Consider the following 72089-nt stretch of genomic DNA (forward strand, 5'->3'; position numbering starts at 1 on the left):
CCAAAGCACTAGACGGCCAGTTTTGATAGACTTTAGCCGTACCCTCATCCTCCTACTCCTCTGTTCCTCGGGTGATGTGGAGTTTAATCCAGGCCCTGCATGTCCCCAGGCACTCTTATTTGTTGACTTCTGTAACCGAAAAAGCCTTGGTTTCATGCGTTTTAACATCAGAAGCCTCCTCCCTAAGTCTGTTTAACTCACTGCTTTAGCACACTCCGCCAACCCTGATGTCCTTGCCGTGTCTAAATCCTGGCTTAGGAAGGCAACCAAAAATTCTGAGATTTCCATACCCAACTACAACATTTTCTTTCAAGATAGAACTGCCAAAGGGGGAGGAGTTGCAATCTACTCCAGAGAGAGCCTGCAAAGTTCTGTCATACTTTCCAGGTCTATGCCCAAACAGTTCGAGATTCTAATTTTAAAAATTAATCTCTCCAGTTTCTCATTGTTGCCGTCTGTTACAGACCTCCCTCTGCTCCCAGCTGCGCCCTGGACACCATATGTGAATTAATTGCCCCCCATCTATCTTCAGAGTTCGTTCTGTTAGGTGACCTAAACTAGGATATGCTTAACACCCCGGCAGTCCTACAATCTAAGCTAGACGCCCTCAATCTCACACAAATTATCCAGGAACCCACCAGGTACAACCCTAAATCCGTAAACATGGGCACCCTAATAGATATTATCCTGACCAACTTGCCCTCCAAATACACCTCTGCTGTTTTCAATCAGGATCTCAGCAATTACTGCCTCATTGCCTGCATCCGCTATGGGTCCGTTTGATCACTGTCAAATGCGAGCAGGCCTTTCTAATCGACCTGGCCCCGGTATCCTGGAAGGATATTGACCTCATCCTGTCAGTCGAGGATGCCTGGTCGTTCTTTAAAAGTAATTTCCTCACCATCTTAAATAAGCATGCCCCTTTCAAAAATGAAGAACTAAGAACAGATATAGCCCCTGGTTCACTCCAGACCTGACTGCCCTCGAACAGCACAAAAACATCCTGTGGCGGACTGCTCTAGCATCAAAAAGTCCCCGCGATATGCAACTTTTCAGGGAAGCCAGGAACCAATACACGTAGTCAGTCAGGAAAGCAAAGACCAGCTTTTTCAAACAGAAATTTGCATCCTGTAGCTCTAACTCCAAAAAGTTTTGGGACACTGTCCATGGAGAATAAGATCACCTCCTCCCAGCTGCCCACTGCACTGAGGCCAGGTAACACTTTTGAATCTATAATTTCAATAAGCATTTCTCTATGGCTGGCCATGCTTCCACCTGGCTACCCCTACCCCGGGCCAACATCTCAGCACCCCCTGCAGCAACTTGCCCAAACCCCCACCCCCACTTCTTCACACAAATCCAGACAGCTGATGTTCTGAAAGAACTGCGAAATCTGGATCCCTACAAATCAGCTGGGTTAGACCATCTGGAACCTCTCTTTCTAAAATTATCCGCCAAAATTGTTGCAACCCCTATCACTAGCCTATTCAACCTATCTTTCGTATCGTCTGAGATCCCCAAAGATTGGAAAGCTACCGCGGTCATCCCCCTTTTCAAAGGGGAAGACACTTATAGACCTATATCCATCCTGCAGTGCCTTTCCAAAAGCTTTGAAAGCCAAATTAATTATCAGATCACCGACCATTTCGAAACCCACCGTACCTTCTCACTATGCAATCTGGTTTCCGAGCTGGTCATGGGTGCACCTCAGCCACGCTCAAAGTCCTAAATGGTATCATAACTGCCATCGATAAAAGACAGTACTGTGCAGCCGTTTTCATCAACCTGGCCAAGGCTTTCGACTCTGTCAATCACCGTATTTTTATCGGCAGACTCAATAGCCTTGGCTTCTCAAATGACTGCCTCGGCTGGTTCACCAACTACTTCTCAGATAGAGTTCAGTGTGTCAAATTAGAGGGCCTGTTGTCCGGACCTCTGGCAGTCTCTATGGGGATGCCACAGGGTTCAATTCTCAGGCCCTTTTCTCTGTATATATCAATGATGTCGCTCTTGCTGCAGGTGATTCTCTACCATTCTGTATACATCTGGCCCTTCTTTGCACACTGTTATAACAAACCTCCAAACGAGCTTCAAAGCCATACAACACTCCTTCAGTGGCCTCCAACCGCTTTTAAAAGCTAGTAAAACTAAGTGCATGCTCTTCAACCGATTGCTGGCCGCACCCTCCCGCCTGACTAGCATCACTTCTCTGGACGGTTCTGACCTAGAATATGTGGACAACTACAAATACCTAGGTGTCTGGTTAGACTGTAAACTATCCTTCTAGACTCACATTAAGCATCTTCAATCCAAAATTAAATCTAGAATCGGCTTCCTATTTCACAACAAAGCCTCCTTCACTCATGCCGCCAAACATACCCTCATAAAACTAACTATCCTACCGATCCTTGACTTCGGCGATGTCATCTACAAAATAGCCCCCAACACTCTACTCAGCAAACTGGATGTAGTCTATCACAGTGCCATCCGTTTTATCACCAAAGCCCCATATAATCCCCACCACTGCGACCTGTATGCTCTCGTTGGCTGGCCGCCTTTCCTTCCAGTGCTGCCAATGACTGGAACAAATTGCAAAAATCTCTGAAGCTGGAGTTATATCTCCCTCTCTAACTTTAAACATCAGCTGTTTGAGCAGCTTACCAATCACTGTACCTGTACACAGCCAATCTGTAAATAGCCCACGCGACTACCTCATCCCCCATATTATTACTTACCCCCTTGCTCTTTTGCACCCCAGTAGCTCTACTTAAACATCATCATCTGCACATCTATCACTCCAGTATTAATGCTAAATTGTAATTATTTTCGACCTCCAGGGCCTATTTGTTGCCTACCTCCCTACTCTTCTACATTTGCACACACTGTACATAGATTTGTCTATTTTTATTTTATTTTGTGTTATTGGACTGTACTTTGCTTATGTGTAACTCCGTGTTGTTGTTTTTGTCGCATTGCTTTGCTTATCTTGGCCAGGTCGCAGCTGTAAATGAGAACTTGTTCTCAACTGGCCTACCTGGTTAATCTTGTAACTACCCATCCCGGATCCGGGAGCGTTGTCATCAACTGACACTAATTAGCATAACGCAACGGACATAAATATTACTAGAAAATATTCATATTCATGAAATCACAAGTGAAATATATTGAAACACAGCTTAGCCTTTTGTTAATCACCCTGTCATCTCAGATTTTGAAAATATACTTTACAGCCAAAGCAAGACAAGCATTTGTGTAAGTTTATCGATAGCCTAGCATAGCATTATGCCTAGCTAGCAGCAGGCAACCTGGTCACGAAAATCAGAAAAGCAATGAAATTAAATCGTTTACCTTTGATGAGCTTCGGATGTTTTCACTCACAAGACTCCCAGTTAGATAGCAAATGTTCCTTTTTTCCAAAAATATAATTTTTGTAGCCAAAATAACTCCGTTAGTTCTTCACGTTTGGCTGAGAAAACGCAGAAAAATATTCCAAATTAGCTCCATAATATCGACAGAAACATGGCAAACGTTGTTCATAATCAATCCTCAAGGTGTTTTTCAAATATATATTCGATAATATATCAACCGGGACAGGTGGCTTCTTAGTAGGAAAGAGAGAAACAATGGCCGCATTTGTCCCTTACGCACAAAACACTCTGAGACTCCAGCTGACCACTGACGCAATGTTGACGGACAGGCTCATTTTTCAAAATAAAAGCCTGAAACTATGTATTGTGACACTAGACACATTAGGGAAGCCATAGAAAAAGGAATCTGGTTGATATCTCATTCACTGCTCAATAGGGACGCATAGGAACGAAGAGCTTTCTAAATAAGAGTCCTTTCCAGATTGGATTTTTCTCAGGCTTTCGCCTGCAATATCAGTTCTGTTCTACTCACAGACAATATTTTTACAGTTTTGGAAACTTTAGAGTGTTTTCTATCCTAAGCTGTCAATTATATGCATATTCTAGCATCTTGTCCTGACAAAATATCCCGTTTACTTTGGGAATGTTATTTTTCCAAAAATGCTAATAAAAATGCCCCCTAGTTTCAATTATTAAATAAAGGTGAAATAAATCCAATTAAAATAAAAACCCTTCCCAGAAGAGTGGAGGCTGTCACAGCAGCAAAGGGGGAGACCAACTCCACATTAATGCCAATGATTTTGGAATGAGATGTTCGATGAGCAGGTGTCCACATACTTCATTGCAAAACAATGTGTTTTAATCAGTTATTTGGAGACATGAATATAGTATAGTTTTATGTAAAAATAATAGCCATGTTTTTATGTTTCACTATTTTTAGGATGGTCCTCCCTTCTCTGAGGAGCATCTGTTGTTGTACCTTTGGGGTTGGTGTTACTAGTTAAAATCAGAAGCTATTTATTTATAAACAACTTGATCAAGCCTAAAAATATGAAATGCCCCCACCCCCTTCTTTCGCCCTCAGAACAGCCTCAATTTGTCCCTGCATGGACTCTACAAGGTGCCAAACGCATTCTCATTGTCACGTTCTGACCTTAGTTCTTTTGTTATGTCTTTGTTTTAGTATGGTCAGGGCGTGAGTTGGGGTGGGTAGTCTATGTTCCTTTTTCTATGTTGTGGTTATGTGTTTGGCCTGGTATGGTTCTCAATCAGAGGCAGGTGTCGTTCGTTGTCTCTGATTGAGAATCATACTTAGGTAGCCTTTTCCCACCAGTGTTTTGTGGGTGATTATTTTTCCGTGTCAGTGTTTGTTCCACACGGGACTGTTTCGTTTATGCACATTGTTATTTTGTATTTCAGTGTTCAGGCAAATAAACATCATGAACACGTGCTGCGCATTGGTCCGATATTTCCTACTCCTCCTCAGACGAGGAGGACGATGATTGTTACACTCATGTTGACTCCAGTGCTTGTCAAAGTTGTGTCAAGTTGGCTGGATGTCCTTTTGAGTGGTGGACCATTCTTGATACACATGGGAAACTGTTGAGTGTGAAAAACCCAGAAGCATTGCAGATTGATTCTGTTAATTGTTTGCTTGTTATTTGTTATTCGTGTCAGATATTTCCATTTTGGGATAGTTGTTCTGTTCACTGGAGTATGATTAAAACAGGTTAATATGCCCCACCAACATAAGACAACTGTACAGAAATAAGTAAATAAAATGAATGATTAGAGAATAGTCAGATTAATTGATACATGACCCGGATATAGCAGGAAGATGGCATAGCAGGAAGACCATAGTACTGTGAATTGCTAGCACAAGTTGCTCACGCTGCTACAGTGCCTACAAACGTTTTGCGTTCGGTGGAACGTAAGTGCGTTATCATGGGATGCTGTCTTCAAATCTTGTCCCAAATGGCAGTAACCTACTGGAAAGTGCATAAAATGTGGTGAGTAATTGACTCAAAGAGAGAGAAAGACAATAGTTGAACACTTTTGAACAAATTCATTTATTCCAAAATGAAGGAAAAGCAAAAGAGAAATATATGGATTTCGTCAGTGTTTTTCACTTTCATTTTCACTTACTTAGCTAGCAAACGGAGTTAGCTAGTTTAGCCTACTGAAAGAAACACCCTGCTCCAACAGATGGATTCTATGTTAGCTAGCTGGCTATGGCTATCCAACACAACACTGAAACTCTTCCAAGTCAAGGTAAGGTTTTGGTTTTACTAATCGCTGTTCAACTGGGTGAATGGAATATGAATGACAGTCATTCAACATGCAGTAAAGAAATAAGGCCATGCTCATGAAAAAAAAAATCTCCATTTTAAACAGCACTGACCTCCACTGGTTAAAAGTATACTCAAGAAAATATTTTATTGATCATAGTGATGCAGGAGTATGATTAAAACAGGTTAATATGCCCCACCAACATAAGACAACTGTACAGAAATAAGTAAAAAAAATCAATGATTAGAGAATAGTCAGATTAATTTATACATGACACGGATATAGCAGGAAGATGGCATAGCAGGAAGACCAAAGTACCGTGAATCAAGAGTTCAAATCCCAGATGAGGACAGATTGAATAGTAATTACTGTATAAATGAACATGCACAATGTAATCATGTATGTCGTAGTGTGTCAAAATATACAGGTTGAAAACAATGTATATTAAAAGTGTGTGTGAGTATCCCTAACCTTACCAACACAATGTAAGAATGGTTCCAAAGTTGTAACTTGACATGTGAATACATTATATACGATTTGCAAGCATGCAACTCAATTTGAGGATAAATGCAACACAATCACTAAACTTTGGACTGGTGAATCTTCTTCTGTGAATAAAAATTACATTTGCCCATGTCTAAGGGCTCCCGCGTGGCGCAGTGGTCGAAGTCAATGCATTTTTAGCTGCAAGTTGTGTCAGTCCAGTCCCTGGTTAGAATCCTGGCTGTGATGGGAAGTTTCATAGTGCAGTGCACAATTGGCCCAGCGTCGTCCGGGTTTGGTCGGGCTACGCCATCATTGTAAATTTATTCTTAACTGACTTGCCTAGTTAAATAAAGGTTACATTTGCACACTCTGCGTTTTGTAACATATAACATGTGCCAAAATGGTTTGTGGTTGTAAATTCGGGGTTGCACATACGGAGCTTCTTGCTGCGGTCCAAAGAACTGGGAACACTGAAATCTCAGACTTCCAACTTCAGTGCCTTCAAAGACAAGTGGTAACTGAAAATAAAACTCAGACTGGGAAATATCTTTTGAAAGGTCATCCAACTCAGAATTCTATGTCGGAAACTCTGGCATCATTCTATAGCTCTGACTTTCCGACCTGAAGATCACTGTAATCATGATTTGAGCATGTTTTTTTCCAGAGTTCCCAGTTGTCCTGAAAGCACCAATAATAATAACTAGAGACAGCCTCTCCAAGATGCCCAATTGTTGTTTAAAACGCAATCTACTCACGGTTGCATATACCAATTCGTGGCTGCCATCTTGCTAGTTTCGATTTTACTGGGACTACTCTGCCTGTGCACTAATACGGGAACAGCACGAGCATGAGCCCGAGCAGTAACTTCATCACAAGCATGAGTGCGGGAAGCTTTTGGGCGTACTGCCAGTGTTGCCAGGGACATGGATCTGCGTGGCTGAGACAAGTTGGAGGAAGGTAAATCTGTACCACAGTGACCACAACCACTTTAAAAATTAAAGGAGTTGTATGCAAGTAAATTAATGAGGACTAAATCAAATGTGCACAAGCTAGCTTGACATGTGCACCTCAGGAGACCTAGCAGTTGTATATTTTCTATTCAACACAATGCAATCGCAACAATTCATAGGACAAAATTAATGATGAAAAAAGTTTCTGAAAAAGCTTTGCAGTTATGATTTGCCTGTTAATTATTCGAGCTGTGTCACAATTAATCAGTAAAGTTCCCTTGTATAACAAAATTTACACAAATTCAAAATGATTGTGCATCCTGATGTAAACTTCAGTGCCTTCAAAAAGTATTCATAACTCTGGACTTATTCTGCATTTTGTTATGTTACAACCTGAATTCAAAATTGATTAAATAAGTAAAAGTAAAACTAAATGCATGCTCTTCAACCGATCGCTGCCTGCACCTGCCCCCCTGTCCAACATCACTACTCTGGACGGCTCTGACTTAGAATACGTGGACAACTACAAATACCTAGGTGTCTGGTTAGACTGTAAACTCTCCTTCCAGACCCACATCAAACATCTCCAATCCAAAGTTAAATCTAGAATTGGCTTCCTATTTCGCAACAAAGCATCCTTCACTCATGCTGCCAAACATACCCTTGTAAAACTGACCATCCTACCAATCCTCGACTTCGGCGATGTCATTGACAAAATAGCCTCCAATACCCTACTCAACAAATTGGATGCAGTCTATCACAGTGCAATCCGTTTTGTCACCGAAGCCCCATATACTACCCACCATTGCGACCTGTACGCTCTCGTTGGCTGGCCCTCACTTCATATTCGTCGCCAAACCCACTGGCTCCATGTCATCTACAAGACCCTGCTAGGTAAAGTCCCACCTTATCTCAGCTTGCTAGTCAAAATAGCATCACCCACCTGTAGCACGCGCTCCAGCAGGTATATCTCTCTGGTCACCCCCAAAACCAATTATTTCTTTGGCCGCCTCTCCTTCCAGTTCTCTGCTGCCAATGACTGGAACGAACTACAAAAATCTCTGAAACTGGAAACACTTATCTCCCTCACTAGCTTTAAGCACCAACTGTCAGAGCAGCTCACATATTACTGCACCTGTACATAGCCCACCTATAATTTAGCCCAAACACCTACCTCTTTCCCTACTGTATTTATTTGATTTATTTATTTTGCACCCCATTATTTGTATTTCTACTTTGCACATTCCTCCACTGCAAATCTACCATTCCAGTGTTTTGCTTGCTATATTGTATTTACTTTGCCACCATGGCCTTTTTTTGCCTTTACCTCCCTTATCTCACCTCATTTGCTCACATCGTATATAGACTTGTTTATACTGTATTATTGACTGTATGTTTGTTTTACTCCATGTGTAACTCTGTCGTTGTATGTGTCGAACTGCTTTGCTTTATCTTGGCCAGGTTGCAATTGTAAATGAGAACTTGTTCTACACTTGCCTACCTGGTTAAATAAAGGTGAAATAAAAAATAAAAAATTGATTGTGTTTGTTAACCCACCTACACACAATACCCCATAATGACAAAGTGAAAATATATATTTCAATTTTTTTTTAAATGTATTGAAAATGAAATACATAAATAAGTATTCACACCACTGAATACATGTTAGAATCCCCTTTAGCAGTTATTACAGCTGTTAGTCTTTCTGGGTAAGTCTCTAAGAGCTTTGCACACCTAGATTGTATAATGTTTTCCAATTATTAATTTCAAATTTCTTCAATCTTTGTCAAATTGGTTGTTGATCGTTGCTAGACAACCATTTTCAAGTCTTTCCATAGATTTTCAAGCAAATTTAAGTCAAACTGTATCTCGGCCACTCAGGAACATTCACTGTCTCCTTGGTAAGCAACTCCACTGTAGATTTGGTCTTGTGTTTTAGGTTACTGTCCTGCTGAAAGGCGAATTAATCTCCCAGTGTCTGTAGGAAAGCAGACTGAAACAGGTTTTCCTCTAGGATTTTGCAGTATTCCATAAATGTTTTATCCTGAAAAACTCCCCAGTCCTTAACGATTACAGCATACACATAACTTGATGCAGCCACCACCATACTTGAAAATATGGAGAGTGGTACACGGTAATGAGTTATACTGGATTTTCTTTCTAATACAAGATTGTAACTTTTTATATGAAAATGCTGAGTAATAAGCGACCAAAGGACAATAAATCCACAGCGGAGGCCTACTCCCCACTAAACAACGAGACAGACATGGCGGGAGGCACATGCAACAATGTGACACTTACAGAACTTACACGGGCTTTGGGGGAGCTACGTGTTGCTATAGCTGAGGATCTTAAGGCCACTATTGCTGAACTGGACACCAAAATCGAGAGCATCATTCGAACGGTCGCTTCGCATGGCCAGAGTATTGTGGACCTTGAGAAAGCTTCTGAATTCAACGCTGGTAGGATCGACGAGTTAGAGAAGCTATGCACGTCATTGCAGGATAGTGTGCAGAGGCATTCTGTGAAAGTGGTGGACCTGGAGGGCCGATCGAGACGTAATAACCTTTGTGTTGTTGGTCTGGCAGAGGGGCTCCCCCCTGACTTCTTCGCCAAGCTATTGAAGGATGCAATGGGATCGGATGTTTTGGCTTCGGATCCCCAGCTGGACCGTGCACATCGCTCCCTTGTCCCAGTGCCTGGACCGGGCCAACGTCCTCGCCTAGTAATCATCTGCTGTCACAGTTTCAAGACCAAGGAACTTATCCTGCGTGAAGCTCGAATGAGGGGCAACCTGTCACATAAAGGGCACCCATACCGTGTCTATGAGGATTATGCACCCGATGTGGCAAAGCATTGCGCCGACAACAGAGATGTCATGACCAAACTCTACAAACTCCATCTTCGCCCAGCCTTGCTCTTCCCTGCAAGACTAAGAATTACCCTGCCTTCCGGTGAGAAGATTTGTCTCTCCTCGGTTTTGGACGCAGATAAGTTTATCCGGGGATATACGCCAATCCCCGTACAGGTTAGAGTGCCTTGTCATTGTGTGTTAGGGCCTGCTCATGGACTCGAATCCATACTATACCATAATGGGTGAAACCGTATTAAACGGGCTCAACAAGGACTACCGAACATGTAAGACGCTGAGCCGACCAATGGATGGCGGTCAGAGCTCTCACTTAAATTCACTTTCATCCCGGCTGTGCTCAGAGCGATGAATATTTTTACTTCCAGGTTTGATCACTGACACCTTCGGATGAATATAAGTATTCCCCCATTTTTGTTTTGTATCGTTATTTATTTTACAATTCTTACATTATTCTTATTACCATACCATGTATTTATTGCTTGCAGGGGACTGGGGGTGATGGTTGGGCAGACGCAGACACCTGGTTAGCAAGTTGATGTTTTGTGCCGTTCTGCCTTTGTCTAGCCGTGGGCCGCTCTCCCGACTAGATTCCCACCAGCCCTCTGTAGTGCTTGTGTCTGTGTAGGTGTGCGTACATATAATTACTATTTGTACTCTATTACTATTTTCTCTTAGCATTTTAGTATTATGTATGTGTATATTTTAAATCAGTGTAGATTGTTATTCTGGGGTATGAATGTTTGTATGTGTATATGTGCATATGGATGTATATACATATTTTTTTAATATATATTTTTATATATGCATTTTTTTGTGTGGGTGTGTATGTATGTGTGTGTGTATCTATCCACTTACTGGATAGGGAGAATGCTAGCCATCCATCTATGGAGAAACATAAAAAATACCTCTTTAAAATTTGAATATAATCAGATTCTCTCAGCTAAAATGGCTAAATCTTTTCTCTATGCCAAGCAAAGATATTTTGAGTTTGGTGACAAACCACACAAATGATTCACCAGACAACTTCGAAAAAATGTGGGTGACCGAATGATTCACAAAGTTAAATCTGCATCTCTGGGGAATTACTCTCTCCCCCCAAGGACATCAATGACAGATTCCGGCAGTTTTATGAGACTCTATATACAGCTAAAGCGGATCCTAACCCCTTAATTATGCAAACATTTTTGGAGGACTGTAATCTTCCTTCCCTGAACCAGGAAGATTCTAACTTCCTGAATAAGGAAATATCTCTTGATGAAATTCGAGAAACAATTAAATCTCTAAAGAGTGGCAAGACCCCGGGCCCAGATGGATACCCTGGTGAATTCTATAAAACATTCAGCAACATGCTCTCTCCCTACCTGCACAAAATGTTGGTTGAGGCCAATGAGGATGGAGCTCTACTTTGGACGAAGCGTTCATTACAGTTATACATAAGAAGGGTAAAGATCCAGAAGAGGTAGGGTCATACAGACCAATATCTCTCCTTAATACAGACCAAAAGATTTTAGCAAAAACTCTGGCTATCAGGCTTAGCACTTTAATTGGCAAATTGGTCCATTCGGATCAGACTGGCTTTATCCCTAACAGAAACTCATTCTTCAATCTCAGGCGCCTCTTCAATATTATGTATTCTCAGTGGTTACCCAACGTGGACCTTGCCGTCATATCTCTTGATGCCGAAAAGGCCTTTGACCAAGTTGAGTGGCCCTATCTATTCAAGGTCCTACAGAAATGTAATATTGGAGATGGGTTCATAAATTGGATCCAGCTTTTATATAGGAACCCCTGTGCCAGAATACTCACTAACCAATCATTGTTGGTTAGTATCATCGCCCCGATTTAACCTTTACAGAGGGACAAGGCAGGGTTGTGCGCTGTCGCCTATGCTCTTTGCCCTAATTATCGAACCGCTCGGTTCAACGATTAGATCTCATGCAGCAATACATGGCTATAATACTAAATATACTCAAAATAAGATTTCCCTATACGCAGATGACATCCTCCTCTATGTAACAGAACCCCAGGCTAGTATCCCAGCTATTCTAGATGTGATCAATTTGTTTGGTACCTTCTCGGGATACAGAATAAATTGGACGAAGAGTGAATTAATGCCTATACGGTCGTAAAAAACACCTCCTGGCTAGAACATCTACCAGTTAAGTTACCTTCAGAAAAATGTACCTACCTAGGAATTGTAGTTACCAAACAATACTCCTTACTATTTAAATAGAATTTCCCCTCTCTGATACAAAAACTCAAGGCAAATGTAAGGGATTTCCTCCTCTTCTTCCGAAGAGGAGAGGCGAAAAGGATTGGAGGACCAATATGCGGCGTGGTAAGTGTCCATGGTTCTTTTAATAAGAAATAGTACACATGAACAACTGAATACAAAAACAATAAACGTGGAATGAACGAAACCCAAAACAGTACCGTGTGGTGAAAAACACAGACACTGAAACAAACACCCACAAACACACAGTGAAACCCAGGCTACCTAAGTATGATTCTCAATCAGAGACAACTAATGACACCTGCCTCTGATTGAGAACCATACTAGGCCGAAACATAGAGGGAGGGTCTGGGTGGGCGTCTGTCCGTGGTGGCGGCTCTGGCGCGGAACGCGGACCCCACTTCACCATCGTCTTAGTCCGCCTCATTGTCCGCCTCCGTGGCTTCCTAACCATGGCAACCCTTCTAAATGACCCCACTGGACAGAGGGGCAGCTCGGGACAGAGGGGCAGCTCGGTACAGAGGGGCGGAAGCTCTGGCGCCTCTGGGCTGAGGGGCTCTGGCGCCGGACAGGCGGCAGACTCCGGCAGCGCCGGACAGGTGGGAACACCTGTAGGGAGGAGACAGAGAGACAGCCTGGTGCGTGGGGCTGCCACAGGAACCACCAGGCTGGGGAGACCTTCAGGAAGCTTGGTGTTAGGAGGAGGCACCTGAAGGACCGGGCTGTGGGGGAGCACTGGAGCTCTGGTGCGCAGCCTTGGCACCACTTCCCCAGGCTGGATAACTACTCTAGCCCGGACCCTCCAGAGTGCAGGCACAGGTTGAACCGGGCTGTGGGTAAGCACGGGAGATCTAGTGCCTACTACATGCACCTCTCCCTTAGGCTCCACTCCCACATTTGCCCGGCACGAGCGGAACGCAGGCATAGGACGCACTGCAACCTCCCATCGCACAGGAGACACAGTCTGCAGAGCCTGCGCAGGATACCCTGGACCAAAACTGCGTACCGGCGACCAGACACGCTGAGCAGGCACCATACGCCCTGGCTCGATGCCCACACTCGCATGACACTCTCAGGGGGCTGCCCTATAGCGCACCGAGCTATGGGCACGTACCGGCGAAACCCGTGCGCTTAACCGCATAACACGGTGCCTGACCAGTAACGCTACTTATAATAAGCACGAGGAGTGAGCTCAGGTCTGCTACCTGGCTTAGCCCCACACCTCGTGTGCCCCCCCCAAAAAATGTTTTGAGGCTGCCTCTCGTACCTGTTGCACTGCCATGCTGCCTCCTCATATCTACCCTTTTTCTTTCTACATGTCCTTGTTTTGTATGTCGTGTTTTGTATTATTTGTTTTGCACCCAGAACTCTGGGTCTTGTTGTTCCTGTATGCTCTTTTATGTTTAGATAATAATTGTATACCTGTCTTGTATACCTATACACCATTCTTGTGTGTGTTTAATAAAAAATATTTGAAACAACATATCTTTGCAAAAAGTGAATTGCTTTGTCACATTTTTTGCAGTATTACTTTAGTGCCTTGTTGCAAACAGGATGTATGTTTTGGAATATTTACATTTTGTACTGGCTTTCTTCTTTTCACGCTGTTAATTAGGTTACTATTGTGGAGATGTTACAATGTAATCTTTAGTTTTCTCCTATCACAGCTATTAAACAATGTAAGTGTTATGAAGTCAACGTTGGCCTCATGGTGAAATCCCTGAGTGGCTTCCTTCCTCTCCGTCAACTGAGTTAGGAAGGACGCCTGTATCTTTGTAGTGACTGGGTGTATTGATACACCATCAAATGTGTAATTAATTTCACCATGCTCAAAGGGATATTCATTGTCTGCTTTTTAAATTTTTTAAATCTACCAATAGGTGCCCTTCTTTATGAGGTGTTTGTGATTAAATCTGTGTTGGAAATTCACTGCTCGACTGATGGACCTTACAGATAATTGTATGTGTGGAGTACAGAGATGAGGTAATCATTAAAAAATCATGTTAATCACTATTATTGCACATAGAGTGAGTCCATGCAATGTATTATGTGACTTGTTAAGCAAATGTTTACTCCTGAACTCTAGACTTGCCATAACAAAGGATTTTAATACTTATTGACTAAAGACATTTCAGTTTTAAATTTTTCATTGATTTGTAAAAATGTTTAAATACATAATTCCATTGTATATGCTAATATATTCCTATTTATCTTTATTCTTTTGTATATGTAATCTGTAATCTGTAAATAGTTCAATAACGTTTTCATTTGTTCTAGACAAATGCCACGAAGACTTCCAGTGGTGTCAGGTTACATACCGACTGCTGCTGGTCCACTGTCTATCAGTTCACCTCAGTTTATAAGAGGGTGGAGTTCAACGTTTAACATTGCAACCCTGAGCTATTGGTGGAGGAGGAACTCCACTTTATATGACTACAGGATGTGATTAGAGATTGGTCGCAGAGTTACAAAGCAATCATATCATAATACTGTATAGAAGGAAAATTCCACAGCTAATAACCAGGGGTGCAACTTTCACTGGGGACGGGGGGGACATGTCCCCCCACAGTCGGAAGTTGCATTTTTGTCCCCCCCAGTTTTATCATTGGATTGTGATACAAAACAGGCAACGTTGTACTTTATGACCATGCAGACCCCTCAGAGCGGTCGGGTAGGCTGTTTGGAGTGTTTATTCTGAAAAGAAATGTCATAATAATAATTCCAAAGTTGTGCCCCTGGTAATAACTGATAACTATACTGAACAAAATGATTAGCCCAACATGCAACAATTTCTATGATTTTACTGAGTAACAGTTCAATATAAAGAAATTAATTAGGCCCTAATCTTTGGATTTCACCTGTCAAGTGGATGGATTATCAGAAATGCTCACTAACAAGGATGTAAACCATTTCTGGGATCTTTTAATTGAGCTTATGAAACATAGGACCAACACTAAACATGTTGCGTTTATATTTTGGTTCAGTAATTATGAGCAGATATTAAATAATGGCTGTTGTGTCCTCCAGTCTCTGCGTCTGGGGCGTATCAACAGCATGCAGATATTGTCGGCCTGAAGGAGGAAGAGTAGTTACTGGGTGTTAAGGGATGCATGTCAAAATATATTGGGATGAAGATTGTAGTGAGCAGACTATGTCATTGTAAATCAGACACTTAGTTGTGCAACTAGAAAGATACAGAATAAATACAGTACATCCACATCTACCATTATGAGCAAAAAAAACATAGGAGAGCTCTCTTGCTTATGTTGAGTTGAGAATCATCAGAGAATACTGACCACTTCATTAGAACTTGATCAAGAAGGCCGCAATATCCACGTGATGTAGAGGAGATACGAGGAGAGGAGGGTAGAAGTGACAGAGAAGAGGCCAGGAGAGACAGAGGGAAGGAGGGAGAGATTTAACCTCATCATGACTTGCCCAAAGACTGATGACATCCAAGCTGTTCCATATCTAGGATTTTCACAATGTCACTTTTATCACAGTGTGGGTGTTTTGACAGAAACCAGTAGTCCAATTCAGAGTTACCAGTTGGATTATTTTCTGTAGGAAAGGGACCAACAACAGTTTTAAAATAACTTTCAGAAAAGAGTATGTTAGATTTATAGATAGCATTATCAATAGTTTCTGTGTTATACTTCTAAATCCATATGGTTATGCTTCTCATCAAAGCTCATAAAATGTTTAAGGTGCACACAAGCACCATTGTCAATCAAAATGTAGAGAGTAGAATATAACATTTCATCTTTGTATTTAACCAAAGTGCTGTACTACTTACTGTACCATTGGGGATCTGCTGCATGGTTTGTCGTATTGGATCCTCTGCTCAGCTGTGGGAACATTGCCTGGTGACGTCATTGGCCTGCAACTCCACTGTAGTCAGCCAGGTATTTCTCTGGTTGAGAGGCAAGGAATCAGCAGCGGTGGCATCATTGCTTAGAGACTGAAACACACAGGAGGACCTCAGGTAAGTGGCATGTGAACACAAATGGTAAATGACACTCACGCCAATAAACAGCACACCAGTGGCACACAATATCAGTAACAATGGAGCAGTGATCATAGTTAAATTCACAGTCGATGTACAATAACTACTCACTCAGTAATGTTAAATAGTTAGGTTGCAGCTGTGACAGTGATGACAGTCACACCTGGATCCAATTTGCTGACTGTAAATTGCTTTCAATAAAAGCGTCTGCTAAATGACCACCATGTAAATACAAAAATGAACACTTGCAAAGCACTCTGGGTATTATTTTAATGTGCTCCAGCCATTAACAAGACCCAATTTTGTCAGGCAGGACCAAATCGGAACCAACCCTGGGCAAGTCTATGTTTGGGCCATATCAGGGCCGGTCCAGACCGGACCAAATCTGAACCAAACAACGTCTGTGGTTATAGTCGTCTATACATTTTCTCACATATTCACAGTCCACCGGTTTAAGAAAGTACAAAACATAATATATGTTTACGTTATTAACCTACAGTGCATATAGGTATTACCCCCTTGGGCTTTCACATTTCATTGTGTTACAAAGTGGATTCAAATTGATTTAATTTAGATTTTTTTCATGATCTACACAAAATATTCCAAGCAGAAACATTTTAAAGTGGAAAAATGATTCTAACATAGAAATTCATAAAAAGATAAAACAATAATACATATTGATTGGATAAATATGCACCCCGAGTCAAAACATGTTATAAACACCTTAATCAGTGATTAAAGCTGTAAGTCTTTTTGAGTAAATCCCAAAGAGCTGTGCACATCTGGATTGTGCAATATACTTGACAAAATTGTGTGTGTGTGTTTGGAACAGTAAAGGACCCTCAGGGTGGCATGCAGGCAGTTTTTTTTGTGTAGCTAAAAATATCACGGAGTCAGTCAAGTCAACCCATAATCATTTTCAGTCAAGTTACCCTAGAGGTCGGGAGATGGCGATATTGAAGTATGCTATACACTAATATCCCTTGTGGACTGGTTCGTACATAAAACATTCTCCATTCAGGCTGCATACTTTCTTTATGAAACACCATTTTCCACCACCATGCTAGAGTGGCTAATGCTACTTCCTGATGTTGCACCCCTCGTTCAGCCAGGGGTAAACAACAGACTGCTGCAACCTGAATGGCTGAACGTGATTCGCAACATCCAGATCTAGCATTCCTAGGCATTAGCCACTAGCAAGATGGTGGAAATGGTGTTTCATAAAGAAAGTATGTATATTTTATCCATAAAATGTAGGTAAGGAGGAAAATCGACGCCTTTGTAGCCGGAATGGAGAATGTTTTATGTATGAACCGGTCCACTAAGGATACAAGTGTATAGCTGGCTGCATGTGTTCCCTTTGGACGGTAAGAGGAAACGGCTCAATATCGCCATCTGCCGGCCTTTGGACTAAGGTCAAGTCAAGTGGGAACTTTTTACACGGAACGGAACTACTTTCCTACGGAGTAGTTTCAGTGCTGCAACAATAATGGCATCTGTGGAAAAGGCACATGTGGAGAACTCAGCAGGGATATTAGGTACACTAATTATTTTTCTTAGAATTGTTCAAAAGAAGTAGCCAGCTAGCGAGATGATTAACCTTGTATCGTTTGTCTCTCCCAGACCCAACAGACGGGACTCAAGCTGGTAGCTAGGCTAGCTATAGCATTGGCACTAGCATGATCAGATAATATATGGCTGCACGTTAGGCATAGTTGGCTAGCGTTATGTATCTAAAAAGTTACATTTACATTAAACCCTATGAAGTTAAGTAGGCAGATCAACTAACTAGCTAGCTACAGTACTTGCTTTCATTCGTCTTCACTCTGCATTTGAAACGTCAAATGGCATTAACGTTAGCTAGACTATGCGATGTAACTTGACTAGCATATGGATCTAACTTAGATAATTGGCTAGAAAGCTGTCTGTAAGCCACACATTTGATCGAATCAATAGTTAATGTAGTTAATAATTAATGAATCAATAGATTGTAGCTAGTGTTTTACAGAGAAGCATGAATAATGATAATATTAGAGGGTGTTAAATGTCTATTAGGTTAAGCTAGATATGAAGTGGCAGAGCTACTTGGATTAGGCCTAGATATTATTTGTATAAGACAATATGATAAATGCCTTGTTTTCACACATCAGAAGAGCCCCATGAGGACCACAGCGCTGAGAGTGATGATTCTGACAGAGGGAGCGATGGAGAGGGATCAGAGGTTGAAGGAAGTGAAGAGGAGGATGGAGAGAGTGAAGGGGAGAAAGAAGAGGGTGAAGGCAACAGGGAAGTAGATGATGTAGACACCAACCCCAATGCTGGATGGGCGGAGGCCATGGCCAAGATTCTGCAGAAGAAGACACCGGAGAGCAAACCCAGCATCCTGCTGAAGAACAAACAGCTGGACAAAATGAAGGAGAAGGAGAAGAAGGAGAATCTGGAGAGGAAGAAACAGGTACTGTGTGTTTTTTCATGTCTGTAGATGTTTGTGTGCATAGTCCTACTTGTTTGTTTTTGGATGTACCTACCTGTATGTCAATTTCTTGCTTTAATGAAAACAGGTCTTAAACTGATGCTCGTTATTGAAATCAGATAGATGATAGCCTGATATCAATTCAGCTGGAGTTGACTTGCACCCATGACATTTATTCAGTACAGCTTGCCTGTATGTGCGTGCATAATTACTTTTTTCCTGGCTGACAGACTGATAAAAAGCGAGCATGGGAGATGATGTGTCGAGAGAAACCAGACTTAGTAAAAGACCGAGAGAATGAGAGGAACCTGCAGAGAGTTGCTACCAGGTACATACACACTTGTGTGCCGCTTACAAACCTACAGTGCCTTCAGAAAGTATTCACATTCCTTTACTTTTTCCAAATTTAAAGCCTGAATTTCAAATGGATTACATTGAGATTTTTGGTCTCTACAAATTAATTTAAAAAATGGAATGCTGAAATGTCTTGAATCAATAAGTACAGTGCATTCGGAAAGTATTCAGACACCTTTACTTTTTCCACATTTTGTTACGTTACAGCCGTATTCTAAAATGTATTAAATATAGTCCCCCCTCAATCTACACACAATACCCCATAATGACAATGCAAAAACAAGGTTTAGAATTTTTTGCAAATGTATATTTAAAAAACAAAATGCAGAAATGCCTTATTTACATAAGTGTTCAGACCCTTTACTCAGTACTTTGTTGAAGCACCTTTTGCAGCGATTACAGCCTTGAGTGTTTGGTAGAACGCTACAAGCTTGGCACACCTGTATTTGGGGAGTTTCTCGCATTCTTTACTGCAGATCCTCTCAAACTCTGTCAGGTTGGCTGGGTAGCGTCACTGCACAGCTATTTTGAAGTCTCTCCAGAGATGTTCGATCTGGTTCAAGTCGGGCTCTGGCTGGGCCACTCAAGGACATTCAGAGATTTGTCCTGAAGCCACTCCTGCGTTTTCTTGGCTGTGTGCTTAGGGTCTTTGTCTTGTTGGAAGATGAACCTTCGCCTCAGTCTGAGATCCTGAGTGGTCTCCCAGTCCCTGCCGCTATTTAACCATTATTTAACTAGGCAAGTCAGTTAAGAACACATTCTTATTTACAATGACGGCCTAGGAAAAGTGGGTTAACTCCCTTGTTCAGGGGCAGAACATTTTTTTTGTCAGCTCAAGGATTCGATCTAGCAACCTTTCGGTTACTGGCCCAACACTAACCACTAAGCTAGCTGCCGCCCCATGCTTCACAGTAGGGATGGTGCGAGGTTTCCTTCAGACGTGATGCTTGGCATTCAGGCCAAATAGTTCAATCTTGGTTTCATCTGACCAAAGAATCTTGTTTCTCATCCTTTAGGCGCCTTTTGGCAAACTCTAAGCAGGCTGTTTGGCCGGGCAGCCAGCTCTAGGAAGAGTCTTGGTGGTCCCAAACTTATTCCATTTAGGATTGATGGAGGCCACTTTGTTCTTGGGGGGCCTTGAATGCTACAGAAATGTTTTGCTACCTTTCCCCAGATCTGTGCCTCAACATAATCTTGTCTCAGAGCTCTACAGACAATTCCTTCGACCTCATTGCTTGGTTTTTGCTCTGACATGCACCGTCAACTGTGGGACCTTATATAGACAGGTGTGTGCCTTTCCAAATCATGTCCAATCAATTGAATTTCCCACAGGCGGACTCCAATCAATTTGTAGAAACATCTCAATTTCCAGTCTCAGCAAAAGGTCTGAATACTTACCTAAATAAGGTTTCTGTTTTTGCTTTGTCGTTATGGGGTATTGTGTGTAGATTGAGGAATTTGTATTTATTGAATCTATTTTCAAATAAGGCTGTAACATAACGTGGAAAAAGTCTAGATTAGGGAGGTTTTCCATTGCCTAGCAATGAAGGGCACCTGTTGGCAGAAGATTACTTTTAATATCCCTATTGGATGGTGTATCAATACACCAGGTCGCTACAAAGATACAGGTGTCCTTCCTAACTCAGTTGCCAGAGAGGAAGGAAACCGCTCAGGGATTTCACCATGAGGCCAATGGTGACTTTAAAACAGTTAGAGTGTAATGGCTTTGATTGGAGAAAACTGAGGATGGATCAACAATGTTGTGGCTACCCCCACAATACTAACCTAATTGACAGAGTGAAAAGAAGGAAGCCTGTACAGAATACAAATATTCCTAAACATGCATCCTGTTTGCAACAACACACTAAAGTAATACTGCAAAAAATGTGGCAAAGCAATTCACTTTTTGTCCTGAATACAAAGTGTTTGTTTGGGACAAATCCAATACAACACATTACTAAGTACCATGCAGCATATTTTCAAGCATAGTGGTGGCTGCATCATGTTATGGATATGCTTGTAATCGTTAAGGTCTGGGGGGGGTTTCAGGATAAAAAAAAAAAACAAGAATGGAGATGAGTACAGGCAAAATCCTTTCCACCAGACACTGGGAGACAAATTCACCTTTCAGCAGGACAATAACTTAAAACACAAGGCCAAATATACACTGAAGTTGCTTACCAAGAAGACGGTGAATGTTCCTAAGTGGCCGAGTTAGTTTTGTTTTAAATCTGCTTAAATCTATGGCAATACCTGAAAATGGTTGTCTAGCAATGATCAACAAAGTATAATGGGCAAATATTGTACAATTCATGTGTGCAAAGCTCTTAGAGACTTACACAGACAGGCTCACAGCTGTGATCAATGCCAATGGTGATAATAACATGTATTCATTTAGTGGTGTGAATACTTATGTAAATAAATTATTTTTGTATTTCATTTGCAATAAATGAGCGAATATTTCAACAACAAAAATTAACTTTGTTATTATGGGGTTGTGTGCGTAGATGGGTGGGGGGGGGGGCACTTTAAACCATTTTGAATTCAGGCTGTAACACAAAATGGAATTCAAGGGGTATGAGTACTTTCTGAAGGATCTGCATATCTCTTAATGATGATAGTGCCTACCAGATGAAGATGGGGATAACAAAATTATTAGATCAGGAAAAAATCTTGTGCATTATATGATTTATGCTAAATATAAGCATCACAAAATATTACAATTAATCTTAAAGTGAATTGGCTTGAAATTCTACCAGAAAAACAGTGTCTTGTGTACCTCTCTTCACAGGGGAGTAGTACAGCTGTTCAACGCTGTGAGGAAGCACCAGAAAACAGTGGATGAGAAGGTGAAGGAGGCGGGCGGCTCGGAGAGGAAGAAGGCTAAGCTCCTCTCCTCTGTCTCCAAGAAAGACTTCATCAACGTGCTGCGGGGCACAGAGGGGGGCAGCGAGGTCGTCATCAAGACAGAGAGACAGACGGTGAGTTTCATCCCCCTCTCTCTCCCACTATTGATATGTTGTTTTCCCGAAGTTGGTCTTCGGCAGGGGTTAAAGTCGTCATGTTTCGTTGTCGCCCCCCCCCCGCAAACCAACATTAAAATCACTAGCCTATGTCAATTGTCTATACCCTATAGTAATAAGGTTAACCTAATCTGTTGGTTAGCTTGTCGTTCTGTGTGAGAAATTTGACATTTGAAACAGACTCTGGGACAGTTGTGGGACGATAGATCCCAAATTCATACAACCACTACACAATTGTTTTTTTTTAAAGCAACAGAAGATTTCAATAAACTGTGATTTTTTTTTTTACATTATAAGCAATGCGCACACGGCAGTAAGCTCCAGTATGTTCCAACCCAAAAGTAAAGATGCCTTCATAAAAAATGACTTGAGTAAAAGTCTACAAGTATGTTTTAAATCTACTTCAGTATCAAAAGTAAATGTAATTGCTAAAATATACTTAAAAGTAAAACTATTAATTATTTCAAATTCCTTATTAAACAAACCAGATGGCAAGATTTTCTTGTTTTAAAAAATGTACTGATAGCCAGGTGCACACTCCAACCTACACATCATTTACAAACTAAGCATTTGTGTTTAGTGAATCTGCCAGATCAGAGACAGTAGGGATGACCAGGCATGTTCTCTTGATACATTTGTGAATTGGACCAGTAAAAAGTACATTATTTTCTTTATGAATGTAGTGAAGTTGAAGTTGTCAAATATGCATTGTAAAGTACAGATACCCCCCACCACCACCACAAATAAAAACAATTTAAGTAGTCCTTTAAAGTATTTTTCCATAAATACCAACATGCAATTAGCAGGAATACACAGTTCTCAATGCACATGAGAGCGGTTTCATGTGACGGAGATGAAAATATCCGTTACAAATGTAGAAAGCATGCAACAACTTGCATGGGTTGCTAATATGACTAGGATTGTTCCTTTGGCTAATTAATAATGAAAGAAAGTTGATTTGAAAACCAATAGAACATGAGAGAAATGCTGTTTTCAGTGGCATATGAAGAAGTGGGTCTGCTTTTGGTAAGGCTTCTTTGAAACAAGTTAAGACATGCCTCATAACATAAACCATCCGTTTTTTAAATGTTTATTACGTTGATGGTTAAATAGTTTCAAAATGCCAATTGCGGAAACAGTCAACGCACAACAATTATGGGAAAAGCACGTTTGAAAGCCCAAATGATAATTTTTCAAGTTAATTATTATTAATAATAACAATCAGGATGTGTCCAATGGGGTAAATGCAGAAAAACAAACCCCATGCTTCAGCCTATGTATTTATATCCACTATGTCTCATCAGTTGGGCTACAGGTGATAATGCTTATTGCTAGTAGCACATCTGATAATATAGACCTTTCATGCTCAACTTGGGACCTCGAAGCCAGTTCCACAGCTTTTTTCCTCTAGTCGAGGACTGATTTTAGATCTGGGACACCAGGTGTGTGCAATTAATTATCAGGTAGAATAGAAAAACAGCAGTCTGGACCTCATAGGGTAAGAGTTGAATAACCCTGATGTAGACAATGCATGGTCCAATATAAAAATATTTTTTACTAGTATGTTATTGGGCTTATTTATTGAGGTGGAAATTATATTTTGGATGTGGTCAGCATAATTTTATTTTCATTCGTTTTGGGTAGAATGTCCTTTTAAAAAGTCACCAGAACTGAGCTTGTCAATTATCATGGGGAGGACACTGGACCCCCTAAACAAGGTGACTGGAATTGGTCAAACTCGCAGTTTAGTACATATACAAAATACATATACAGCGGCAGGGACTGGGAGACTAGTCAGGATCAAGGGAAAGATGAATGGATCAAAGTACCTGCTCCAGAGCGCTCAGGACCTCAGACTGGGGCGAACGTTCACCTTCCAACAGGACAGCGACCCTAAGCACACAGCCAAGACAATGCAGGATTGGCTTTGGGACAAGTCTCTGAATGTCCTTGAGTGGCCCAGCCAGAGCCCGCCTTGAACCCGATGGAACATCTCCGGAAAGACCTGAAAATAGCTGTGTAGCTATGCTCCCCATCCAATCTGACAGCTTGAGAGGATCTGCAAAGAAGAATGGGAAAAACTCCCCAAATGCAGGTGTGCCAAGCTTGTAGCATCATACCCAAGAGGACTTGAGGTTGCTTCAACAAAGGACTGAATAAAAGGACTGAATCTGAATACTTTAAAAAAATACTTAGTATATTTTTTTACTAGCAAACATTTCTAAAAACCTGTTTACTTTGTCATTATGGGGTACTGTGTATATATTGGGGTGAAAAAAACAATGATACATTTTCGAATCAAGCTGTAACCTGGAAAATGAGTTCTGAATACTTGCCGAATGGCCTGTATTTATTGAAATATAGGCCTACAGTGCCTTCGGGAGGACCCCTTGACTTTATCCTCATTTTGTTTCAATTATGGCCTAGGAACAGTGAGTTAACTGCCTGTTCAGGGGCAGAACGACAGATTTGTACCTTGTCAGCTCGGGGATTCGAACTTGCAACCTTTCGGTTACTAGTCCAACGCTCTAACCTCTAGGCTACCCTGCCGCTTTTCCTTCACTCTGCGGTCCAACTCATCCCAAACCATTTCAATTGGGTCGGGTGATTGTGGAGGCCAGGTCATCTGATGCAGCACTCCATCACTTTCCTTCTTGGTCAAATAGCCCTTACACAGCCTGGAGGTGTGTTGGGTCATTGTCCTGTTAAAAAAGAAATTGTATTCCCACTAAGCGCAAACCAGTTGGGGTGGCGTATTGCTGCAGAATGCTGTGGTAGCCATGCTGGTTAAATTTGCCTTGAATTCTAAATAAATCACTGACAGTGTCACCAGCAAAGAACCATCACACCACCACCTCTATGCTTCATGGTGGGAACCATACATGCAGAGATCATCCGTTCACCTACTCTGCTTCTCACAAAGACACCGCCGTTCGAACCAAACATCTCAGATTTGGACTCATCAGACCAACGGACAGATTTCCAAGAGTCTAATGTCCATTGCTCGTGTTTCTTGGCCCAAGCAAGTCTCTTCTTATTGATTTCCTTTAGTCGTGGTTTCACTATATCCAACGTGGGAGAAAGCGCATTTGTTATAAGGTAATATAATTTTTTATTAATGTTGCAGCATGGACTGTGCCATCCCCACAGCCTCCGCAATGGATCAGTCCACAGGTGTCTTGTACACCATGATTTTTAATGTTTTTTTTGCCTCTTCTCAACTTAAGAAATAGCGGTCGACCAAACAATCAACCAGTTGACTAAATGTGGTCAGCTCTCTTTGCAACCCAATTGACCTGGTAAAATAAGGAATAAATTAAATAAACAATTTTAGCTTGGATATAGCATGTGATAAGTATTTTTTTATTTTTAAATCTAATAGACTGATTCTCAAGCAAGAGGGTACTTGACTGAAGTAGTTTGATATGGTGGTAGTTATGGTGCAGCGATCCACTATGTTGATTGGGAATGGGAAGATGGCCGTAAAGGGGAACATAGGCCAAATCCATCTCACAGCATCTGTATAAATACACTGCTCAAAATAATAAAGGGAACACTTAAACAACACAATGTAACTCCCAAGTCAATCACACTTCTGTGAAATCAAACTGTCCACTTAGTAAGCAACACTGATTGACAATAAATTTCACATGCTGTTGTGCAAATGGAATAGACAACAGGTGGAAATTATAGACAATTAGCAAGACACCCCCAATAAAGGAGTGGTTCTGCAGGTGGTGACCACAGACCACTTCTCAGTTCCTATGCTTCCTGGCTGATGTTTTGGTCACTTTTGAATGCTGGCGGTGCTTTCACTCTAGTGGTAGCATGAGACGGAGTCTACAACCCACACAAGTGGCTCAGGTAGTGCAGCTCATCCAGGATGGGACATCAATGCGAGCTGTGGCAAGAAGGTTTGCTGTGTCTGTCAGCGTAGTGTCCAGAGCATGGAGGCGCTACCAGGAGACAGGCCAGTACATCAGGAGACGTGGAGGAGGACCGCAGCAGGACCGCTACCTCTGCCTTTGTGCAAGGAGGAGCACTGCCAGAGCCCTGCAAAATGACCTCCAGCAGGCCAAAAATGTGCGTGTCTCCTCAAACGGTCAGAAACAGACTCCATGAGGGTGGGATGAGGGCCCGACGTCCACAGGTGGGGGTTGTGCTTACAGCCCAACACCGTGCAGGACGTTTGGCATTTGCCAGAGAACACCAAGATTAGCAAATTCGCCACTGGCGCCCTTTGCTCTTCACAGATGAAAGCAGGTTCGCACTGAGCACATGTGCTCAGACGCTGTGGAGAACGTTCTGCTGCCTGCAACATCCTCCAGCATGACCGGTTTGGCGGTGGGTCAGTCATGGTGTGGGGTGGCATTTCTTTGGGGGGGTGCACAGCCCTCCATGTGCTCGCCAGAGGTAGCCTGACTGCCATTAGGTACCGAGATGAGATCCTCAGACCCCTTGTGAGACCATATGCTGGTGCGGTGTGCCCTGGGTTCCTCCTAATGCAAGACAATGCTAGACCTCATGTGGCTGGAGTGTGTCAGCAGTTCCTTCAAGAGGAAGGCATTGATGCTATGGACTGGCCCGCCCGTTCCCCAAATCTGAATCCAATTGAGCACATCTGGGACATCATGTCTCGCTCCCATCCACCAACGCCACAGACTGTCCAGGAGTTGGCGGAAGCTTTAGTCCAGGTCTGGGAGGAGATCCCTCAGGAGACCATCCGCCACCTCATCAGGAGCATGCCCAGGCGTTGTAGGGAGGTCATACAGGCACGTGGAGGCCACACACACTACTGAGCCTCATTTTGACTTGTTTTAAGGACATATCATCAAAGTTGGATCAGCCTGTAGTGTGGTTTTCCACTTTAATTTTGAGTGTGACTCCAAATCCAGATCTCCATGGGTTGATAAATTTGATTTCCATTGATAATTGATGTGTGATTTTGTTGTCAGCACATTCAACTATGTAAAGAAAAAAGTATTTAATAAGAATATTTCATTCATTCAGATCTATGATGTGTTATTTTAGTGTTCCCTTAATTTTTTTGAGCAGTGTATATAGACACAATTGCTGCTCTCATAATAACAGCAGCACCATAGGGACAGTCTGTTGACATACATGTTTATATACTAACAGGGCTTCAGGGTTAGAGGGTCAGTGTTATTGCTGGGCTGGCACTGGGGATTGAAGGGCTTAGATTGATGTCAATCCCCAAACTACCATCTATTATGTCAGGAAAAGATTTCCCACGCCCAAACGAGATTTTTTTCTGTTGACAAATTTCAGATTTTAACAGTAATAAACTGCATAATGTATAAGGCAGGTCTGTAATAATTGCCATCAAAACAGCTTTATTTAATTGCATATAATTTAATAAATACTCTCTGGAGTGTCCTGTTGTCTTAAGTGTAGTTTCCCCCGATGTCCACTTGGTGGCACTGTTGACTTTGGGATGTTGTGAAACTTTCTAGGAGACTATTGTTATGATTTCGTATTTATTTTTATTTAATCTTCATTTAACTAGGCAAGTCAGTTAAGAACAAATTATTATTTACAATGAAGGCCTATACCAGCCAAACCTGGATGACGCTGGGCCAATTGTGTGCCACAAGTACCCTATTGAATTCCCAATCACGGCCGTTTGTGATACAGCCTGGATTCAGGGTGTCCGTAGTGACGCCTCAAGCACTGAGATGCAGTGCCTTAGACCACTGCATCTCAGTTGATGAGACTGATGAGTTGGGAGTTATAGTGGTGGTCTATTCCTGTGTTTGACCATACACCTGAAGCGGAAATATATTTGATATAAGAAACAGATCATTTATGGATAATAAGTACCATCTTTGTATAAAAAAAAGCGAATATATATTTTTTGTGTATAGACTGGCAGAGAGGCAGAAGAGAAGCCAGCTTGGAGCGTGCTGAGAGATGACTTCATGATGGGAGCCTCCATGAAGGACTGGGACAAGGAGAGCGACGAGGAGGGGGGCGAGGAGGAGGCACCAGGGGGTGCAGAGGACTACAACAGCGAGTCGGACTGAGCAGACAGGCCCATCTGTGTAAGTATGTGTACGACTGAGCACACCCAGGAGTACAGAAGACCGTGCCTTTGAGTCCACTGTGAGGAATGGAGCTGAAGGGTCCTGCATCGCTGAGATCAGCTCAACCCAGCCTCCCTATCCTCTTCCCACAGAGGCAGCCCTACCAGGCCCAAAGACTCCTCTTTTGAATTTTCTATATGGAACCAGGAGCTGAAGAAAGACTGGGGTCAAGGTCCTGTTCTGGCGCACAATTATTTACGGCAGGATCCCTAGTTTGTTTAATGCTGGTGCTCTCTGGCTTGTAAATGTCCCACTGAACATTTTTCTGTCTGAACTCTGTTGTATATAGACCTTTTTTTTCATAACAGTTGCATGTCCCTCAATAAAAAGCCAGTTGATAAACATTTCCTTTTTCAGTTTTGGGATTCGTTTGTGATTAGTTCTAATGTAGCCTTTCACTGAATACTAATTTAGTTATATTACTAGTTATAGCACTAGTTTATCTAAAGACTATCAATGTGTTTATACACTGTGTACAAAACATGCACACCTGCTATTTCCATGACAGACTGACCAGGTGAATCCAGGTGAAAGCTATGATCCCTTATTGATGTCACTTGTTAATTCCACTTCAATCAGTGTAGATGAAGGGGAGGAGACAGGTTAAAGAAGGATTTTTAAGCCTTGAGACAATTGAGACATGGACTGTTTGTGTGCCATTCAAGGGGTGAATGGGCAAGACACAAAAGATTGAAGAACTGAAACACTGATGGGTTTTTCCCGCTCAACAGTTTCCTGTGTGTATCAAGAATGGTCCACCACCCAAAGGACATCCAGCCAACTTGACACAAACTGTGGGAAGCATTGGAATCAACATGGGCCAGTATCCCTGTGGAACGCTTTCGGCACCTTGTGGAGGCTGTTCTGAGGTCAAAAGGGGATTGGTGCAACTTAATATTAGGAAGATGTAGTTAGTGTTTTGTACAGTATCTAGTTTATTTCATCAATTATATATACTGTATATATATATTTGTATGTTCTGTGGTTGTAGTTATCATATGACAAACAAAATACATGGTAGACATGCTCCCTGTCTGTCAGAGAATGTGAGATGCGCTACTTATGACCCCTCAGAGAGGAAATGTGTGTGTGCCAGAGAGCACGGAACAGCTGCTGACATAAAGATGCTCTCCCACTACATAAACTTCTCGTTTTGTGACGCTCACCCCGTTTTACACACTGCTTGCCTGTGTGTGTCTACTGGACGGTTGCCAAGGTGACGGCCCTCGCCTCAAAGTGACCCTGAGTGCCAAGTTGGTGTGGAGACTGCCCAGTGGCAGTTTTTCTGAATCTTTTCTCTTTCTCTCCATTTCTTCTTTCTTTTTTTTACTCCCTCTCTTCCTGTCTGACCCTTGCCACACACATACAAGTAGTGGAAATATTTGCAGAGCGCCCTTATCGCCGCAAGGAGAATGCCACCACGACTCAGCCGACCTGTCTCCACTGCGTAGAATGCTCATTTGTCATGGCAACACTGCGACCTGCCGCTATGGAATGCCAGGGCTCTCCTGGCTCTGTTGACACACTGCTAGAGAACCAGCCTGCTATGTCATCTCATCCTCTTCAGTCTATATGGTATTTCCCTCTGTCCCTCTTTATTAGGTCCAGCTGTCCCTTTGTTGCTCTAACCTGGGCCATGTTCATTAGGCACAGAATGGAAGAAGATGTAGGTAATCAGCAAGGCACTACCTGAATTTGCCCAATAAGACACTTGTTTTTGTTTTCCGTCCTTTTGTCGGTATGCCTAAATGAACACGACCCAAGGTTTTTCCTGGGCCGTTGTACAGGGATTGTAGAGAAGGAGTCAATAATACAGGTTCACTGTGTGTAAAGGAATGATATAGGGTTATCTGCAGGTGCAGAAGGGGATTAAACATGACAGGGTCACTCACTACACATGTTTAGAGGGCTTAAAGTAGTAATGGTGTTCTGTGTGTTACTGTACCATATACACTGACTGAGGTCATGGTGTGTTCAACACAGTGAGCAGGTGTTGGAGAGGACATGCAGGAACTGCCCTCCCTGTGTGAGATATCTACCTCTACTTCCCGTGCACCTTACACACACACACACTCACACCTCTTGTTGGCCTAAGATGTCTGTGTGGGTACTGATTTAGTGACATCTGGTTTACACCAGTAAGGCTGGGCTCTGAGAGAGTTTCTGAGAGCCTGTCACAGCTGATGAATTGCAGGCTTTGGTTTGGGTGGAGTGGTGTTGGAGGTGTGGGGGCAGGGTGAGAGAGGGAGGTTTGAGTAGAGACAGGAAAAAAGCCTTGGCAAAGGATGAAAACAGTGGGATTTTCTTGGGAGCGCAAATGTAAATCAACCTGGTGCATTATGACTGTGGGAGTGAGAATACAAGAACATAGATAAATCGAGTGGAGGCGGGAATGTCCATGGACTCATGGCTGACACGGTACAGTCCCCCTAAGACAGGTGCAGGGATGAAGAGAGAGCTGTAGTGTACCACTCCCTAACAAAGACCCAGGGGAGAACCATTCTAAACATCCCCCATTTAAGAAGGGTTTAAAAAAGAACACCTTCAGTAGTGATGTCGTTTTTATTTAAGTTATTTAAACCTATATGAAGCAGTATTCTTGCCAACTTCTGTCGTGTTATTAAGGAGGATTGAGAAAGGAACAGGCTTACCCAGAGCCCACAAATCAAATCGGCCTATATCATTTATTTATCCAGTTCATATCATTTCTCAGAAAGCTAAATTGCATGTTCTTGTAATTTCAGAGTTTTCATCTGCAATATGTTTCTTTAGAGCCATCCCAACTCGAATCTTAAATATTTCTGGTCTACTTTGTCCATTGCGTAATGCGGTAGCAAAATAAGTGTATGTTTTACACCGGACTTGTGGATATGGTTATTTAGCTAGTGGACGCCAAATTAACCATCTGGCGTTAGGACCCCGTGGTTGCGCGCAGGGACATTACCCGCTGCACTGTCCGGATGGGCACACTAAACACTCGTTAACAATAAATCGTCTCGTAACCTGAAGTTGAAGGAGTCCCCCGGTCTGAAAGTGACGACCACAACATCAATTTGAAGAAGGGGGAGCACGTGGTTAAGTAAGTCTTATAAATATCCCTCTACAACCGGCCGCATGCTGTTGTGCCACTGGCAACATCAGCTCTGTGGACCGATTTTCAGCAAGAAGGGATGGAGGAACGCGTCAACGGTTTACCATTGTATTAAAAGGAATTATCTTTATACTTCAACCCACTTGCCATACTTCAGATTTTTTTTAATCTCGCACTTTCTCCATTTATATTGACCCAACACATGCGTTATAACAACTTTTAATAGGTTATATCTCCTCGAGACGACACCTTGCGAGTACCAGAACGGGTTGATTTTTGCACTGTCGTATGTTATTCTGTCAAGAACCGCGATGCAACTGCTCAGCGAAGCCCATCTTGATCTTGAGATAGAGAAATCAAAGACGGATTTGTGCTGAGCGCGGTACTGGCCACCGTTGGAAAGCTCGCAGCGCTCTGATGCGGTGGAGGTGTGCGCTAACCCACAGGCTACACGTCTGTTCTGTACAACTGGAGATAGCGAGCTAGCTGGTTGTAGTTTGTTTTACTTCCAAGGTTTTTGTATTAAACTTTCATTGCCATTTGATGGCCACAATTCGGTCTTTTTGTTTGGACAATTGTAACTTTACGCGCGTTTAGTATGCGTTTATTGTGAAGTGATTGGTAATATACATAGCCTACTGCTGCTGTCTGCTCCCCGTATAACGGATTTTACAGATTATTTCCCTTCCATGGTTGTTAAATGGATTTCCAGGTACATTTTGAAATACTGTGCTGAAACTGGGATCACAAAACTACCACGTTTCCCAATATTTAGGCTACAAGTAGTTAAGTGTGTAGGCCTATATTTAGTGGTAATAAAATCCAATATTTTTGCTTTTTTCATGTTTATATTGCCTTTCTGTTATATCTAAATTCCCTTTCCAAGGCAGCTTTATCGTTTTTTGTCAAGATTTCAAGACGCTGCTGTAGTCTACTTTTAGAGTTCACAATGAACTACTGCGTTTTAAGTCTTCTCCTGACCTTGGATTTAGCCACTGTGGCCGTCAGTTTGTCTACATGCAGTACGCTGGACATGGATCAGTTTATGAAAAAGCGCATAGAAGCCATCCGGGGACAGATACTGAGCAAGCTGAAGCTCACGAGCCCGCCGGAGACATACCCCAAACCCGAGGAGGTGTCGCGGGATATCATCGCCATCTATAACAGCACGAGGGACCTGTTGCAGGAGAAAGCCAACGAACGGGCAGCAACGTGTGAGCGCCAACGAAGCGAGGAGGAGTACTATGCAAAAGAGGTTCACAAAATCGACATGCAACCCCCCTACCCCTCTGAGAGTAAGTGTGTGTGTTTGTGTGCGGGTCTGAATACGTGCCAGAGCGCCTGCGCACATGTGTAATGGTTATGGTTAAACGCCTAATTTAAAAGGTCCAATAATCGGTAATTACCCACTGGGCGCAGAAGTCAGTTCAATGTATAGTTTTGATCTACATTTGGTTGTTGTCAACTAAAGTGAAATCAACAAAACATGTCACCATGTCATTGGATTTAGGTTAAACGTTGGATGACTGCAGTTTTCCACTGAGTTTTTGGGTTGTAATGACGTGGAGACGTTTTTGCCCAGTGGGTAGTATTATCTGCAAATTATTCAAAAATCGCCATTCCCTTTATGTATGTCATCATGTGTGTTTGTGGAAACGATATAAACTATTCCTGGCACTGATGCATCCAGACAGGTAAAACAACGATGATGCGGGCCTGTGCTGCTAGAGCGATCAGCGAAAAAAGTTGCCTGACATGAACTTCTCGTGAGAGTAGGAGGATCGATTTCCTTCTAGGCTGACTCCCGGCACCGGCTTGACAATGTGTTATTGCATAGTTATGAGGTAGTAGAAGCAGACGACAATGAAACACTGATCTATGACTCCCCCCCTTATCTCACTCTAAAGAAGGAGTACCTTGTATTGCGTATGTGAGTAAATTTTTAACTGAACACGAAAGTTTTCCCTAATTTTATGTTAATTCAGCTTGTACTTGCCTGAGTCTCTCCAGCCTAGAGCTGCTGTGTCGATAGGGACAGGGTGAGCACCAATGGCAAATGACTCATTAACACATAGAGGCCTCTGAGTATTTATATCACATTGAAAGAGTGGATGATATCAGTGATAACCTCTTATTCTCAGTGGACGCCTTTGAATTCCTGTTTTCTCTGACTGCTATATAGCACTAAGAGCAGGGAAATCTAATATATTGTCAGAACAGGTTTGAGATATCATGTTTTATTCCTTTCATCTCCGGAGGCAGGGGGGGATATTGAGAAAATGGTGTGTGTGTGTGTTTTGTGTGACCTACACTCCCAAATTGGATTAATAGGGGTCTGGGACTGCTAACCATGGGCTCCCAGAGTCACTGCAATTACCTACTTTAAAGTTGTTTTTACCCCCTCACTGCTTTCAAGTGCTAAACCACTGTGTTAATAATAATAATAAAATATACATTTTTACATAGTCATTCATATTTTCAAAGTTATGGTTGTCTAAACACAATAATACTATTAAACACTGCTATTGTGCCATTTATTCTGTAATATACTTTTCTCCTCCAGATCAAATGTGTGTACACAGCATGGAGGAAAAATTAATTAGGAGATATTTTATATGCCCCAAAGTATATTTTGCATTAAATATTATCCTTGGCCCTGCCTGTTGTATAAATACCCTAAATATGAATAGATCAGGCAATGTGCCAAGCACAGTCAGGAAGGCATTTATAGGGTATAAATAATCCTGAGTCAACATCCAGAGAAAAAAAGACAGATTATTTATTTTATTTTTATCCTTTTTGCTTTTCACTTCTGACACTGCGCCACTCTAGCTCCTGGGAGGAAAGATGACAAAGAGAGAGACGTGAGAGAGGGAGTCAAACCACCAGTTGTTAGTCCCATAGTGCACAGCCAAAGACGATACAGGTGGCTCTTTTTTTTAACAGTTGACTGTGTGTGTGTCATCCAGTGTCAAAGTGTGAATGTCTTTGCCAGCTAATAATGCACACAGACACACAAACACACAAGGGTGTCAACCTTATTTGGTAGGGTGCCAGGAAGTCCTCAGAGGCAGCACTGCGGGGCACCACGGCACTAACTCGAACTAAAAGGGGGAGAGGATGGGCTGTGGAGGGGAGGAGTCGACCGAAGCTGGGGGGAGATGGGTGGGGTTTGGGGAGGGCGTAGTGGGGGCAGAAAGAGAAGCCTGACATGGCCCACAGTGCACTATTTAAACCAGCAAGCAGGCATTGTACATATAATACTGAATGCTCTGCTCTGCCACTTGCTCCATGGAAAATTCCAGCTGGAGACCCACTTGCTGGGCTGTGGAGTGGTCGGTAGTAAGAGAACCTATCCTTCCCTCATCCCAATCTCGTCCTCTCTCTTTCTCATCTCCCCACTAATTTTTGCCCCTCATTGATACTCGTTGGCCCCCAATTAAACTCTTCCCATGTTTGCCTTCTCTCACCACCACCCCCCCTTTCCCAATCTCGTATGTGTGTGTGCATTCTGCATGCATTGCCTGTGTGTGCTTGCTGCATCTTTTTCAATCTTGTAACCTAGGCTATGTCATGGGACAGTCTCTAATGATGCTGCATTAGTCTCGTTCATAATGGACTGTACACGCTGATACAACATTGGCCTGTTAGCGTGCCCTCATTGCCCTATACATAAATGCTTGTTTAGCATAGCCCTGCCTACTCTCTAAGTTATTGTATGTCTCCAGTGTGTTATAGCTTTCCTGTGGACTAGAGGCTTCCAGGAACACAGTGGCCCTTGTGTGTGTGTCTGTCTGTTGGGGGATAGTTTTGCCATTCCCTTTACTGTGGCACATGGTTTGTGTATTACACTACGCTGTCTTTATGATTTGTGTATGTATGTTTAAACTATATGTGTTGCTTGCTTTTATAAAATGGGATTTAGATGATGTCATGTACACAGCATCGTTCAAAGGCAGGGGTTAAGCTAATAGCCTCGTAATTTAGCAGCACATTCATTCTGACTTGTCTTTCATGTGCAAACCTTTATCGACTATGATAATAGTTGGAGAGGAGAAAGCATTATAGCCTAGACTTAGAAAGGTGGCGTCGCGAGAGTAGCATCACTTATGCGGTCTTGTCCTTGTGATAAGACAGGAATGCTGGTTGGTTGATATTTAGCAGTGGAGGGCAAAGTGCAAATTGTCATACTTGAGTAAAAGTAAAGATACCTTAATAGAAAATAACTCAATTGAAAGTCACCCAGTAAAATACTACTTGAGTAAAAGGGATTAGGAGGACACATTTCAGTTGAATGCATTCAGTTGTACAACTAACTAGGTATCTCCTTTCCCTAAAAGTATTTGGTTTTAAGTATACTCAAGTATTAAAAGTAAATGTAATTGAAAAATATACCTAACTATCAAAATGAAAGTAAAACTATAAATCATTTAAAATCCCTTATTTTAAGCAAACCAGTCGGCACCATTTTCTTTCCTTTTTTTTGTGGAATTTATGAATAGCCAGGGGCACACTCCAACACTCAGGCATAATTTACAAACAAAGCATTTGTTCTTAGTGAATCCGCCAGATCAGAGGCAGTAGGGAGGATAAATGCGTGCATTTGACCATTTTCCAGTCCTGATAAGCATTCAAAATGTAATGAGTACTTTTGGGTTTCAGGGAAAATGTATGGAGTAAAAGTACATTATCTTCTTTAGGAATGTAGTGAAGTAAAAGTAGTCAAATATATATATACCCCCCAAAAAACTTTTAAGTATTTTTTACTTAAGTACTTTACACCACAGAAATAAGTAACAACTTTACAATGCAAACTGTTACAGCTATACTTGAATATAGAACATTCTACTCATTATATACTGAACAAAAATATAAACACAACATGCAACAATTTCAACGATGTTACTGAAATACAGTAATATGAGTACATATGAAGAAATCAGTCAATTGAAATAAATTCATTAGGTCCTAATCTATGGATTTCACATGACTTGTGGGCAAGGGCACAGCCACCCACTGGGGAGCCAGGCCCAGCCAATCAGAATTATTACAGAAAAAGGGCTTTATTACAGACATGAATACTCCTCAGCACCCCTCCAGTCGATCCCGCAGGTGAAGAAGCCGGGTGTAGCGGTTCTGGGCTGGCCTGGTTACACTTGGTCTGCGGTTGTGAGGCCGGTTGGACGTACTGCCAAATACTCTAAAATGACATTGGTTGTGGCTTATGGTAGAGAAATTAACATGGCATTCTCTGGAAACAGCTTTGGTGGGCATTCCTGCAGTCAGGATGCCAATTGCACCCTCCCTCAAAACACGAGACATTTGTGTTATTGTGTTGTGTGACAAAAATGTACATTTTAGAGCGGCCTTTTATTGTCCCCAGCACAAGGTGCACATGTGTAATGATTGTTTAATCAGCTTCTTGATATGCCACACCTGTCAGGTGGAGGGATTATTTTGGCAAAAGAGAAATGCTCACTAACAGGGATGTAAAGACATTTCTGCCAAAAATTTGAGAGAAATGCACTTTTTGTGCGTATGAAACATTTCTAGAATCTTTTATTTCAGCTCATGAAACATGGGACCAACACTTTACATGTTGTATTTATATTTTTGTTCAATATAGAAGTGCAATACTCATTCAGAGCAGCCTACTACTCCCATGATTTTAGTCATATCACTGGGAGTGTTTGTATAAAACTATGTATAGCATGTCTAAAGCATTTACATTAATGTTAACTTTGCAAATGTACATTGTAGAATAGAAGCGTACATTGTACATAGTGTCGTAAATTGTACTACACTATCTAAACTACACTCAATGCATTAGACATTGATATATTTTACTCGCAGCAAATCACTTGACGTATTTCCAATTTATGAGGCGTTGGGCAAACATTTCAGTGTTTTAATAACAGAAGTCAACTGTTAAGGAGCTAACACAGTGAGTGGAAAGCATCTACCTGTTGTACCAATGTAAATAGAGACCGCATGTTGTTTCTGCCTTTATCTAGTAATGACAATTCAATGGAGCACTAATTACCTCGCATTTCGATAACACATTACACTTCGAACAGGTTCTGAACATTTAAACTCTACATGGTTGAAATAAAAGGCATTATGGCAAGTTTGAATCACTTTAGATTTGGAGTGCTTCGGTGCTGTTTGCTCATAAAGCCTCCTTGTTATACTCTGTAGTTTAGTATAGTTAAGTAACACTTTGTTTGTGCTGTTACAGCTCTACTAAGGTAAATTAATTGAACATGAATGTGATAGAACAATGTCCATGTTGCTAATCTCTGACAAGCTATGATGCTGTTTAATAAAACCAACTAAATAAAACCAATCTAGAACCAACAGGACCCTGAACAGCTTCTACCCCCAAGCCATAAGACTGCTAAATAGTAAGTAAGTTAACCAATAGCTACCCGGACTATCTGCATTGACCCTTTTTCCACCAACTCTTTTGACTCATTACCTATCCTGTTGTCTTTATCCCTACCTACTTTATATGTACAGTGCATTCGGAAAGTATTCAGACCCCCCTTTCCCACGTTTTATTAGGTTACAGCCTTATTCTAAAATGTATTGAATATTTTTTTTCCCCCTCATCAATCTACACACAATACCCCATAATGACGAAGTGAAAACAGGTGCATTTTGTTGTTGTTGCAAATGTATTAAAAATAAACAGAAATGCCTTATTTACGTAAGTATTCAGACCCTTTGCTATGAGACTATTGAGCTCAGGTGCATCCTTGAGATGTTTCTACAACTTGATTGGAGTCCACCTGTGCTACATTCAATTGAATGGACATGACTTGGAAAGGCACACACCTGTCTATTTAAGGTCCCGTAGTTGAAAGTGCATGTCAGAGCAAAAACCAAGGCATGAGGCCGAAGGAATTGTCTGTAGAGCTCCGAGACAGGGTTTTGTTGAGGCACAATCCTGCATTTTCTGCTGCATTAAACTTCCCCAAGAACATAGTGGCCTACATCATTCTACAATGGAAGAAGTTTGGAACTAGACTCCCCTAGAGCTGTCCTCCCGGCCAAACTGAGCAATCGGGGGAGAAGGGCTTAGTCAGGGAGGTGACCAAGAACCCGATGGTCACTCTGACAGAGTTCCTCTGCTCTGTGGAGATGGGAGAACCTTCCAGAAGGACAGACATCTCTGCCGCGTTCCACCAATCAGGCCTTAATGGTAGAGTGGCCAGGCGTAAGCCACTCCTCAGTAAAAGGCACATGACAGCCTGACACATGACACATGACAGTTTTCCAAAAGCCACCTGAGGGACTCTCAGATCATGAGAAACAAGATTCTCTGGTCTGATGAAACCAAAATAGAACTCTTTGGCCTGAATGCCAAGCATCACATCTGGGGGAAACCTGGCACCATACCTACGGTGAAGCATGGTGGTGGCAGCACCCTGCTGTGGAGATGTTTTTCAGCTAAAGGGACTGCTAGACTAGTCAGGATCGAGAGTAAGCTGAACGTAGCAAAATACAGAGAGATCCTTGATGAAATCCTGCTCCAGAGCACTCAGGACCTCAGACTGGGGGCGAAGGTTCACCTTCCAACAGGACAACAACCCTAAGCACACAGCCAAGACAACACAGGAGTGGCTTTGGGACAAGTCTCTGAATGTCCTTGAGTGGCCCAGCCAGAACCCGATCGAACATCTCTGGAGAGATCTGAAAATAGCTGTGCAGCGATGCTCCCCATCCAACCTGACAGAGCTTGAGAGGATCTGCAGAGAAGAATGTGAGAAACTCCCCAAATACAGGTGTGCCAAGTTTGTAGCATCATACCCAAGAAGACTCGAGGCAGTAATCTCTGCCAAAGGTGCTTCAACAAAGTATTGTTTTTACTGTTTTTGCTCTGTCATTATGAGATATTGTGTGTAGATTGATGAGTGGGGGAAAAAACTATTGAATCCATTTTCAAATAATTCTATAACATAATAAAACATTGGAATGGCCTGTAAGAAAGCATTTCACTTAGTCTACACCTGTTGTCTGCAAAGCATATGAGAAAACAATTTAATTACATTTTTATTTGTTTCTTTGCTTTTGTGCAGTTTTTTGTTCTTCATAATATAACTCTCCTAAGGTGAGCTAGCTAGCCTAGCACTGTGCAGAGACATTCTTCTGGTGAGAGTTTGCGGAGGGTCACTATAAAAGAAAAGCACAGTGTGTATGTGTCAAGTGTTTTAGTTACAGAATGACTTCTAATCAGCTTTTTAAACTGTCTGCAGGAAGGATGTGTCACGTGTATTATGGGAAGCAGAGAGGGTCAGACTTACATAGGACTTAAAGACAAGTGCACATTTATGAATAGCACTGCTTGTATTAAGATTTAATGGTGTGTATTGTGTGCATGCATGTGTGTGTGTCCGCCCGTGTTAGTGTTACATGTGTGCTTGCGTGCATTCAAGCATGTACAATACCAGTCAAAAGTTTGGACACACCTACTCATTCAAAGGTTTTTATTTATTTGTATCTTCTGTATACCACCCCTACCTTGTCACAACACAACTGATTGGCTCAAACACATTAAGAAGGAAAGAAATGCTATAAATTAACTTTTAACAAGTAACACCTGTTAATTTGAATACATTCCAGGTGACTATCTCATGAATCTGGTTGAGAGAATGCCAAGAGTGTGTAAAGCTGTCATCAAGGCAAAGGGTGGCTGGTTTGAAGAGTCTAAAATATAAAATATATTTTGATTTGTTTAACACTTGTTTGGTTACTACATGATTCCATATGTGTTATTTCATAGTTTTGATGTCTTCACTACTATTCTACAATGTAGAAAATTGTAAAAATAAAGAATGAGTAGGTGTGTCCAAACTTTTTACTGGTACTGTATGTGCTTGTGTTCTTGTCTGTGTGTGTGCAGTATGGATGTGTGCCTGTCTGGTATGCTAAAGGTCCAATGCAGTTGTTTTTATCTCATTATCAAATCATGTTTGGGTAACAAGATTGGTTTAAATTAAAATGGTCCAAAAGAAACAAAAATAACTTCTTAGCAAAGATCAATTTCTCAAGCAAGATTTTCTCTAGGACTGTCTGGGAGTGGTCTGAGTGGGGAGGGTGGAAAACAAGCTGTTATTGACAGAGAGGTTTGGAACTCTCTTTCTTATTGGTCTATTAACTAATTTAACGCCTAGTGATGTCACCAGGCAGGTCAAAACTCCATCCCACCAAAACAGGCTGACATTTCAGGCGGTCTTTTGAACAGCTCTTACACTAAAAGAGCGTTATCATAATTTGCACTTTTTCACAGTATTATTCCCTCATAGTGCAGAAATACGAAGTACAGGCATATCTAGTTTTTGACTCCATTGGGCCTTTTCTATAATATCAGCATATTTGTTAGTTTGTGTTTGACTGCTGGTGTTTGTGTGTTCGAATGTGTTAGCTCAGTGTGTTGAGCCTGGTGTGGCTCGACGTGTGTGATGGATTGTGTTTAGTTAGTTTAAGTGAACACTCTTGCCTATCTCCCCTGAACTTCTGTAAATACCATTGGTCTTGTGGCGCATGTGTCCGTATGTGCGTTCGTGCGTGTATTGCTGCTTCGTGAGGAGAGGGCTGTACAAACAGCCAAACAGGAAGACAAACACACTGTGGAGAGCGGGCCCGTTTGAACTATTTGTGGGCGAGACAAAGCCTCACGCTCACGCTGTGTTTGCCACTATTAAATGTTTCATACGCACAAAAAGTGCATTTCTCTCAAATTTTTGGCACAAATGTCTGACTTTCACCAAGCTGTTTCAAGGGAGAGGGATTTTCCTGCGTTTGGTGCCACTGTACCTCAAGCAATTGCACATCAGTCTTGAAGGGATATTGTCCGAAAGCAACTACTATAGTCGATGTGTTTCCCCTGTATCCCTGTTTCAGGTATATGGCTGTGATACGTAATCCTGTCTATGTTGTTGCTGTGTCATGGAGCTGAGTTCTATCATAATGAAACTGTGTTTGATATGTAATCATAATGCCATGTAGCTTTGGTGTTGTGTGGTTCTTTGACTGAGGTATCTGCAGCAGGTCTTTGTCAGTTTCTCTGCTGTTGTGCACCCTGTTGATGTCTCATTTGTGTTCTTCGAGAGGGAGAAGGACAAGGAGAGAGAGAGAGGGACAGAGAGCCAGGAGGTATCAGCATCGGCAGCGCTGTGGGATTGTTGTTGAGAATGGGGCTCGATCCTCCGCTAAACTTATGCAAGACCTGGACGCTGCTGCCATTTGAACTGGAGGACAACCGTAGCCAAGCAGCATTGCATAACCGAGGGAAAGATTTTAAAAAAGAAGAAAAAGAACCGGAGAAAGAGTAAGCAAAAGAATAACAACTGTTTCTCCGACTTTTGGTATTGTTTACAACCATGGGACAGGTTCCCGTGTAAGATGATACTCTAACATGAGAGTAATAGAAGGGAGTGAGAGCTAGTGCTGCTGTTAGTGGAGGGCAGTTTAGTGAATGTGTCCTGCGGAGAGGCACGTTTTATGGGACTGTTGAATGTGTGATTGCGGTTTGTAATGTTACGCAATCATCGAGCAGAGGATGGTGTATTGCAGTGTGTGTCATAGTGTTCCGAAGGTTTATGTATTCAGCGATTAATGAGGTGAGGTATTCTCCCACTGAGTTTGGACCAGGCCACTGCTACCCAGCATGCATGCACACCCTCGCTCTCTTGCTCGCCCTCTCTCGCTTGCTCGCTCTCTCTCTCTCTCTCTCTCTCTCTCTCTCTCTCTCTCTCTCTCTCTCTCTCTCTCTCTCTCTCTCTCTCTCTCTCATACACACACACACATTTAAACACAAACACACACACACCGCCATGAGGTATCTCTCTCTCCTTCCCTCATTCTCTATATATCTCTCTTACACTATCTCTCCTCATCTTCCTCCATCGCTGCTCTGTTATGCTGCTGCCTAGTTTGCTTGTTTTCTGGTTGCCATACAGCAACAGTGGAGAGGGACCATGTGTCTGACTGGTGGCTGAAGCCCAAAAGCCCCTCTCATCTGAGTCTCTCTCTCTCTCTCTCTCTCTCTCTCTCTCTCTCTGTGTTGCTGTGTATGTGTGTATATACATTTCTGTGTGTGTGTGTTGGTCTGTTGCTGGGAAAGAGGCCTTTGGAGACTGACAGGCCTTCGTGGAAGGGGCTTCAAAGCACCGGGTATTTTTTGTTCCCAGGGATTATGTGCAGAGTTGTTTTCAATTTGCTATTGGCAGGTGAGTGGCTGGGTGGAGGCGTCTGCAGGGAACGAGACAGGCGGGAGCTCTCTTCCGTCTCACATTCTCTCTCTCTCTCTCTCTCTCTCTCTCTCTCTCTCTCTTCTCTCTCTCTCTCTCTCTCTCTCTCTCTCATCTTTTTCCCCCTTTACTCTCACTCTCCCCCCACTCTGTCCTCTGTGATCTCCTGTCTGTCTGTCCCTGTTTCCTCCTCGACTTCTCTCTTTATCGCTGTCTCGTTGTTCTCTTATTCCATCTGTCAAGTATGACTTTCTCAGCCAGTCGACTTTACCTCTCCTCTCACCTTTCCTCGACCTCTCCGTGACCTTTTCTTGACAAATATTTCTCTCCGTTGTCATTGCTCATGCCTTTTTTTTATCCTTAGATGGTCGTCTTGATTCCACACAGGATCTGTCTCTCCCTCTCTCTCCTGCTCACCTTTGCATTCCTCCCTTCTATCTTCGCTCTCTCCTCTCCACGTCTCCTCGTCTCAAATAACATTTTATTTGTCACATGCTTGGTAAACAGCAGGTGTAGACTAACAGTGAAATGGTTACTCACGGGCCCTCCCCAACAATGCAAAGAGAAAAATATAGAAGAAATAATAACACAAGGAATAAATACACAATGAGTAACAACAACTTGGCTATATACACGGGGACACCAGTACCGAAGGGGTACAAGGTAATTGCGGTAGATACAGTGCATTCGGAAAGTATTTAGACCACTTCCCTTTTTACACATTTTGTTACGTTACTGCCTTATTCTAAAATGGATTAAATCAAACATTTTCCTCATCAATCTATACACAATAGCCCATAATGACAAAGCAAAAAGCAGGTTTTTAGATAATGTTTTAACCAAGCCATGAGGAATTGTTCGTAGAGCTCCAAGACAGGATTGTGTCGAGGCACAGATCTGGGGAAGGGTACCAAAAAATGTCTGCAGAATTGAAGGTCCCCAAGAACAAAGTAGCCTCCATCATTCTTAAATGGAAGAAGTTTGGAACCACCAGGACTCTTCCTAGAGCCACCCAGCCAAACTGAGCAATCGGGGGTGATGGGTCTTGGTCAGGGAGGTGACCAAGAACCCGATGGTCACTCTGACAGAGCTCCAGAGTTCCTCTGCGGAAGCCACTCCTCAATAAAAGGTACATTACAGCCCGCTTGGAGTTTGCCAAAAGGCATCTAATGGAATCTCAGACCATGAGAAACAAGAATCTCTGGTCTGATGAAACCAAGATTGAACTCTTTGGCCTGAATGCCAAGCGTCATGTCTGGAGGAAATCTGGCCCCATTCCCAAGGTGAAGTATGGTTGTGGCAGCATCATGCTTTGGGGATGTTTTTCAGTGGCAGGGACTGGGAGACTAGTCATGATCGCTGAATGTCCTTGAGTGGCCCAGCCAGAGCCCAGACTTGAACCTGATCGAACATCTCTGGGGAGACCTAAAAATAGCATTTCAGTGGCGCTCCCCATCCAACCTGACACAGCTTGAGAGGATCTGCAGAGAAAAATGGGAGAAACTCCACAAATACAGGTGTGCCAAGCTTGTAGCGTCGTATCCAAGAAGACTCAAGGCTGTAATTGCTGTCAAAGGTGCTTCAACAAAGTACTGAGTAGGGTCTGAATACTTATGTACATGTGATATTTCAGTTTTTTCTTTGTAATACATTTTGGGTATTGTGTGTAGATTGATGAGGGGAAAAAACAATTTAATCAATTTTAGAATAAGGCTGTAACGGAACAACATTTTTTCAAAAGGTCAAGTGGTCTGAATACTTTCTGAATGAACTGTATGTACATATCGGTAGGGGTAAAATGACTAGGCAACAGGATAGATAATGAACAGTAACAGCAGCAGCGTATTTGATGAGTCAAAAGAGTTACTGCAAAGAGGGTCAAATGCAGATACTGCAGATAATGCAGATACTCTATGCTGATTTTTTTTTATTTTTTTTTTACAAGGAGCACGTGTGTGCCAAAGTGGAAGAATGTAGGTGGACACAAAGAACTGTTGGAGCACAATGATAAATATTTAAGGCAAATAAATAACAAATTGTAGGTCGCACAGAAAAATGTTTGGGCACATATGTGAGTAAATGGTCGCACTGTAAAGTCCTGAGATAGTCCGGGTAGCTATTTGGTTAACTATTTAGTAGTCTTATGGCTACTCCTGGTAGAAGCTGTTCAGTGTCCTGTTGGTTCCCGACATGGTGCATCGGTACCACTTGCCGGGCTAGTGTGTGTGTGAGAGAGCAGGCTGTCTGTCCATAGAGTAAGCCTGGGGAATCTGAGAGCATGTCTTAAAGAAGTCAGAAATGCTCCAAAGTAGGTCAAATAATATCCCCTTCGTTCTGTCCCGGTATCTCGGCCCTGCAAACCAATATTTGGTCTCAATTTCCATTTTCAAATGGTGAAAATGACTCTGAGGCAGCAAACAGTTGCATCCAGTAATTTTACAAAGTAATAAATCAGACTTTTGGGAAATTTGAACAAACATTTTGATATTTTCCTGGTAATTCATGGCTTGTAGGACCATTCCAACAATAAAGAAAATGAATGTCTCCTCGTAAAATATATACCACTTAATGTCACATTTTATTAAAGCCACATGTTATGCCATAAAGGTCTCCAAGCAACTCAAATGTTTTAATATTACACAAAACACCCTATAATATCCCCGTGTGTGACTGTGTGTGTGTGACTGTGTTTGCATGCACCATGCCAATTTATCTGCAAAAACACTTGCAGGTGTTGTTATGAAATCCTAATAGCCTGTGCTAGTATCACAGGTTTTTATTGAAACCACAGTTTTTAGCCTGGTCCCAGATCTGCTTGTGCTGTATAGCTAACTTCTGGTTGTTGTCATGCTAAATGTTTGGCATGACAATGATCATTGGCAAGACAGCCCACACAGATCTGGGACCAGGCAAGTTTTCTCCAGAGCAGAACCTTGTGAGTTAGGTATTTTTAACTTTTGTAGGCACTCTTCAGCTGTTTCTCAATGATTTGCACTGTTTATTATCAGGCAGTGAAGGCAGGAAAAATCAAGTTGTCTTCAGTTAAGGAGACGAAAGAGCTTGTTGAATGAGATTTTAACATTGTGTGTAGATCCTAAGTAAAAACTGTGCAGACATTTTTATTGGCTGACCATTAGCAAAAGGAGTCAAAGTCAAGTGCTGCCGGAGCAGTGGGCTCAGCCGAAACCAGCACAGACTAACTCCAAATGAAACAGTTCGGCCTTAAATCGTTTTTTCCTGTCTCGAAGGTCAAATGTTTGCCCACTTCAGGTGTTTCACTGACCTGTGCCAAGCACCATAAAGGTCCTTTCATGTAAAAAATAAAATAAAATCAACCTCTCCTTAATGTTGCTCTGTAATGTAGAAGCCAGACACAGTTTGAAACATCACCATTTGACAAATAGTCTGCAATTAAGGGCAGTTTTAGTGTCATTACAGTATAAACTGAGAGAGTTTTGGCAACACACACACACACACACCACGGTGTACTGTATAAAACCTGCATGTCTGGAGTGCATTAAAAGATAAAGATGATGCTGGCTGCAGTACTGGAACCGCTCTGGGGACAGGAAGCAAGGGGGTGGAGCCAGGGTGCAGGAAGTGTGTGTAGGGTCAGTGACAGTGTGAGGAGTGAAGGACCCTGGGAGGGGTTGCATTGGTTGGCACAGGTCCCTGTGACTGCTGTTTAGATAACTGCACAGCAGACATTGAGCAGTTCACAGTCGTCTCGGTTCTGGAGCCGTGGGAAAGATGCATATTTAATGTAATTCCCCCAAGATAAACGCTAGTCAACATATTTTCTTTGCATTATTTGAGGTCTGACAACGCTGCATCTTTTTTTTGTTAATTTGACCAGTTGTCATTTTCTGCAAGTAAATGATCTAAATTACAATATTTTGGGGGGGAATTTGGGAGAAATGTTGTCAGTAGTTTACAGAATAAAACAGAAATGTTTTTTTTTCTTTCTCCCACTCATCAATCTACATACAATACCTCATAATGACAAAGCAAAAACGTTTTTTTAGAAGAAAATAAATAAATAATAATATCACATTTACATAAGTATTCAGACCCTTTGCTCAGGTCTTGAATCACCTTTGGCAGCAAATACAGCCTCGAGTCTTCTTGGGTATGACGCTACAAGCTTGGCACACCTGTATTTGGGAGTTTTTCCCCATTCTTCGCAGCAGATATTCTCAAGCTTTGTCAGGTTGGATGGGGAGCGTTGCTGCACAGCTATTTTCAGGTCTCTCCAGAGATGTTCTATCTGGGTCAAGTCCGGGCTCTGCCACTCAAGGACATTCAGAGACTTGTCCCGAAGCCACTCCTGCGTTGTCTTGTCTGTGTGCTTAGGGTCGTTGTCCTGTTGGAAGGTGAATCTTCACCCCAGTCTGAGGTCCTGAGCACTCTGGAGAAGGTTTTCATCAAGGATCGCTCTGTACTTTGCGTCGGTATCTTTGCCTCAATCCGAACTAGTCTCCCAGTCATTGACGCTGAAAAACACCCCCACAGCATGATGCCTCCACCATCATGCTTCACCGTAGGAAGGTTTCCTCCAGACGTGACGCTTGGAATTCAGGACCAAGAGTTGAATCTTGGTTTCATCAGACCATATAAACTTGATTCTCATGGTTTGAGAGTCTATACGGTGCCTTTTGGCAAACTCCAAGTGGGCTGTCATGTGCCATTTACTGAGGAGTGGTTTCCGTCTGGCCACTCTACCATAAAGGCCTAATTGGTGGAGTGCTACAGAGATGGTTGTCCTTCTGGAAGGTTCTCCCATCTCCACAGAGGAACTCTAGAGCTCTGTCAGAGTGGCCATCGGGTTCTTTGTCACCTCCCTGACCAAGGTCCTTCTCCCCCGATTGCTCAGTTTGGCCAGGTGGCTCTAGGAAGGGTCTTGGTGGTTCCAAACTTCTTCCATTTAAGAATGATGGAGGCCACTGTGTTTTTGGGGACCTTCAATGCTGCAGACATTTTTTGGTACCCTTCCCCAGATCTGTGCCTCGACACAATCCTGTCTCGGAGCTCTACGGCAATTCCTTCTACAGACAAATCCTGTTTTCCCTTTGTCATTATGGGCTATTGTGTGTAGATTGCTGATGATTTGTTATTTATTTAATCCATTTTAGAATAATGCCAAACATAACAAAATGAGGGGGAAAGTCAAAGGGTCTGAATATTTTCCGGCACTGTATGTTTCCGAAGGTTGTTATGAATAAATGTTATAAGCTGATGTTTGAAGTATCCCAGGACAGGTTTCTTCCAGGCAGGAAGAAAATCATGGTGTGTTATTATGAAACAGCGTGATCCCTGAAAGATAAGCCCAGTTTTTTTCCTCCCTCGGTTGCTTGAATGTGACTTGCCACATAACTGATTTGCCCGATTGAAAAATGTGATAAGAAATATAACTATGTATAACTTGTTGTTTATTTTTGAAAAGTCCATGACAATCATTGCTTGCCTTCTGAATATACATGGGGGCAGGATAGTATTTTCTTCTCCCAGCAGCACATGCCCGACTATTTTGTCATTGGCCTGTAATGTCATGGAAGTGATGAGTAATGAAGGGAATGATTAGAGGGATCAGGGGGGCTGTCTATTCGCAGTGTGCGACAGCACTCATGTGACATCAGGCTCCACTCTGGGAGGAAAGGGGGAAGAAGGGAGGCCTTGGTCTGCTTAATGAAAGTATAGTGCAGCCCCTCTAACCAACCCCCTCACCCCCTCCCAATGAGCCTGCGCTTGGTGTGTTCCGTTCCGTGTGTGACATCACCACTGCCTCCTCGCGTCTCAATTCCCTGAATGAGCCCGGGTGCAGTGCACACAGACAGACCACAGCGGCGCCAGTTGTGGTGGATCATTTTGGTGTCATGTTCATATAAATCAGTGTTGCCGTGGTCTGACTCGGCTTGAGGGACGATGTGTGTGTCTGCTTGACTGTTTATGTTTTGTTGAATAAAATGACCTAGTGCAGTAGTTGTGTGTGTGAGAGAGAGCATTCAATGTGTATATAACGGATATACAGTAGCTTTGTGTGTGTGTGTTTGGTTTAGTTTATTAGGATCCCCATTAGCTACTGTACATGCAGCAGCTACTCTTCCTGGGGTCCACATAAAACGTACAAATACATAACGAAGTACAGAACAGTTATGGACAAGATGCATTAAATGATACCTTTTTTTATTAAATAAGAGTTATATAGGAAAGACAGGTGGAGACAACAAAAAATACTATTTACACACAATTCATATATACATATTCATATTCTTATATACAGTACAGTTAAATTACATCTTTAGAAAGAGGAGTCACTGTGGTGCACAGTGCATTTTTTTAAATCCGTTTTTTAAAGCTAAACTTGCGTTTTGCTTAAGTAACATCTGGTGGAAGAGCATTCCACGATGACATGGCTCTATACATAACTGAGCAATGCATTAAATCTGTTTTTGGTTTGGGTACCATGAAGAAACACGTTGTGGCGTGTCTGGTGGGGTATGTATGTCTGTTTGAAGTGTATGCAAATAGATTGTATGTGTGCGAATGGATATCCAGACCTGTGCATTAGGCGAGTGTGTGTTCATTGTGGTTAGTCCAGCTGCACTATTTCCTGTGCCCTCGGTCAATGCGGCCAGTGTTGTGTTAAGCACAGCGGCCTCATTCATGAGGCAGCGCTGCTGTGTAGAAGTTACACACGGCCTTATGCTGGCCCATTGGGACTTGGAAGTGTGACTTTCTCTGTTGACGGATGGGAAGGAAGCGAGCAAGAGCGCAGTTAGTCTTGGCACATCTGACTCTCTGGTCACACAGAGAAGGGTTAGTGTTGGCGCGCCCAGACCATTGGTCACTGGCGCAACACACAAGAGCGAGAGAAAAAAGATTGATAGACTGATAAAAATAAAAAAAAGACAGGAACTGCTCTGAAACATGACGCTGGGACGGGTATTTGGTAGGTGCCTGTGAGAGACCTGTGTGGGTATCTCACTGAGAAGGTCAAAGGTCACATTAGACACAGTCACCTCACCCATGCTCCCTCTGACACAAGAGCATTGTCACAGCTTTGTGTTTAACACGCATACAAACCGCACACACACGCAAGCTATTATAATTCAACTAATTTATCTCAGTGTTGAGTAAAATAAATGGTATTTTGTCTGTAGTTGTCCATTTAGGTCTGGCTCCAAGTACAACTAACTGCTTAGCAGTTTCTCTCCCCCTTCTCTCCCTCCTGTCTTGATGGTCGTTGCGGTTGTATACTCTCTTTAAACAATCCATGGTGGCTGGCTAATCCTGGGCTTCTGCCTAACGCTGCAGCCATCAATTTAAGGCTCCGGGCCTCCTAATACACCGTGGTGTAGGGAACTGTCAAACACACACCACCACACATGGTTCCCAGCATTACGTGTGTTGCGTTACTTTGTGCGCCCAAGCACGGCTGTCAGGCGCACCACTACACACAGGGTTGTCAATGTTAAGTGTGTCACCCGGTTCCACTGTGTAAGCTTCTGTCAAACACACGCTTCCACCACACATGGTTTTGAGTTGTGTGTGAGTGTTACAGTACTACTGTGCAGATGCCGTATCAGATAGTTACACAGAGCTACACACGTGTTTGGGAGTATTCATTGAGTGTTACCATAGTACCGGGTTCCTATAGGAACCATATGAACTGCAGCATTACCCCCAAGTGACCCTTTCGAGAGACAGGGAGATGTGTGTGCCGTAACATTGCAAGAGAGCGAATGGCATCAATTCTAATCTGGCGTGTGAGCCATTTTGATAACTGCTGTGGTTTCTCATAGAGGAACTGTGATAATTTGACCGTTCTTTGAAGTAGCAAAGATTAGAGTGGATGTCATTTTGCCTTTTTATGACCTCTCAGCTGAACATAGTGAGTGAATAAACTGGGGAAGAGTAAAAGTGGGGAGGAATTTCCACCCTGTCAGCCATTACATTTGGATTGGTCTTGTCTTTACACACACACACACACAAACACAATCGTCAGTCGTGTTGCTAAACTCCGTCCTCCTTCCTGTATTTCAGATGTCATCTCTCCCACGCACTACAACCCGTATTACAGACGGCTCACCTTCGACGTGACCTCCATGGAGAAGAATGCCTCTAACCTGGTCAAGGCTGAGCTACGCGTCTTCCGCCTCCAGAACACCAAGGCCCGCGTGTCTGAACAGAGGATTGAGCTGTACCAGGTAAACCTCCCTTCTGTCCTCATCTCTAACCAGGTTTCCATCCAACTTTTTTTTAAATGTTAACCCCCTTTTTCCTCTTCAATTTCGATCTTGTCTCATCGCTGCAACTCCCCAACGGGCTCGGGAGGCAAAGGTCCAGTCATGCGTCCTCCGAAATGTCACCCACCAAACCACACTTCTTAACACCCGCCCTCTTAACCTGGAAACCATATGCACCAATGAGTCGGAGGAAACTCTGTTCAACTGACATCTGAAGTCAGCCTGCAGGCGCCCGGCCCGCCACAAGCAGTCGCTAGAGCGCAATGAGCCAAGTAAAGCCCCCCCCCCCCCGGCCAAACCCTCCCTTAACCCGGACGACGCCTTATGGGACTCCCGATCACGGCCGGTTGTGATACAGCCTGGTTTCGAACCTAAGTCTTTAGTGACGCCACTCCAACCTTTTTATGCGAGTGAAGTACTGTACATGTTGGATAAATGTACCGACAAGCCTGATGGAAACAGAACGTTTGTCGGTAAACTTACCAAATATAGACCAAACAAAGTACACTAGACAAGTTGGCATCTTTTTGTGTCAGTATAATTAATTATATGAGAAATGTCGGTGGAAACGCTTTTATTCACCAATATTGATATAATAACCATCATATCGAAGTAAACTTGGAGTCACGCGATGACATGTTGTGTGGTACTCCCACTACGACTTAGCATGCAGTTTAGTAGGTTACAGATTAAATAAATGAAGATGACCTTCACAGGTTGGCGAAGGTGCAATGTGATGACCTTAATATGCTCCTTTCCAATAAATATCGAGGGTCTTATTTTGGTGACATGATCATCGATGCTTGGCGTTTGACAAATAAACATAATCTTGCTCTTTTGTCCATAATAATCTCATCGTGGAGGCTATATACCTAACCGCAGTGTATCTGCGAGCTGTTGGCTAGAGCGCATGTGTCAATACCAGAGTGGGCACACTCGCTATGTAACGCAACATCTTTTGTGAGAAAACCATCAGTAGAGTTGAAAATGCATTTATTCGGTACTATGTGCACTATGTCATCACGCACAGCTTTTTATCCACAACAAGTCTATTCTATGGAAACATCTCTGGTGGGAAAATGTGCATATTGTTTTTATGCAGATTTTAGAATATTTGCATGAAAATCGTTAGCCAATTGGTTGAAAACCTAGTTGATGAACCACTCTGAGCTGCATCTAGTGTCATTTCCACTTAAGGACAAAACAGACCGTGCCAGCGAATGGTTAAAAGAAGTGAGTGGCCATCTTATCACCCCTGACCACAGAATAACAGCTGTCATTTTCTGTTAATTTCCCGATGATTCTACATGTTCAATCGCCACCGTTCATCGACACTCAGCAGGTGATTTACTATGCACAGCTGATGTACGTTATGGTGTGTATTTTCCTTTATTCTTTACTCAACCACTCCATACTATATACATACAGTGTCTCTATTAGCACAGTTGACATAGCATGAATAACAATATGGTGGTATTCCACAAAGATACTATTCTTTGTTTCAATCCCCCAAGTTTTACCACTTCACACCAGTACGTAATGCTTACCACTAAATGACTATATGCCGTACTTGAACGTACATGCCTGCATACACACACACACACATTATGAAGCTCAGCGTGGGCCTGAAATGTGTGAGTCAGTAGTGTCGGGAGCCGGGCGGCTCTTGGATCACTCCAGCGTTATTTGTGCGTCGACAGAGAGGAGTGTGGAATGCAGAGCGGTGATTTAGACCCCGGTGCGGAGTCTCCAAAGGGATGCTCTACCGGCCCAGCCTCTCCTGCCTCCACACGGTGTAGGACCGTCGGCACCAGCCCGGGCGGCAGCGTAGCTTAGTGGTTAGAGCGTTGGACTAGTAACCGGAAGGTTGCGAGTTCAAACCCCCGAGCTGACAAGGTACAAATCTGTCGTTCTGCCCCTGAACAGGCAGTTAACCCACTGTTCCTATGCCGTCATTGAAAATAAGAATGTGTTCTTAACTGACTTGCCTGGTTAAATAAAGGTAAAATTTAAAAATTTAAAAAAATTAAAATCCCACACCGTGGTGGTGTTTATGTCCAGTCAGCGGAATGGCCTAAACACAGCTCAACATGAAGGATTTTCTCACGCGAACACAGGCGGTTGAAAGCGTGTTTGGGTGGACGGATGGAGCCCGTACAACCAGGGAGAGTTTCTCCAAGGAGATCAACTGACAACCTTCAGTAATACATTCAAATCGTGCTGTACATGAAGTGGACACCCAAAACCTTACGCCGACGTGTGTAGTTCCACACACATTCAGATACAGAATGAAATTGAGCCTATCATAATTATGTATTTTTCAGAGATACAGTGATACTATACATTAACTACTAGGAAGGTTCTCTCTTTGCCATGACTGTGGAGGAGTGATCGGGCCCTGAGATGGTTCACTCGCCAGGGCCTAGTGAAGACTAACCAGGGCCTAGAGGAAAGATAGCTAAGGCCTAGATATGTTGAAGTAAGTGACCATCCAGGTCGATGGGCCCCCCATGTCTGTCTCTCATCTCAAGGGTTTGTAAGCAATTGGCCACAGTCTTTGTAGGCTTACTTTTCAGAGATTTTGACTGGTCTCAACTTCATTTTTCTCTCTCCCTCCCTCTCTCGCTTCTCTCATCAGGCTTCCCTGTAGCAGCAGTAGATCTCAGTGGTGTAGCAGACAGTGGTGGAGTAGAGGAGCAGTGTTTTTCACATTAAGGAGAGCATGGCCAACAAAAATACATGGTTATGAAGGACAGCAGAATAACAACGCTCTGTCCGGCATCTGTTTCCGGCCCTGCTCGGCTCCTCCTAGACCTGCTCAATCGATCAGGGAGAGAGCAGTCTGGGAGACAGGGGGGACCAACCAGGAGTGGCTTCTGGGACTTACAAGAATTTCCCTCCAGGTTGTTCTCATACATAGGACTTGTGTTGTGCGCTTGATGTGTTTCCACAGATTTTAAGTCACAAGGACCTGGCTTCCCCGACGCAGCGCTACATCGACAGCAAGGTGGTGCGCACGCGCATGGAGGGGGAGTGGCTGTCTTTTGATGTGACAGAGGCAGTCAGTGAATGGTTGCTTCACAGAGGTAGGACACAGAGGTTTTGACCTCCTATACTACAGCTGAATCACTGATCAGACAGTACATGGTGCTGAAATCTCATTGGCCTGTTGTATATGAACAATCCTGTCTATTTTTCCCCCCAGACAGAAACAGTGGATTCAAGATCAGCTTGCACTGTCCGTGCTGCACGTTTGTTCCCTCAAACAACTACATCATCCCCAATAAGAGTGAGGAGCTGGAAACCCGCTTTGCAGGTATGTATTGGACAGTATATGTGTGTTACTCTACAGGTATACAGATGCTATCTTAATTTGACCAGTTTCTCACAGCAGGAAAAGAATCCTGCAGCAACAGGAAATGTGAATTATTATGGACAGTTTTGAAGGGGTTGATACATTTTTCATTTGGGAAAATCAAGTCCGACATTTTTAAGTGGAAATTACAAACTTTAGAAGCCTTTTTTAACACTACAGTTTGCATTTCCTGCTGCACAGGAAAATGATCTGCGACAACAGAGTGATCAAATAAAGATATCTGTATATTGATAAATAAGTACATTGTATTTGACTTTTATTCATATGTAGATAACTGACATGAATAGTTATGCAACAATGTGTTTGGCAAGTGTAAATAAGAAGTGTAGTAAGTAGCAGATATGTAGTTTGTGTAATTCACGGTACAGATCATTTTGGTTGCATCCCAAGTGGCACACAAGTCACTATATAGTGCACTTCTTTTGACCAGAGCCCTATGGGTCCTACACAGATGTTCTATCTTAATTTGATCACTCTGTTGTCACAGAGAATAGTCCCGTACAGCAGGAAATGCAAATTGTAGTGTATCCCAAAAAAATTTTTTTTAAATGTGTCATTTCCACTTTAAAATGTCACACTTGATTTCCCCTAACTTGATTTGACATTTGCCCTCCTGTTCATACACATGATGAATATTGATGATATGTATGTGTGTGATTGACAGGTATAGATGACAGCTTCCACCACAGCGGAGACCTGAAGGTGTATAGGAAGCGGCGCCACAGCGCCCAGGCTCCACACCTGCTCATGATGCTGCTGCCCTCCTACCGCCTGGAGTCCCAGCACAAGAGCCACCGCTCCAAACGAGCCCTGGACGCTGCCTTCTGCTCCAGGTACTGACCCATACTGATCCCCACTGATCCTCACATGACCCCGACACCACTCTGCTGTCGGGAACTCAACACACACACAAGCATGTGCGCATACACACACACACACACACCTAATAGATACTTTACATACCTAGTAAATAGTTACCTTCTCTGTCAGCAGCTCACCCTCTCAGTGACACACACACACTTGGCAATTGCTCTTATCGCAGAACTCTCTCTGCTCACAGCTATGCATGTTTTCACTCTCTTACACACACACCCACACACACATACAAACACACACACACTTGTGGCTCCCACAGAACCGTATCCATCCCTCACTCCTAACTCTCTCTGTCTTCCTACACACAGAAATGTTCAGGATAACTGCTGCTTGCGGTCGCTCTACATCGACTTCAAGAAGGATCTGGGCTGGCGGTGGATCCATGAGCCCAAGGGTTACAACGCTAACTTCTGTGCCGGGGCCTGTCCCTATCTATGGAGCGCTGACACCCAGCATTCCAAGGTGAGAAGTCAAGGGTCAAAAGTTAAATAATCCACAGTTTAGAGCCAGCAGAGGTCAGAGTGGTAGTGTAGAGCAGTGGTGAGAGTAGCAGTGTGGCGTAGCGATCATTGTGGCAGTGGAGTTATTCTGTAGATCGTCTGATTCCTCTTTTTTGTTTTTTCATAGTTTCAAGCAGCACTGGTCAAAGACCATTGCCTTTGTCAACATCACGCCTCATACTTGACCTCTGTGTGTGATTCTTCGCTTCAGGTGCTAGGTCTGTACAACACCATCAACCCGGAGGCGTCAGCATCGCCCTGCTGTGTGTCTCAGGATCTGGAACCTCTCACCATCCTCTACTACATCGGCAAGACCCCCAAGATAGAGCAGCTCTCCAACATGATCGTCAAGTCCTGCAAGTGCAGCTAGGAACTGTTACAAGGCAACACACATGTGCATACACACACGTTCAGTCACACACATTCATACACACGTGCATATTCAGTCACACACACACTTGGATAAACACACATTCAGTCACACACACATGCGTACACACGTGTATGCACCAACCCACCCACACCTACACACACACATAAATACACATACTGTACATATACACACATTCATCCACAAACACATACTGTACACACAGTCAGTCACACGAACAGTCTCCTGCACTATTGTAAAGACATATTTGATCTCCTACAAGCACAAATGGAAAAGGTGCTGAGCAGATCTAGGTACACAAAACATGTCTCCCGAAACAACCATACACACACACACACACATGCACGTGCGCACACACACACACACACAGCTGTGGCTTTTGTACAGGCGTGCCTGTGTTTTTGTGTTTAGAAAGGCCCTGTTAACATGCCTCACCTCACACACTTGTCACACAAAGACGCAAGAGTACGGCAAACACTGGAAAAAAGTATACGTGTCTATATGTGAAATAATACGTCTGAGAAACAAAGACGACCGACCCCGGTTTCAAAACTCAAAGCAAGCCATCTTCTTGATTTTGTTTGTCTCGTTTTGCATCCTTTTGAACCTATTGTAATTTTATATTTTGTTTAGATTTTTGATAATTGTGTTGCCTATTTAAAATCCAGTGTATTATGGTTAGCACCCAAATTGTTTTCAAACTCTCTCTCGAGAAGTGGTGGATGAATCCACTCCCCATTGTCAGTTGACTAATATGTTATAACATAGTAATGTTATAATCTCGTCCCATATGCTGTTTATATGTGTTGTAACAGCCATGTAAAGGCAGAAAGAGGCTAGGAGCCTGTAAGAGGGAGACTGCAAGAGAGAGACAGAATGAAAGAAAATAAGCACACCTGGTATGCCTACCTTTTCAACAGAGACTCATCCTCACACAGGCATATTCATTTTAAAAAAGCACACACCCATCACAAACCCTGCAGCGGGCAACATATTCAGACTGCTGGAATGAACAGTTCTGACATTTTGATAACAAAACAAAAAAACACAAAAAAAAGTGTCCCAAAGTTCTGTTGAGCTCTGTTTACCTTGTGCATTGAATCTTGAATGCTTTAGGGAGCCCAACAGTGATTCCATCAACTACACAAGGTATGTCATCATAAACACACATTTAAGATTTCTGTGGATATGTTGGATTGTTCTTATTGGAACAGGGTTGTCCTTGTCTATATGATGCAGTGGTATGGGAATGGGGAGGTATAGTAGTTAGGGAGGTGTAGTAGTGTTGTAGTGATAATTAGAGAGAAGGGATACAATAGGTGAGAATGGACAGTAGATGTGACCTGGTTCAGAGATTCTCCATGAACCTTTGATACCATTCCATTAGGTCTGAGATTGCTTTAGGTCGGAGGTCAAAAGGTCATATTTCCAGGTGTGCAGTAGTTGTTATGGACACCAGCGTTGTATCTGCACATTTGCATCTGAAATGCTTCGTCTCGCCCGCCTCCCTCAAAGTGTAAAGCCATTATTCAGTCATAGGTTTTTTGTCCTTTGTAGGAATAAAAATAGTTAGATACAAAGAATTGCACTGACGCTATTTCGATTCTGTTTTTTATTTTTTTATTAGTCGTTACTTCCCCCTTATTAAATGAGGAGTGTTGATGAGGAAGTGTAGGTGACACTACCCCGCCCCTAACTCCACCCACCTTTGGGCACCCGCGCCAGTGGGTGTCGAGGCACCAATATTGTTATGATAGAGCTATTATTTTTCGTTGTTGTTGTTTATGATAATTATGTTTTTGTTGTTGTTGACCCACTATGATGTATTGTAACACATTATTGTTGTTGTACTCTAGTGGTAAATAAATTATTTAAATTACAAGGGAATAACACAATTCGCCTTCTTTTTTCTGTTAATCTGTGTTAATCGAAGCGTGATATTACGTACATATTATCAAAGCTTGATAGAGATATTGAGAGAGAAGTTTCAAAAACAGATTTGAGCAAAACAATACCATTCTGATTTTCTTATGTTGCATGAGTGTGCTGTCATTTTCATCTCCAACACCAGCACTGAATGCATCTCTCTCTAGTTCTTACTGTGAAAAGCTATGGAGGTAAGCTAGAATGGCACGTTGGTAGTACTCCATGAATATATATTTACAGTATTTGCCAGAATGTAATAACTCTCCAGAAGAGTAACTGCCGAATATTGACGAAGGGAACGAAAGGGGGTCTGCAGATGAGGAGGGAAGAAGAGGGAGTGTGTGCACAGATAGGGTGCAGGAAAGTAAAGAGAGATGGAAGAAGTATGAACAGTATTAAAAGTATGTGGGAGGTGTGAGTCAGTCTGTTCTGGTATGACCCTTCTCACCTTGAAAGTGAGAGGGAGACAGGCAGGCTGCCCAGGGGGAAATATGACATGGCAGATACCTACGTAACCTCTGAGATAAATAAAGACAGTGTGGTCCCAGGCAGAGCTGGGCTTACTGTGTGGTAACTAAGGAAGACATGCACACACCCTCTAGGCCAACCTAGTGCCTGGCTCCACTCTAAAAACATCTGGCCCCTTATAAAACATGTCTCAACATCTCTGCTGGACCCAACTAGACTCTGGCAACTTCTGAGCCTGAACCAATGGGGGGGTCAGTTCTATTCTCAAATGATCCCGTTGGACACGACTGCAATGTTCAACACATCATTCTCAATGCATTTTATGCACACTTTGAAAACAACAATATCGAGCCGGGTGTGAGGGCCGTCACCGACCCAGAGGACTCGGTGAGCTTGCTCTGCAAGAACGATGTGAGAAAGGTCTTTAATCAGGTCAACACCCGCAAGGCCGCGTAGCCCAGCGGTATTCCAAGGCGCGTCCTCAGAGCAGGCGCAGAAAAGCAGGGAGGCATATAAACAGAAACGTCCCTTTTACAGGACCCTGTCTTTCAAAGATAATTTGTAAAAATCCAAATAACTTCACAGATCTTCATTGTAAAGGGTTTAAACACGGTTTCCCATGCTTGATCAGTGAACCATAAACAATTAATGAACATGCACCTGCGGAACGGTCATTAAGTCACTAACAGCTTACAGACGGTAGGCAAAGAAGGTCACAGTTATGAAAACTTAGGACACTAAAGAGGCCTTTCTACTGACTCTGAAAAACACCAAAAGAAAGATGCCCAGGGTCCCTGCTCATCTGCGTGAGGCATGCTGCAAGGAGGCATGAGGACTGTAGATGTGGCCAGGGCAATAAATTGCAATGTCCGTACTGTGAGACGCCTAAGACAGCACTACAGGGAGACAGGATGGACAGCTGATCGTCCTCGCGTAACAACACCTGCACAGGATCGGTACATCCGAACATCATACCTGCAGGACAGGTACAGGATGGCAACAACAACTGCCCGAGTTACACCAGGAATGCACAATCCCTCCACCAGTGCTCAGACTGCCTGCAATAGGCTGACAGAGACTGGACTGAGGGCTTGTAGGAATGTTGTAAGGCAGGTCGCCTATGGGCACAAACCCGCCATCGCTGGACCAGACAGGACTGGCAAAAAGTGCTCTTCAATGACGAGTTGCGGTTTTGTCTCACCGGGGGTGATGGTCGGATTCGCGTTTATCGTCGATGGAATGAGCGTTACACCGAGGCCTGTACTCTGGAGCGGTATCAATTTGGAGGTGGAGGGTCCGTCATGTTCTGGGCCGGTGTGTCACAGCATCATTGGACTGAGCTTGTTGTCATTGCAGGCAATCTCAACGCTGTGCGTTACAGGGAAGACATCCTCCTCGCTCATGTGGTACCCTTCCTGCAGTCTCATCCTGACATGACCCTCCAACATGACAATGCCACCAGCCATTCTGCTCGTTCTTCATGCAAGACAGGAATGTCAGTGTTCTGCCATGACCAGCGAAGAGCCCGGATCTCAATCCCACTGAGCACGTCTGGGACCTGTTGGATCGGCGGGTGAGGGCTAGGGCCATTCCCCCTAGAAATGTCTGGGAACTTGCACGTGCCTCTTTAAAGACAGGGTCCTGAAAAAGGGGCGTTTCTTTTTTTGCTGAGTTTATGTGATAGTCGAGTGGAGGCCTGAGGGCACACACTTAATATTTTGTGAAATCTGTTATGAATGTATTGTAATGTTTTTAAAATGTACAGGTGCCTTAATTTTGCTGGACCCCAGGAAGAGTAGCTACTGTTCCTCTAGGACCTCTATATCAGGCGGTGTGAAAAGAAGGCCCGGAAAATCGTCAAAGACCCCTACCACCCAAGCCATCAACTATTTTCTCTGCTGCCGCATGGCAGGAGGTACCGGTGCATCAAGTCTGCCAACAGGCTCTTGAACAGCTTCTATCACCGAGTTTACCTTGTATCATAATTGACCTTTTATTTCAATATCTCTATGCACACTCACAGAGCCCTAACACTCACACACAAACACTCGATCCATCACTTGCTTGCTCACACATAATATGCACATACATTTGACTGTACACACCCCCTTACATACAAGCTGCTTCTACTCTGTTTATCTAATATCCTGTAGTCTAGTGCCCTTACCCCAATACATATCTACCCCATCACTCCAGTATCCCTGCACATGTAAATATGCTATTGGAACTGACTTCTTAAATATTTCCTTTATATAGTATGATTACTTACTTTATTGTGTATTTCATATTTCAAATGATTATTTCTCGTGTTTTTTTTAGTAATACATTGTTATTGATTATTGCGTTCTTGGATTTTTTTGCACTTTCACTGCACTTGCCCAAGTGACATTAAAACTTGAAACTAATAAGTTGCAATATGGGTTATGCAATTAACTATTTACATGGAACTATTTATAGGCAACAATATATCACTAACTACAGTACGCAACAACCTTCTCACTCAAAGTCAGAGATTTGCAAACCAATTCTTTGGCACGTCTATAGAATACCATCCATAGCAGCATTCTGGTCCTTTATGGAGAACACAGGCTGTTGATAATAACAAGCACTTCCTGTGATTGAGACAGAGTTGTGGTTGGAGAGATAAATGCTCTACGAACTGATGATGTCACAGTTCACAGCAGTGCAAAAATCACTGAACAGCATCGAGTTTCTTCCAGCAGTCCCTCCCTGCCCACCCCAATCATTCCTAAGCATCAAGATGGCATCATAATTATCAAACGGAGGACAACAGAACATCTAACCTGTTATGGTTGGGACACTTTAATGTAACTCTCCTTATGTATGCATTTATAAAGTCTTTATAACAGCTACATAAGACATTATAACATCTGTCATAGGCAGTCATAAACATTATAAACAACGGCACAAGAGTACCAATGGTTGATAGGTGCAGGGCTATGGAATTCAACTGAGAAACACTAACACACAGCTCAGGGAGTATTGTGCTGTTGGGCTTTAGACAAAGACCAGCTGTGGCAGCAGGATGAGCAGTGAACAGCAGAGTCTAATTGGGTTGTCGTTTCCTCTTTGTTGTGATTCTTACTGTGTCCAGGTGTGGCCTCTCTCTCAGGGTTTGTAGCCTAGGGGGAATGCTGGAGATTTCACATTCACCTCTGAGACACTGTCTGCTCTAACACACGCATACTTATGCACATGCACGTAGACCTTCGATCTTTCTAATTTTTTATCTCTTACACACATACACACCCATACTGCAAACACCCATACTGCCCACACCACACACTGTTGGATGTCCACAATACCTCAGAAGTGTTCTCCCTCCTTGGCCTTCATGCACAAACAAACAGTGAAAGCCTGAGAGTATCCAGCAGATCAGAGCGAGGGGTTTGGGGTGAAAGGGCTTCTCGTCCCGAGGGAGTAAAGCAATTTGGTGATTCAGCCGCAGCTGGCGGCACACAATAATATGAAATCAGAGAGAGGCACTCTGAACGGTGACATCAGCATGGAGCAATGCACAGGCCCTGATTATCACAGAGAAAATCTCAGGCTACTTGTCAGAAAATGTATGTCTGATGACAGTTTGTTTGTGTGTGCGTGTGTGTGTGTGTGTGTGCGTGCGCGTGCTTGTGTTGCTACCCTAATGGGTACTGGAAATCACCGAACGTCCCCACAAGGATAGTAAAAACAGGAACATTCTCCCTCGTGGGTATCAAGGCTCAAAGCGAGACCCAAATGCAGACACAGGAGGCAGATGGTTGGAGTCTTAAAATGTTTAATAATCCAAAGGGGTAGGCAAGAGAATGGTCGTGGACAGGCAAAAAGGTCAAAACCAGATCAGAGTCCAGGAGGTACAGAGTGGCAGGCAGGCTCGTGGTCAAGGCAGGCGGGTTCAAAGTCCAGTAAGAGGCAAGGATCAAACCCGGGAGGACTAGAAAAAGGAGAATAGCAAAAGCAGGAGAACGGGAAAACCGCTGGTTGACTTGGAAACATACAAGACGAACTGGCACAGAGAGACAGGAAACACAGAGATAAATACACTGGGAGAAACAAGCGACACCTGGAGAGGGTGGAGACAATAACAAGGACAGGTGAAACTGATCAGGGTGTGACAGTGGGTTAGGGGTTAAAGGGAAACTTCACCGCTAAACATTACTATTTGGAATGTTTTTTCAGTCTCCCTACATAATTATGAGTGATGAGAGGCGTTTCAGACATAATTATGCACCATAGTAGTATTTTTGCGCTGGGAGAGTTCAGCCAATGACATCATTGGTGTCTGCTGCTGTCTGATCTAGAATTGAATGGAGTCATGTTTTGTAGCAATTATGCTGGCCTCTGTGTGTCGCCGATTGCACAATCACACTAACAGCGCATAAATATGGATGTCCTTGTTCAATAGAGCCACAACATGCAGACTGCAGCCTGACAGCTGTAAAAAGACAGGCTTTTCAAAACGGGGCGGACAGTTCTTACTGGAGAGGGTCACATCAGACCCTATGGATCGTGTGTCTGTGACAGACCATCACAGTTTCGATGCATATATAGATAGAGGTGTGTTGGAGACATTCTTCAGAACCTCCATGATCAACTGGTGGCATTTTTGGATGGTGTATCAATATACCCAGTCACTACAAAGATACAGGCATGCTTCCTAACTGTCAGAGAGGATAGAAACCACTCAGGGATTTCACCATAAGGACAATGGTGACTTAAACCGTTACAGAGCTTAATTGCTGTGATGGATGAAACCTGAGGATAGATTAACAACATTGCAGTTACTCAACAATATTAACCTAATTGACAGTGAAAAGAAGGAAGCATGCACAGATTAAAAATATTCCTAAACATGCATCCTGTTTGCAACAACAGACTAAAGTAATACTGCAAATAATGTGGCAAAGCAATTAACTTTTTATCCTGAATACAAAGTGTTTGTTTGGGGCAAATCCAATCCAACACATTACTGAGTACCACTCTCCATATTTTCAAGCATAGTGCTGGCTGCATCATGTTATGGGTATTCTTGTAATCATTAAGGAATGGGGAGTTTTGGGGGGATAAAAAATAAACTAAATGGAGCTAAACAGGCAAAATCCTAGAAAACCTGGTTCAGTCTGCTTTCCACCAGACACTTGGAGAAGGATTCACCTTTCAGCAGGAAAATAACATAAAACCCAAGGCTAAATATACACTGTAGTTGCTCACCAAGAAGACAGTGAAAGTTCCTGAGTGGCTAAATTACAGTATTGACTTTAATCTACTTGAGAATCTAAGGTAAGATCTGAGAATTGTTTTCTAGCAATGATCAACAATCAATTTGACAGAGCTTGAAGAATTTTGAAAAGAATAATGGGCAAATGTTGCATAGTCCAGTTGTGAAAAGCTCTTAGAAACTTACCCAGAAAGACTCACAGCTGTAATCGCTGCCAGAGGTGCTTCTACAAAGTATTGATTCAGGGTTCTGTAATTCATTTTCAATCAAGTGTTGTCAGAGGAAGGCCCAAAAAATTGCCATAGACTGTTCACTCTGCTACCGTCCGGCAAACTGTACCGGAGCATCGGCTCTCGGACCAACAGCTCCGAGACAGCTTCTACCCCCAAGCCATAAGACTGCTAAATAGTCAATTAATGGTACCCAAATGATCTACAATGACTCTATCTTGCACTGACCCTACGCACACTCATTCGATTTTTATATACACACCATATACACACACACACACTGTCAGTCCTACACAAATCTCTCACACATTCAAACACTACATACGTATTCACTCTTAAAACACACACTCGCATACCGACACAACACAAACATACATACACGTTTACACTCATCATTTGCCGCTGCTACTCTGTTGTTTATTTTGCTCTTATTACTATCTATCCGGATGCGTAGTCACTTTACCCTGCCTTCGTGTACATATCTACCTCAAGTACCTTGTACCTCTGGTACTGGTACTCCTTGTATATAGCTCCATTCCTGTGTATTTTATTTTATTCCCCTTCTGTTAGTTACCATTTAATTTTGAATTATTCTTTAAACTCTGCATCGTTGGGAAAGTTTCGTAAGCAAGCATTTCACTGCAAAGTCTACACCAGTTGTATTTGTTGAATGTGTTAGCTGTTGATGTTACTCTTCAATAACACAGACCCCAAAGCAAATCAGGGGGAGGAAAATAGGTTTATTCAAAGAGAACAAATCATGCGGGGAGGTAGATGTTCATTCTCCCCGGTCCTCAGTGATTCTCTCCTCAGTGATTCTCTCCACAGAACAAAGGGACAGGATGTAGTTTTATAACCCAACCCTAGCCTGTGGTTGACCAATTAGAATTCCTTGCAATTAGCTGGGACAATGGCCAAATAACAAGTAGCATATTTCAGGCTCAATGTATAAACAATTTGGACCAATGAGAACTTACCATGTAGCTATGAGTCCCGGACTCCCATGTCTCTGACCCATTGATAATGGCATTTATATGTTTAAATTAATGATTCGAATATTCCACCCTCAAACCATATAATTGTATAAAATTGATTAGAATCATGAAATTATTCTAATTGTCACGGTCGTCCTCCTCTTCATCTGATGAGGAGAGGCGAGAAGGATCTGAGGACCAAAATGCGGCTTGGTATGTGTTCATCATGAATTTTAATAAAGAAAACACTGAAACACTATACAAAAACAATAAACGAAATAACAACCGTGACGCTAATGCGAACTGTGCTGAAACAAGCAATCAACATAGACAATCACCCACAAACAAACAGTGCAACCCAGGCTACCTAAGTATGATTCTCAATCAGAGACAACTAATGACACCTGCCTCTGATTGAGAACCATACTAGGCCGAAACATAGAAATCCCCAAATCATAGAAAATCAAACATAGACTGCCCACCCCAACTCACGCCCTGACCATACTAAATAATGAATACAAAACAAAGGAAATAAAGGTCAGAACGTGACACTAATGATGTGTGTAGTTTTAGTCAGTAAAATTATATATCTGTGAGTGTAGTTTTAGTCAGAATTAGGGTAAAACAATGTATCTGTACAATATGTCTTTATCGTATCTTAAACACAGACTGTCTGAGCAAAATTCGGTACCGACCTGACTAGAGATTTGGGAGGACAGGGAGTACGTCTCAAGGTCTCCCTAATCTTTGTCGGCTGGGTAGTGATACAGTATGTGCGTAGGATACCTACTGTTTGTGTGTGGAAGTATGTGCGCAGCAATAAAATTGATGTTTTTCTATTATTGAGTTTAGAACGTTCTCGTGTATAAACTGTACTAACCTTTTGCTTAAGCTGAGTCTTTGACTAATTATTATTAAACCCATGGTCTTATAAACCTCGGGGATTTTGTCAAAGCTATTGATTGATTGTTATTATCATTGGGATTGAAAATTCTCGTGACACCCATTGATCATTAATCCCCTACTACAGAAAAAAAAAACAATTTCCATTGATCGTTAGTACTCTATTGGCTTTTAGTCCTCTTGACCGTAAGTACTCTATTGGATTTTAGTCCTCTTGACCGTTAGTACTCTATTGGCTTTTAGTCCTCTTGACCGTTAGTACTCGATTGGCTTTTAGTCCTCTTGACCGTTAGTACTCTATTGGCTTTTAGTCCTCTTGACCGTTAGTACTCGATTGGCTTTTAGTCCTCTTGACCGTTAGTACTCGATTGGCTTTTAGTCCTCTTGACCATAAGTACTCTATTGGCTTTTAGTCCTCTTGACCGTTAGTACTCTATTGGCTTTTAGTCCTCTTGACCGTTAGTACTCGATTGGCTTTTAGTCCTCTTGACCGTTAGTACTCTATTGGCTTTTAGTCCTCTTGACCGTAAGTACTCTATTGGCTTTTAGTCCTCTTGACCGTTAGTACGCGATTGGCTTTTAGTCCTCTTGACCGTTAGTACTCGATTGGCTTTTAGTCCTCTTGACCGTAAGTACTCTATTGGCTTTTAGTCCTCTTGACCGTTAGTACTCTATTGGCTTTTAGTCCTCTTGACCGTTAGTACTCGATTGGCTTTTAGTCCTCTTGACCGTTAGTACTCTATTGGCTTTTAGTCCTCTGCATTGTGTATTTATCTTCTAAATATTCTTACACTCCCCCCTAGACCATTTTTAAAATAAATATACTTTAAATGTATTTTTAGAAAACAATAGAAAACATGAAAAAATAGAAAGTATAAAAAAACATTAGCAGTAAGCATAAAATCATTCACATTAAACACCTTGCATTTCTGTAAAACACAAAGGGCATATTCTACTTGCTTTACAATAAGAAATAGATTTCAAACAAAGTTATATAAAATAAGTATTGACATGTGTAATGATGATGTCGCTTACGATTCCTACCACATCATGTATAAGCAGGAAGACAATAATATTAAATCGTCCAATTAGCAAGTATTTTAAAAGTGACCAGCTCTTCCACACTGGTATCAAACCCACATAGATAACTATTAGAAATTATGTTCGGACAGTCTGCTGGTAGTGAGGAATTCTTCTTCCGTTCCACTGGTTGATAAGGACTGATCTTGTATCATTTCAAGTACAGTCCTTGGGTCAAGGAATATTGCTTCAGCTTCAGATGGTAGATTCTCATAACCTGTAACAAAGGAAACAAAAGAGTGAAAGTGACATGTCCTTGTTTCAAGAGAAAATTATATTTCACATAGATTTCCCTAAGTAAGCATGTCCCAATGTTCAGGAAAAAGTTGAAATTTCACCTAGATATCCCTAATATGATGACTGCGATATACATCATAGAAGCTTATCAAGTTTTGATCATCTTACTATGCTTCTTCACCCGAGATTGGCCCCCGATTGCTAATCAATCAGTTATTTATTCTCCAGGCTCCACTTTGTTATCAAAATGGACAACCTTGCAATGAGTGACATGTATTCATCGTGATTTTCCCTGGACTTTAACTCGTTATGAGCAAAACTTGATAAGGACCTTCTCATTTTGTCCCTAATGTGTCTGTTACATATTTTTTTTACCATCACCCACTGTCTTGGTATTGCGTCATGTCCCCCCTCGGGAGTTATTCCCCACGACTCCTTTTCTGTCTACGATTTCTCAAATCAGAATTTTAGCTGTGTGTTGTGCAGTTCCTTTCTTAGTAGGGTAGGCTTTAACCCATCGTGAGAAACGATCAACAACAACCAGCACATCTTCGTGTCCTTTACATTTGGGCAGCGTGAGGTAGTCAAGCTGTAGATGTCTGAAGGATCCTGGTGGGACAGGCGCTCGTCGTGTCTATAATTTCACTCGGGCCTTGGGTGTTGTTTTCCATACAAATGTTGCAATTCGCCACAACAGCCTCAGCCTCTTTCCGCACACCAGGATTACACCATTTGCCCACAAAAACGATAAACTATATTGTTCACACCAATGTGTCCCAAAGAGTGGATCTGTGTCACCAAGTAGGGTAAGAGTGCATTTGGCGCTACACATCTCAGGTTGTATTTCCACACACCTTCTTGATTGAGTTTGCATCCTGCAGCCATCCATTCCCACACTTCATATTTTGGTGCACTGCTTTGCATGTCTCTAATGTGTTGCAATGTATCCAAGATGTATGTCCTAATCAGTTTAGGTGACAGAGATGTTCTCTTGATATTTGCCTTGGCAGCTCTGTCAGCCAGATCATTACCTTTACTCTCGTCGGTAAAGAGTTTTCCATGTGCTTTCATTTCCAAAATTCACCTTGTCCAATAACTGGAGAGCATTCAGTAGAACCATCCCCTCTGGTCCATTCTTCACAGGAACTCCCATGAATCGTCTGTTTTTCCATATTTTCCCAAAATCATGGGTAACACCAAAAGCATACCTTGAGTTTGTGTATTTATTAGCTGTTTTTCCTTCAGCCTGTTTGCATGCTTCTGTCAATGCCACCAATTCCGCCACCTGTGCTCATGTTCCTGCAGGTAACATGCCTGTCACTATCACATTGTCCATTGTAGTAACTGGCCAGCCTGCCATCCTCACACACTGCTCCACAATGCTTGATCCGTCTGTGTATAAGATAAACGCAGGGTTTTCCAACGGATGACTCTTAATAAACCCATCAGAGAGCTGATCCAAAACCAACTCACAACAGTCGTGTTCTAGTAATGTGGTTTCTGGAGGAAGCATCAGAGTAATTGGATTACATGGTGTGCCACATAGTGAGATGATGATAGGAGCCTCCAACACAGTTGACCATTTGTTCCAACAATCAGTATGAACAACATGTCAGCAGAATGTGTCTTTTCAACTATACCCATGTCCCATATTTTAATACCCATGTCTCATGGATGTTTCAACAGTTTTGACAATTCATCCAACTGTTTTGGAGATGCTGATTTGTGTGTGATTAAATCAAATCAAATTTATTTATATAGCCCTTCGTACATCAGCTGATATCTCAAAGTGCTGTACAGAAACCCAGCCTAAAACCCCAAACAGCAAGCAATGCAGGTGTACAGTCACCAGAGGTTTGTCTTTACTTCCTTTTACAGCCTGTGTTCTGGTTGGCCTAAGACATTGTTCGTCACCGCTGTCAGTATCCGTTGACTCAATGCCAGGCAATGCTGACCAGATGCTTGAAACCCGATCTGCCTTGCGCAACTCAGTGTGAGGGTAGATTGAGGGAACAAAGGGTCCACATGTTGGAGCAAAGTCTGTTTTTACGACCCTTGCCTGTAATTGTTGAATTTCTCCTTTCAAAATGTTTTTATCTGTTCACCAAGAGCTCTCAAACGATCTTTATCTCTCTGCAATGTCTTGTCATGATTCCCCGGGAAATAATTTCTCATCCCGTTTTCTTACTTCGGCTAAAGCAGTTAAAGACCAACGTGTCGTTGTCAAGGAGTTAGACATTCTCTGTAACGGCTGTCGTTGGTGGAAAAAGAGGAGGACCAATGCGCAGCGTGGTAAGTGTCCATATTTTTTATAAAACAACTGAACACCGAACAAAACAACAACGTGAAAAAATGAAACAGTCCCGTAAGGTGATGAAGAAACACTAAACAGAAAATAATCACCCACAACTAAAATGGGGAATACAGGCTAACTTAGTATGATTCTCAATCAGTGACAACGAACGACACCTGCCTCTGATTAAGAACCATACCAGGCCAAACACATAAACACAACATAGAAAAAAGAACATAGACTACCCACCCCAACTCACGCCCTGACCAAACTAACACAAAAGACAAAGGAACGAAGGTCAGAACGTGACATTTTCTGTATTTTTCCCCAAATCTCTTGCCTACACCTTTCTACTTTGAAATGGTTCTTCATATCACTAGACAATGAATTTAAAATCTGTTTCATGCTCACATCCATAGGAGCTGTTCCGCCCTTCTCCAGAGTGATTCTCACTTAACAATGGCATTGCATTAACTTCAAAAGTTGTATAATATATATCTTTATGTTTTTATACAGTACACTACCGTTCAAAAGGTTGGGGTCACTTGGAAATGTCCTTGTTTTTTTTTTTAAAGCACATGTTTTGTCCATTAAAATAACATCAAATAGATCATAAACACAGTGTAGACATTGTTAATTTTGTAAATTACTAATTGTAGCTGGAAACGGCAGATTCTTTATGGAATATCTACATAGGTGTACAGATGCCCATTACCAGCAACCATCACTCCTGTGTTCCAATGGCACGTTGTGTTGGCCTGAGTATCGGGAGCATCAGCATTTGTGGGTTTGATTACAGGCTCAAAATGGCCAGAAACAAAGTACTTTCTTCTGAAACTCGTCAGCCTATTCTTGTTCTGAGAAATGAAGGCTAGTCCAAGCGAGAAATTGCCAAGAAACTGAAAATCTCGTACATAGCTGTGTACTACTCCCTTCACAAAACAGCTCAAACTGGCTCTAACCAGAATAGAAAGAGAAGTGGGAGGCCCCGGTGCACAACTGACCAAGAGGACAAGTACATTAGAGTGTCTAGTTTGAGAAACAGATGCCTCACAAGTCCTCAACTGGTAGCTTCATTAAATAGTACCCGCAAAACACCAGTCTCAACATCAACAATGAAGAGGCGACTCCGGGATGCTGGCCTAGTATGCTCACAACAGCATTTCTGGCCAACTTCATCGGAGTCCACCTGTGGTCAATTGAAATGATTGGACATGATTTGGAAAGGCACACACATACGCACACACACACATAAGGTCCAACAGTTGTCAGAGCAAAAACCAAGAAGGAATTGTTCATAGGGCTATGAGACAGGCTGTCTGTTGAGGCACAGACTGGGGAAGGGCATCAAAACATTTCTGCAGTATTGAAGGTCCCCAAGAACATAGTGGCCTCCATCATTCTTAAATGGAAGAAGTTTGGAACCACCAGGACTCTTCCTAGAGCTGGCCGCACAGCTAAACTGAGCAATCGGGGGAGAAGGGCCTTAGTCGGGGAGGTGACCAAAAATACAATGGTCACTCTGACAGAGCTCAATAGTTCCTCTGTGGAGATGGGAGAACCTTCCAGAAGGACAACTATCTCTGCAGCACTCCACCATCAGGCCTTCATGGTAGAGTGGCCAGACGGAAGCCACTCCTCAGTTAAAGGCACATGACAGCACGCTTGGAGTTTGCCAAAAGGCACCTAAAGAGTCTCAGACCATGAGAAACAAGATTCTCTGGTCTGATGAAACCAAGATTGAACTCTTTGGCATGAATGCCAAGCGTCACGTCTGGAGGTGCCTGGCACCATCCCTACGGTGAAGCATGGTGGTGGCAGCATCATGCTGTGGGGGTGTTTTTCAGTGGCAGGGACTGGGAGACTAGTCAGGATCGGGAGAAAGATGAACGGAGCAAAGTACAGAGAGAGCCTTGATGAAAACCTGCTCCAGAGCGTTCAGGACCTCAGACTGGGGAGAAGGTTCATCTTCCAACAGGACAACAACCCTAAGCACACATCCGAGACAATGCAGGAGTGGCTTTGGGATAAGTCTCTGAATGTCCTTGAGTGGCCCAGCCAGAGCCTGGACTTGAACCCGATCGAACATCTCTGGAGAGACCTGAAAATATCTGTGTATCGACACTCCCCATTCATCCTGACTGAGATTGAGAGGATCTGCAGAGAAGAATGGGAGAAACTCTCCAAATACAGGTGTGCCAAGCTTGTAGCGTCATACCCAGTTCGATGCCAAAGGCGCTTCAACAAAGTACTGAGTAAAGGGTCTGAATACTTATGTAAATGTTATATTTCATATATATATATATATATATATATAAATTAGCAAACATTTCAAAAAAACGGTTTTTGCTTTGTCATTATGGTGGGGGGGGGATTTTAGAATAATGCTAACTTTAGACCGTCCCCTCGCCCATATCCGGGCGCGAACCAGGGACCCTCTGCACACATCAACAACAGTCACCCACGAAGCATCGTTACCCATCGCTCCACAAAAGCCGCGGCCCTTTTCCGCAGAGCAAGGGGAACCACTACTTCAAGGTCTCAGAGCAGGTGACGTCACCGATTGAAACGCTATTTAGCGCGCACCACCACTAACTAGCTAGCTATTTCACATCCATTACAAACCAAATTTGGTAAAAGTCAAGGGGTCTGAATACTTTCCGAAGGCACAATAGATAGCAATATCTATACCACAACGCTGCTGTGAGCATACTAGGCATTCTATATTATACTACAACATCAGTCTAAATGAATATGGATGTTGTGTTGGCTGATTCTTCCAAGCAGCGTGAACCTCGTTTTGTGTTGGGCAATGGCAGCAGACCTTTAACTCATAGACTATACACTTT

The 72089-nt window shown here is 42.7% G+C and overlaps 2 protein-coding genes and 1 long non-coding RNA gene across 5 annotated transcripts in view; 2 read left to right on the plus strand and 1 right to left on the minus strand.

Moving 5' to 3' along the window:
* Window positions 1-17616: 17616 nt before the first annotated feature.
* On the plus strand, window positions 17617-28505 carry LOC109902228 (RRP15-like protein). 3 transcript variants are annotated; one of them, XM_020498401.2, is made up of 6 exons: window positions 17617-17742; window positions 18355-18659; window positions 18908-19005; window positions 21823-22012; window positions 27940-28116; window positions 28251-28505. In XM_020498401.2, the coding sequence occupies exons 1-5, from the start codon at window positions 17694-17696 to the stop codon at window positions 28096-28098; spliced, it is 801 nt and encodes a 266-aa protein (XP_020353990.1). In that variant the 5' UTR covers window positions 17617-17693; the 3' UTR covers window positions 28099-28116; window positions 28251-28505. The 3 variants fall into 3 exon arrangements, with proteins under 3 accessions (XP_020353990.1, XP_020353989.1, XP_020353991.1); XM_020498400.2 differs by having other exon boundaries at window positions 27940-28505; XM_020498402.2 differs by having other exon boundaries at window positions 17645-17742; window positions 18358-18659; window positions 27940-28505.
* A 2169-nt stretch (window positions 28506-30674) lies between these two features.
* LOC109902227 (transforming growth factor beta-2 proprotein) lies at window positions 30675-57780 on the plus strand. Its single transcript, XM_020498399.2, has 7 exons — window positions 30675-32544; window positions 50548-50711; window positions 53704-53836; window positions 53956-54066; window positions 54791-54959; window positions 55311-55464; window positions 55714-57780. Exons 1-7 carry the CDS (start codon window positions 32199-32201, stop codon window positions 55870-55872), a joined length of 1236 nt encoding a protein of 411 aa, XP_020353988.1. The 5' UTR covers window positions 30675-32198; the 3' UTR covers window positions 55873-57780.
* A 7161-nt stretch (window positions 57781-64941) lies between these two features.
* Window positions 64942-72089, minus strand: part of LOC109901512 (uncharacterized) — an 8322-nt gene continuing 1174 nt past the window's right edge. The window contains exon 3 of the long non-coding RNA XR_002256741.2: window positions 64942-66927. This is a non-coding gene — a long non-coding RNA (uncharacterized LOC109901512). The remainder of the gene's footprint in view (window positions 66928-72089) is intronic.

The sequence above is a fragment of the Oncorhynchus kisutch genome, linkage group LG13, assembly GCF_002021735.2.
Source record: "Oncorhynchus kisutch isolate 150728-3 linkage group LG13, Okis_V2, whole genome shotgun sequence".
NCBI classification, from domain to species: domain Eukaryota; kingdom Metazoa; phylum Chordata; class Actinopteri; order Salmoniformes; family Salmonidae; genus Oncorhynchus; species Oncorhynchus kisutch.

Excerpts from the sequence above, each read along its gene's own strand:
- LOC109902228 (XM_020498400.2), top strand. The coding sequence starts at position 17,694 with ATGGCATCTGTGGAAAAGGCACATGTGGAGAACTCAGCAGGGATATTA. Across the intron at positions 17,743-18,354 it reads GAACTCAGCAGGGATATTAG|AAGAGCCCCATGAGGACCAC; the intron begins GTACACTAATTA and ends TTCACACATCAG. Across the intron at positions 22,013-27,939 it reads TCAAGACAGAGAGACAGACG|ACTGGCAGAGAGGCAGAAGA; the intron begins GTGAGTTTCATC and ends TTTTGTGTATAG.
- LOC109902227 (XM_020498399.2), top strand. The coding sequence starts at position 32,199 with ATGAACTACTGCGTTTTAAGTCTTCTCCTGACCTTGGATTTAGCCACT. Across the intron at positions 50,712-53,703 it reads AGAGGATTGAGCTGTACCAG|ATTTTAAGTCACAAGGACCT; the intron begins GTAAACCTCCCT and ends GTGTTTCCACAG. Across the intron at positions 54,067-54,790 it reads GCTGGAAACCCGCTTTGCAG|GTATAGATGACAGCTTCCAC; the intron begins GTATGTATTGGA and ends TGTGATTGACAG.